At 42.8% G+C, this 72,089-nt stretch overlaps 2 protein-coding genes across 2 annotated transcripts; both read left to right on the top strand.

Moving 5' to 3' along the window:
- Positions 1–24,364: 24,364 nt before the first annotated feature.
- On the top strand, positions 24,365–54,268 carry ncoa2 (nuclear receptor coactivator 2; the record flags this gene model as incomplete). Its single annotated transcript, XM_079234001.1, has 20 exons — positions 24,365–24,453; positions 25,284–25,456; positions 29,136–29,239; positions 32,193–32,370; positions 33,907–34,089; positions 36,526–36,627; positions 37,961–38,101; positions 39,299–39,446; positions 39,785–41,126; positions 46,514–46,706; positions 46,789–46,986; positions 47,621–47,833; positions 48,243–48,372; positions 48,594–48,768; positions 48,878–49,174; positions 49,828–49,905; positions 50,110–50,578; positions 51,442–51,619; positions 52,138–52,351; positions 53,494–54,268. 20 exons carry the CDS (start codon positions 24,365–24,367, stop codon positions 53,503–53,505), a joined length of 4,617 nt encoding a protein of 1,538 aa, XP_079090127.1. The 3' UTR covers positions 53,506–54,268.
- Positions 54,269–58,854: 4,586 nt separating this feature from the next.
- On the top strand, positions 58,855–62,710 carry prdm14 (PR domain containing 14; the record flags this gene model as incomplete). The annotated part of the gene is made up of 8 exons (XM_079234105.1): positions 58,855–59,479; positions 59,725–59,778; positions 59,878–60,038; positions 60,136–60,406; positions 60,498–60,700; positions 61,129–61,230; positions 62,024–62,246; positions 62,541–62,710. 8 exons carry the CDS (start codon positions 58,855–58,857, stop codon positions 62,708–62,710), a joined length of 1,809 nt encoding a protein of 602 aa, XP_079090231.1.
- Between the last annotated feature and the right edge of the window lie 9,379 nt (positions 62,711–72,089).

The following is a 72,089-nucleotide window of genomic DNA, read 5'->3' as shown; positions in this document are numbered from 1 at the left end:
CAGCTACCAGCCAGATAAACACTCAGCATTGGTTTGCACAGCAGGAGTAACATGGCGGCACAGTTAGCCAGCAGAAATGTTGTTTCACTACCGCGAAGGTCAGAGCGGCGTCTGATAAACGGAATTTAACAACGAGGACGCAGCTGAAAGTGTTAAATCGTAAGTAGCCGCACGTGTCGGCGCTCGTTTGCCGCGACGGGACGCGGTGTTTTCGGCGTGGAGAAAAAAAAAAGGGATCCAGTGCGAGGTCTTCAATCTCGGTTGTGTGTCTGTCTGGCACAGGCTCTCGCTTCGGCGTTAGCTTGTTAGCAAAGCGTTAGCTCCTTGGCTAAGCCCGCTGCCTGTGTCAATAGTGTTTTCTGCAGCAAACTCGATCAGACAAGCGACTTATTCCGAATGTTTGTCAGCCGCTTTTTAAAAATTATTTCGCGGTGACCCCGTCGTATACATTTTATGTAAAATCAAAAAAATGTAGTGTGCACAACACTTTCATATGTCGTTGTTTTGTGTTGTGTTTTTTTTTGTTTTGTGCTGAGTGAGCGGGTGACCGTGTTCACAACACCGGACGAAGTTCGCCAGTAAGGCAGGGACATAGTTAGCATGCTAGCTGCGGAGCCGCAGGCTAGTCTGGCTGCTCGCACGTCGTTGTCAGAATAGGACGCGAGCGGGTTCGGAACGGTTCCTACCCGCGTCGGGTTGAGCGGGCTGCGAACCCAGTTTGTTGTAGTATTGACCATGCCACGGTGCTACTTGCTACGTTTGGTAAGTTTAGTGAAATTCCTCCATTTGTTCAGGGTGCAGGGACCATTCTCACATATTTTTTTTTGCTGAACTAATGTTTCTCTTGTTTGGCTGACGTTACTACGCATCGTCGAGGTGCTCCACTACCAAGCTGTGGAGCAGCCAAAGCGTTGTCACTTTTAACCGGTAACGGTTGGCTTTAAACATTTTGACAAAGTATTCAGAAAAGTTCGTCCGTGTACTCTAGAAATGAGGAACCCCCGAAGTGTCGCTCCGCGCTCGAGCTTGGAAGAGGAGAACGGTCCGTTTGTTGTGGCGCTGCGTTCCAAATACGTCATACGACTTCTAATTATGTGTTCAACGCAATCTGCTGGCAACGCAAATTGCGTGGCACTCACGCGCGCGTCACTGCGGAGATGCAGTTGGAGGCAGGACTTTTAATTAAATACAGAAGGTGCTCTGGAAAAAAATGGCCCCATGTAGTGTGTGTGGGGGCACGGGACGCCGCCGAGAGTTTTGACTTGTGTGTTGCTTTGTTGTGCCCGTGCACTCCTTTTATGGGCTCTCGTGCTTGACTGATTCAGGACTAAACAGCCAGACAGCTTGTGCCATGTCAGTGATTGTCAACGCTCCTCTCAGTAATGCTGGAGGAACGCATCTTGTAGAACCAGTTGAGCCGTTTCTGTTTCATCACTCTGCCCACCTGATGGTGCACAGCAGCACTGATGTCACATCACTGATGTGAGCTTTAATGTGATATGTTGTCCAGCTGCAGTTTGGCTGCAACTTCAGGGCTGCTGTGGAAACGTGCTGGATCTCTGTCGGGACTCTTTATGTTGCAGTGAAAGATAATTCACTCTTTACCCACTCTTTCTTTTGGTGTACATATTGGCTGAAGAGTCTGTCCTTGTCTTTACAGTACAATTTTTCCCACAGCAGACCAGTCTTTTAATTTTGAGAGTGTTAGGCGAGGTCGCGGTGCATGCATATGGCGCCTGCGTCAACCCTCCCCTGGTTGCAAAGAATGCAGCCCTGCACAGATGAAAGCATGCATTCCATCACTATGTGTGTACAGTGCATGTAGTATTGCTCTTGTTGTATGTTTTATCTTCGCTCTAAGTACACTAGTCTCTGTTAAGATTCACATAACAGGGCTTTTGCCCTTGGGTGGTACAGGAAAAAAAATAGTTTTGTCATTTCGACTAAACGGTACAATAGAACGACTGTTTGGATGATGATGACGATTCAGGAATTCATTCAAGCGTGTATGCAAGTATGTGGATGTTTATATAAGGATAACCGACTGGAGGTTTTTCACACTGACTTGGCACAGTTAGTGTAATGTGCATTACTGAGAAGTAATTCTCTGCCTTAACCCATTGTATAATACAGCTAAAGCAACAGGTGTGAGAGAGTAATGCCCAGCGGGTCATATGGTTTGGAAGCAATCTCTACATTAATGTCTTGCTCTCGTGTCCTTTAGTTGTTTTCTATCGGCCTGGGCTCCACTCACTCAGCCCTGTAATTTCCGTCACACAAACCCATCTTGCTGTATCGTCGTATAGCTCTTTTTGGTAGTTCAATGTGTGTTCGCAAGTTCATAAAACAAAGCAGTGTTTTCTATTACAATTGGAGACAAGCCTCCCATCTTGTAATCACTGACTTTTGCCCTGTGATAAGCTTGCTTTGTTGCGTCACCTGAGTGATACTGTAATCATTTGACCCTTGTTCTGTAGCATGCGCTGCCAGTTCTTGGGTTGTTGACTGTCACTGTTGGCCTAATATGATAGTCCGCTAATGAGTTTTTTGTATTATTGCAGACCCACTAATGTAGAGTTGAATCACGTTTTTGTATTTGTCAGACATGCATAGCGGAAGTCATGGATGTAGACTTTTCATATGTGTTGCTATAAGACAATGCTTACACTAAACACCAATTTGATCTTTTAAGCATAAATTATATGCGAGACTGTGAAAAAATGTAAAGTTAATCAGCCTTTGTGTAGCCCATAATAATGGCTGCCCATATAATCGCCTAAAGCCCTGTTTGGTGGCTTTCATGGGAAGTATGGTTATTTCTAAGGGGGTGTGTGTGTGTGTGTATGTATGTGTGTGTGTGTGTGTGTGTGTATATATATATATATATATATATATATATATATCTCTCATTTATTTTTCGAGGAGAGGCTGTAGTGAGAATCATACTTGCAGTTAATACTGATTGACACTTGTGTGCAAAATCAGTGGTCTCATGTAGCTACACAGCATTATCATAATGCCATTATGTGTTAGTTATATCTGGGGTAGAATATAGGACTTGGTCAGTAAATTCAATTAAAATGCAGATTTTGTGTATCAATGAACTATGCCTAAATCACAAAAGTACCGCAGGTTATTCTGCCCAGTTATTAAAGCATTAAGCTTTTCTTAACAACATATTCAACTTATCCCCATTGGAATCATTAGCCGTTTTAGAAGAATGAAAAACTCTCCTAGATGTTTAAACTTGTATACTACTGGAATGATTCGTCAGTTAATCGATTAGTCTTTCAGTGAAACATTAATCTGCAACAATTATGAAAATCAATGAATTGCTAATGTCAAATTAGAATCTAAAATGCCAGATTTTCTGGTTGTATTCTCCAATTTGTATTGTCTAGTCTTTTGGTATAGTATAATATCTTTGGGGCTTGGACTGTGTATTATCATGCTTTGCAGCCCTAAACACACTACTGGGCCTCGCTATGCTTGGCTGGAAAATGACATCCCTGTCTCTGCCGCTTAATGCGTCCAGCTCCTGAACAACACCATACCCTTCTGTCTCATACAGGCGCTTTAATGTGCGTACTCCTGGGCTCCTTTTTAACAGCAGTGGCAGATGACAACATCCAGAGCTGGCAGGAATCTGGGCTTTCATAAGGATGTTGCAAAGTATTTCTGCCCATGCGCAAATCTGCAAATTTCACCCAAAGAACAATGTTTGGAAAAACTGTATGGGTTGCTTTGCTTTTTTGGGGAAAACTACTATGACCAGACCAGTGAAAGAATCCTTGAATTATTAGCATTTTCCCGTCTTTCCATTTTTCTAATTTAAAAGACACCAAAATGGAAGATAGACATTGTCTGCGCGAAAAGACAAATGCACAAAGGCGTCTCGTCAAGTTTAGCTGTTACAGATCAGACTACGTCGTGTTATCTGTCCATCACATGCTGTAAGGACCACAGTGTATTCTTGACATGACGCACCGCTTCCCCTGGTATCTGTTAGCCTTGTCTCACTGGGCATCTCACCCTGCTGTCTCCGCGTTAGTGTAGTCATGGAAACAGCAGTGTGACAGGTCCTGGGTGGGCGTGAAGGATGAGCTGTGGGGAAATGGCCAGGTTTTTACAGCATAGGGAGAGAGAGGAGGGGGGGAAACGGCGAGAGGAGAGACGTCAGAAGCGAGGCAGAGATGGTTGATGGAGAGCTGAGAGGGCTTCGACATGGAAGAGGAGGAGTCAGATTATTTACTCCCTCGCTGCTTCAAGGCGTGTTGTCATTGTGTTGTTTGGCTGACCTCAAACCAGCCTTCCCCCTCTAAGAGTAGGTCTTGATAACAGCAGCCTGCACGGGATCTTTTTTTGGTTCAACCACAGAACTGAAATCATTCAAGTACAGTGCTTGTCATTAAGGAGTTATTACAATGAAGAGACGTGTTGACAGATGTACGCTAAATTACCGGGTTTGCTCTGGATGAACTAGCACGAACTGGAGGGTTTCTCGTGACATCAGAGTTGTTTGCCGATAAAATTGAGCCAAAATGTTCTCTCTAATAACTTGCACCTTTTTAGTTTGCACCCAGTGATTAGCAATCAAGACGTCCAATTTGCAGTGACTGGCCATGGAAGAGTACGCTTTTCAAAATAATTATTCAGGAACATTTAGGCTCAATATTGACAAACAAATGCCCTGGCTTGTCTGTGATAATTTTCCAGGTGGGGTAATTCTCTATGGCAGTCGCCATATATTATATTGGCATATGTAAGCAGGATTTATTCGAATGTGTAATGTTTTTAAAAACTGAGATTTGTAGCATCACACCACGGGCTGCCTCACGCTCGGGGCTCCAAGGATCTTTAGGCTCACAGGCAATCCAATGATTTCGACAGTCCGCGCTCTTACACTTATGTAGGTCAGCTACAGCGAAGTGCATATTGATCTCCCAAGCTAGATGATATTGTGGTGTCTACTGCTCATTGCAAAAGAAGGTGCCCTCAGCCAGTTTGAGCAGAGGAGACGGCAGAGGTCACATGACTATGTGACAATGCTTCTGCAGCTGTTTTCCCTTTTGTTGTGAGGCTGTTATTGCTTAGCTGTCCAATATGGTGGATCTAATAACTGTTACTATTTTTGAAATCGGCACCTCATTTGTATTCACGCTTTCCATGGTAATTATTGATCTGATTGTGGTAATAAAATTATTTTAAAAGTACTTATTTAAACATAAAGGTTATACAGGGCTTTATGGAAAGACATAAAAACGCCTCGTCTCCTCCATAGAATGATAAAGGTAGATCATAAAGGTGCAAGATGTGGTCCTCTTAATGTATTCCTTGTCAGGACATAGTTGTACATACAGGTTGGGGAGAGTGGTTTGAAGTCTTAATTTGTGCGAGTGGGTGAATTACTCTCCCCTCTGCCACAATGCGTTTGTGGCACTGGATGCTAGCATGTGGTTGGCACCTTTCCCACTGCCCAGGGTGGAATCATTGGCACCGAGGGAGGGAGAGAGAAGTTGAATTGAACAAGCTGCCTGGTGGAGTTGGGTGGGTGGTCCAAAAATATGCAGTGTGAATCTGCCCCTGTGAAAATCTGGTGCACCATCTTATTCTGGAATGGAGGTAAACAGCACCATCGCAGGCCGGGCAACGGTGGTATGGAATGACGTGCAGAGCAGCGGCATTTCTCACTCACTCGTAATAAACCAGAGGAATGCGGGGATTCGGTTTTAGGCTTTTCCTTTCTGTACACATTGTGAGGGTCAAACTCCGACCAGCATGATTTCCCTTTCCCCCTCTCTCTCTTTCGCCATCTCTGTTTTTCGTTCGCTGCTGACTCAGCAGTGTTCCCTTAGTGACCTATAATATGGTTTTGCTTGTGTTATCTTTGCGGTTTTCAGCCGGGTAGGGGATCTCCTTAGCTGACCTGCGTTTCCCATCCATACTGTACAGTTCTGGAGCACCGTAGGTTAACATTATGGCTAGATTAAGCCCAGCCTCATCAACTGGAGTACTTGTTTTCGTTTTATTAATGACGAGAGCATAAAATGCCGCACAGGTTCATGAGCCTCATATCACGCCCCGTTAACTCTCACAATTAACCACAAATGGCGAATGAAACGACCAGCATAAATAGGTGAACATGGTGTGCATGTAAATCAGCTCCCCATGAAGTTACTTGATGGACATGCGGCCGTTATTTTTCTAACTAGTTTTCTCAATTAATCATTATGACTAATCATAAATGAATAGGTATTAGTAGCTATACAAATTCCATTTAAAGGTTTTCTGTAAATGAGAGAGGGGGTGATTTAGGGGTTGACACCAGATGGGTTATTGTTTGGTCATAGTTGTGGCATGACCAGGTCAGTGGATGTGTCGCATACAATTTGACTTTCCCTGCTCGGCTCCATTTGTACAAAACCCAGATTCAATTTATTGTTTATAGATTATGAGTTTGAGACGCTTAGGCCAAGCAAACATGAAGACTCAGTGTTGTGACCAGCTAGAGGAATAAGCTAATGGAATATTTTACCCAAATGCAACAGCATGGCTCTGTCATGGGTTTTTGGATAACAGTGGAATTGTATAGCATGGACTGAAGACTGAACAGATACCTGCGAGTATGATAACTATGTCGTTGTGATTAAGCTTTTATAGAATGATAATAAATAGATAAAATACAGCAAGTCTTTTTATGTGGGATAGAGAAATTGAGATGTCATGAACTCACCCGCCACACTAAATGGCAAGCTCTTTTTTATCACATAGGTAACGATGGTGACGGTTAGTAAGGCCTTTTTTTATTTTATTAACACAGTGAGAATTTAGTTCTGGCCTGGAGGTTTTAGAAAGAGTATGTTTAACCTTTTCCCTTTTTTAATTTGTATTTGTGAATACCAACATAATAGGTAATTTATACATTCAAGAACTGAAATTCTGCATAATTTATTCTCCCCCCCTAACAGAACAGCCAAATCACCTATATTTGTCCCACATGGAGTGTGTGCGCTGTGTTTGTTTGCATGTCAAAATGCTTCCATTCATGCCTTTACTACAGAGATTTGTGGTTTTGGCACCTGATGTGGGCCGTCAAAACAAAACCGCCTCCCAGCTCATCTGGCAGTGGAGTGCAAAACAAAGGCACTCATTGGATAAGAGCTTACACGGGAGAGACAGAGCCATGATGTTACACTGATGCTCCTGCTACAGAAGCCTCAGTAGAAATGAAGGAATTAACTCCTCTCAGATGTCGCCATATAGTGCATCTCACCTTTACTTGGTCATCATTCATATTTAGACAATATATCAGCAGTGGTTGGTTAGTTGCCCAACACCAGTTGGGCAACTGTCAATCACATTTGAACACAATAGGGAATTTGTGACTAGTTCGGAAAGGGTTGCTCGGCCTCTGGGTAAGTGGTTCATAAGAAAACCAAACAACTCCACGCCGACGCTGCGCTCCCTTGGTCCTGAGGAAGACACCTGCCTTGGCAGAGTTGCATCCCAAAGCGATGCTAGAGTAAATGTGCAAAAGCTCACACGTCGTCCATTTTAGTTAGATGCACGGTTAAACCAAACTGCTCCAGTATATGTTGTATCTCTTGCACATGTACTGTGTGTTTTTGCGTCTATTTCCACAAGGATATGGATTAGTCACCCAGTGGGAAAAAGTATCCAGCTTGGTGGGTGGTGAGGTAAGCCTCTAGCACATTCTAATGTCACCACACTTCCATCTTATGGAATATGTATTGTATTATTGTAAAGGAAAATTAAGCTTCTTGTGTGTTTTAGCCCACATAGTCCGTAAATAGCAATGGATATTTAAAACCATGCCTATTCCTGACTGAATAAATTCCTTAAACCTGATTTATTATTGCTGGAAACTTTGACTGGAAGGTTTATCAACACATGCCACGGTGATGTTTGATGGATTGTTTAATTAGAAAGATGAATGCACTCTTATTTAAAGGTAATGATGAAGGGGATTTTAAGGATAATATCATTCCAAGTATATGTTTTTCAATACAATTATTTATATTCTATGCTAAAAATCACTCTAAAATTTAAAAAAAAACATGTGAATCACTTTACTCAAGTCATGTGAATCTGCTTTATTATTATTATCTTCACAATCACCATTGATTGACTACTGCAGGACATTCCATGACGTATCTTATTTTTCCTGTTTGGGCCATATGACATTAGTTTGTATAATTTTTCAATTGTAAAAAGTACAATTGTGTCCTCGGACAATTTTGAATTTGCAAAACAACAGTGTGAGGCTGGGGCATGGCCCATATTTTCCTCATATGGTGTAGGCTGCTACTTTGACAGTTTCCTGTTTTTGAAATGCGTCTTAGAGATAGACTGTAAAAAGCAGATGAAAAGAAGGATCATGCTTTCATTCATTTGTTCATTCAGCCCATAAACATCTGTGTGGTGTATACGGAAATGTAGACCCAAGTGGAGTTTTTATTGCTTACTCTGCAATTGCCAAGTTGCTGCCACATAATAAACCACTAATGTTTGCAAAACATTGAAGACACCTCGACACACCCTCTCATCTGAGCGTGCGACACACATTCTTATTAAGCATGACAGACGGGCACGTTACTTTATCAATTTGAAAAACAATTTTTTTTATTATAGAAAATGTGCCGCGGCTCAAAAGGTTGAAAAACACTGATGTAAGGGATGCACATGACAAGCAGGACACCCAGCCAGATATGTGTCCGACGCGAAGACCAGACTCCCGTTTGACCCGGCAGGGTTTCGTCAGTGGTCAGTGGCGAGATAAGATGGAAGCAGGGCAGCGTGCTTGTCATTTGTATAACACCGTATTCCGGAGACCTCAACAGATTTACTCTGTAGGAGTTGTTATTATCAGTTACTTCACAAAAAACTCAAACCGATAATTTAAAATTAGCACAATTTTAGCTATTATTAGTAACTCTGTCGCCTTTTCTAAGTAGAGGTTAAATAGCCATCGTTGTAGGGTCTGCCTGACCCGGTTGTCACGGAGCGTTTAAGCGGGGGGGGGGACTGTGAAATGGAGAGAAGGCTGCGTCACTTTACTCTTTGCTCTGTCTGGTCCAATTACATGTTCTACTGTCAGAGCAGCAGTGCTCTTAATCAGGTAATGCTGGGCTTTAAAGTCATCCCCTGAAACCTCCTCGATGGATTATTACCCTTCTCACACGTCTGTTCAATAAGCAGACGAACACCATGAACTTATTTCTCTTTCCTATCTACTTACTTCCTAATTTAACGCTGATTTGATCTATTTTTATCTAGTTGTGTTTTTTAGATTCGTGGGACACTGTATGTGCGTTTGCTGTGAGTCTAAGCATTGGCCTGTCACATTGTCTCAGTCTTTGGCTGATAAAGTGACATAGTTGTGTCAGCTGATCTCTTCTTCCCCTCTCCACCCTGCTAACATGGCACCTCCTTATCCCGAGTCTGCCTCCACTGTCTAGCCTCAGGCCTCCACGGGAATTAATTCTATACAAACTGTGCCCCGCAATAAAAGATGGTGGACACACACTTACACAGGCACAATAGATATGCGTTTGACATGCAGATGAGTCATAAGACGAGCAAATCTTAAAAGCATCCTGTGTACACATATTGATCTGTCTGCCCACTCCCCTTCTAACTCTTTGAGCTGGTCGTTACATGCATTCACTTTCTCTTGTCATTACGCTCGCCTTTTTTTAAATGCAACTCGTCAATCTCATTTTGGTAAGTACACGTGTGTTCTGTCCCTGAGGTCGCAGCTGAAGGAACTGGATGTTCTCTGAGCAACAGGTGTGACGACACCTGACACAGGGTTGCATCTGCATCCAAGCAGCCCATTAAAATCTGCTGCAAAATCAGTGTAATGTTTTGTTATGTAAGGATATATGTTGATGTCACCTAAGCTACAGGATTTTTTTTTGTCAAAATAGTACAGATCTATAGCAGCACTCTTTACATTAATGGTGAAAGAAGATATTAAAATTTATATTTTTAGTTTATGTGATTTGTTCATGTTGGACTTGTTTACTATAGAACACTTTTAACAATATTACAATAAAAAAATGTTTTTTTAATTGGCTTCATGAGTTCAAGTTTATTCTTGGTATTAATATGGGTTCAAAAGCTGAATGAATAGTTATGTGCCTTTATGCATACACATCGAAGTGACCACAACCCGGAAAAGAACGGCACACATTTTTATATACACGGCTGAACTATGTATAAGTGTAGCTGGGTACTCTACATATTGTTTTGTTTAAGTTTGGCAGCCATGATGTCTTTCCCTGTAAGTCCCCACAACATCAATTAGTTTAGCTGTGAGGTTGTCAGGTGTGTGTGTGTGTGTGTGTGTGTGTGTGTGTGTGTGTGTGTGTGTGTGTGTGTGTGTGTGTGTGTGTGTGTGTGTGTGTGTGTGTGTGTGTGTGTGTGTGTGTGTGTGTGTGTGTGTGTGTGGGTCTGGCATACTGTCAGGATTTCCACCAGTGTATTGGAACAATTTATAGCAACTGTCTAGTTGAGAGAACAGCGTGTGCGAGACGATGAATATGAAGTCAGCAGTAACGTTATATGCAACGAACCTAACAGTGCAGTGTGTGTGTGTAGAGTTTATTTGTTGGGTAATAAATGCTTCAACTTGCATCAAGACCCAAGACAAGTTCCCATTTCTCAGGGTAACCAGGGTTAGCCCCACGCTAGCAAGAACAGCGGTCCAGGCTCACTTAAAGTGGGCTGACCTTTTTAAGATGAACCTGCTGTTCTCATTTTAGTGACGAGCCGTTCCTTTTGAGTTTTTTTGCTCAGCTTAAAAAATTACATTGTTTGATTGGCTGACGACATTAATCGGTCGAGATTCTTACTGGCGGTTAAATGGTTAATTATTAACATCCTTTATGACAATGCTTCCATTTTGGGTTACACTATAGTGTCATGGGCAGCGAGGATTTATTGGTCGAATATAAGGTCACACATTTCCAGGTGAAAAAGAACCTTAGAGTTAAGAGAGCAGTTAGTGTTTTTTTCCCCCACATCTTAAAGACGTTTTGTGAAAAAAGCTCGCCCATTTATCAAAGTGTTTCTGATCATGCATATCGTTGCTGTGCTTTAAAGCTGTACAGTTAAACATCTCCCCAGACAAACCCGAACAGCCACATTCCTCTCCTTTTGCTGTTGAGCATCACCACTGACGGGTCTGGTTATGAAGTGCCTTGTTCTTAGGCTTCCCAACACGCAACTGAGGCTCTATGTTTTAGATCATTAGAGGCAGTCCATCGGTTTAAACCGGCTGCTTATAAAACAACACTTCCTAACCTATAAGCTGTGACAACACTCATTTGTGGCGAAACATGTATACTTTGAGCAAATCTTTGTTTGTCAGAATAATCTGATTATGTGATTTACCACGCGTCACAGTTGCTCTTATATGAACCAAAATCAATTGAGTATTGTTTAGGATGAGGGTCTTGACCAGACTTTGGTGTAACTAGAGCTAAACAGCCAGGTGTTTTCATTAGGGTAGACATCAGCCTTGATTCTTATTGGATTGAGGGCCATTAGCCACTCAAAAGGCACCAAGTAGAGTCTCCATTGGTGGTTAGCCTTTCAGCGACCTGGCCATTATGGTCAATTTCTAGCACATGAACTATCTACCCTTTGTGCCCTCTCAACCTGATTAGCCGGATCTTTAGCCTTGTTAGCGCAGCCTGGTTGACAAAGCCTTTCACTCCGATGGAGCCCATTGCCAACTCTGGGAGAAAGAAGGTTTTACATCGACACCCAGCGTTCGGCTTAAGGCAGCATTTCACCTCATTGTCTGCTGCTGTCAAAATAAATGCTAATTGCCTTGATGGGAGTATACCACATTCAAAGTTGCGTGAACTTGCAAATGTATTGTAGGAATTCAGTCAGTTCACTCGGTTTGTGGTTTCCTTCTGTTCAGTTTTACAGTTCACTTCATAATTTGGTTTTGTCACAACATTAACTAAAATGTGAAGTTTTGAGCCATTTAAACTGTAAGTGGTAATAGGCACTCTGTTTAATGGGACCGTGAACTTTTAACCTGATGATCTTTGACCTCCTTTAAATACCAACAGATGGTTAGACTGTGAATGAAATACTCCCATGTCAGGTTCTGGAGAAGGTGTGGATGTTTAGTGTGTTTTTATTTTTTTAATTTTAAATTTCCTTTGGCTTCATCTGTCTTTGTAACTTTTCATATTTGTATTGCGTTTATATATATTTTTAAACAGGCTTCACTATAATTTACAAGTAGCTGTATTGATTGTGTGACGTCAGTATTCAAGGTAACATGAAACTCAATTTATGTCACTGCTTCAGCTCAGTGACCGTCTTGGCAGGGTGGTGTGTTTTTGTTTCGGTTACACCATGTGTCATTCAACACTTCTGTGCCAAGTATAATAGCCCTTTAAGGAAAGCAAGTGTCGCAAGTCTTTCCTGATAAGTTCTTCTGTTCCAATGTGTCTAGATGATTTGCACACTTGCATGCAGGCATATGTGCATGAATACTTCTAATGTGACTTGGATCACACTACTAATGTCACCAGCGCCCTTAATATCGCAGGAAGAGTTGGCACGGCTCAGGTGGTCTAACATGCCAGAGGCGGTTTGGTCTTATTCTGCGAACCTCGCTCATACTGACTCACATGGAGCAGTGGATATTCTAACCAGTTACATTTCTAAACCATAAAAAGTTTTTTCATCCAGTTCGGCTATTTAAAAAAAAAAAAACTGTGATGACTGTTAAACTAACTCAATGAAGTGTTTTCACACTTCTGCCTTATTCTGTCACTCAGTCACACAGATCAAGGGCTGGACTGAGACTAAGCATGTGACGGCATTAAAGCTTAGAGGAAATTCCTCCAAAGGATGAGAACTGAGAGTTATGCAGGAAAGGGAAAAGTGAAAGAGGAAGGGGGAGTTGAGAAATGCAGAGTTATGAAATTGCATTAAAAATATTAGATTGACTGTAGCATTCAAGACACATCAGCTATGTTATAGTTCTACCATACTTGAGCTTTCATCCTCCTATAGATTTTTAAAAAGTTATTTTTTTCAAGATTTCATGCTAAAACTGTACATGTGATTTCCCTCCCTGACACATCACACATTTCAGCTATTTGAGTGAATGTGTGCCGCAGTTCAGAATACTGAATATCACCTTTCCACATGGCTTCCAGCTGTGAACTTGTGCAGGGTTCAATAGGAGAATTGGTTCACTCTCCAGTTATGTCAGAACATGACATCACGTGAGTGCATTCCTCAGCTGGCTCACTGGCAGGTATTTGGGAGAACTCACCTAGGCCAAAAGGGGCTGGCTAGCTCTCCCTCATCAGGCTGACTGTAGTACGAGGCGAGCACTTCCACAGAGGCCTCTCTCATCGGGAGCTTTTTCCATCACAGCCAAATAGCCTAGCAGAGTCCTTTTTTCTTTTTTTTTTTTACCAGTTGCATTTTCTAATTATCCAAATGGGAATATGATTACAATTGAAAACTTTTCTCCTGTCAATTTCATTGTGTTTCATCATTAAAAAGACACACTGCGTTCCATGTTGTAATAGGCTTTGAGGTCCATAAGGAGATGAAGAGACTTGCAGCTCCATGCTAACTTAATGTTAACAGCACCAGATACGATTACTTTTTGGGAGTTTGAAGCAAGTTAGTAGTTTGACATTTTGGTACATACTTTAGCTTTGCATTATGTTGGTTGATTACATACCTACTTATAATACAAAAGTACAGCATTTTGTTGTGAAGTAGCTGTTTTTATTTTGTGTGTGTGTGTTGAAATGTATGAGTCAGTAAACCTTATTTAGTGGGGCTTGGCTGTGAGAACTCGCAGTATGATTTGCAATATGCGTGCCGTTATTGCCGTAATGTAGCGTTACTTTGCTTTGATAAATTTGATTTGCAGATCTTGTGAAGATTACACAGAAGTTAACAGTAGTTTTTCTTTTTGTGCAAATTAAAGATTAAACATGGACAGAACGAGGTTGAATTGTTTGTCCCACGGTTTTCTTTTGACTTTTCTGATGAGTCCTACATGGGAGCTGTCGACATTACTCTGGGGTGTTATTGTTATGGACCTTTTTGAAGTTAGATTCCGTTCGAGCCAATAAAAGCAATTCAAAAACATGACAATTATTTTTAATATAGTTGGTGCTGAAACAATGAATACATGTGTTAATTGACAAGCTGCAACAATTTTCTTTTGATATTCTGTTATTTTTAACTAAAAATATCCCTTTGGACCAAACGATTAATCAAGAGAATAATCAGTTTATGAATCGCTAATGGATTTTTTTTTTTAGTTTAAGCCCTAAATATATTGTTATATCTTATCTCCATTATCTAACAATTGGAGTACAGAAATTGCACAATACTAACTTTAAAGCACTCCTTTACTGTTCACTGTTCTACCATTGTAATCAGAGTTGTACTGATTCACACCATGTACTTATGCCAATTCTACTGTTATTTCTTTCAGCAGAGGGACGTGGATGATGCTTATAGGTTTCCTAGCATTACCGTCTTGCAGTAATGGCCTGAGGGACTCTCTGGACTGAAACCAAGGTGAGAAGCAAAGCCAGATCTCTTTTACACAACTGTACTGTGCAAATGGTGTCAAACAGACACCCCAGCCCAAACACACAATTCCCAACTGTACAGATGATGCAAACCTCCAATCTAAAAAAAACTTAATTTTTTTATCTTGGATCATAAAAAGAAAGATTAGACTTGTGCGTCGATGAAAACAATCCAATGTGTCCCTCTTGCAGAGGTTGTGTTATTGGCTTGTGTCTCCAGCTGGGATAACGGCTCCCTGTTCATGATTTGTATTCTCGGCAGTTTGTGGCTGATTGGTCTTTTTTAACGGAAGAGCTTTGATGGTGGTTTTGATGTGAAAATCTCCAGGCATTTTCCACTGTCATCAGATAAGCAACACATTGAGAACTTTGTTTACTGGTCAGAATTCAGTTTTGAACAATGATTTGATTTCAAACAGACTAAAAAGCTGCTTAATTCTCTGCCCCATTTCCTCCCAAGTTCTTGCCTGACCTTTCTTCTTTGCGCCTAGTAATGTCCGGATTCAGCCTTTTTGTCAAAGTTAGAGCTTTATCCGATCCAAAAGTTCCGTTGGTCTGCAGTGTTCATCCATCATGTGGGAAATAAAGCTCCACTCTCGCAACCACCAGTCCCTGTGAGGTTGTGTTACTTACTTTACAGGTTACAGTTCAGATGGTGTTGGCTTGAATGTGTCTTTTAGGATTACTGCATTGCCAGCAGATCTTACAAAACCATATTCGAGTGGACTCAAAATAATACTTTGCGTTAGCTGAGTTTGGTTGCAGAGACTTTAGTTTCATTCATGTACAGAGCATTTGTACCACTGCATTGGAATATGTACACCTTTTTTGTGGTTAGGAGCAAAATACTTTTTATACCTTTTTTATATGAGTCATCTAATGTAGAGCGTGTGTTCAGACTCAGGGAGTCTCAATCCAATATTCATATTTCCCTACATAATACAGCTGACGCAGTGCACACATAGGTCAAAATTGACCTGCAGTTCAAAAAGCAGGTAACGCTAATTAAATTTCTTAAAGCACGTCCTGCAGTGATTTGTGTAATATCTGTTGAGATTTGAGTGTTGAGTGTCATGAACAATATACAGGTGTTTAAATGTGTGCTTATGTCAGCAGCATCACTTTAGAGGCATAGTGCACTTGAAAAATGCTATTAAACAAAATTCCTTCCCATTTTGTTTGAAGCACCTATAGACTCTGTGTGTAGGGATCATTAATTTAAACTATTTCCAGTGTTTTATTGGAACACAACAAGGTGTTTGACACCTAAGAAACCCGGAGCCAGGGATACAAAATGTACTTTTTGCTTTAACGGCCAAGGTGGCTGGTTGATGAAAACATTTACTGGCCAGGCAGATTTTTATTTTACCAGCCAAAAATAATAACAGCCAGTTTTTTATTCTGTAGTAGCATGTTCAGTTTTCTTCATGCAGTTCCTTCTCAAAGCGAGCTGTGTCCTTCTGCTCGTGAAAAGAGTCATTTCACGGGGGTTGTGACAGAGAGGTCCAGAGACACACAGGGCTGGACGGCTTGTTAAAAAAATGTTGACGGTCCACTGATACGGCCTTCCGCTGGGATTTGTCCCAGAACGCAAGTACACCACTGGATTGAAGTGACGGTAATCTCTGTAAGAAGATTCTGCAATCATTACTCTGTACGTTAAATAAATAGGCCGGCTCACTGTTGGCCAACTGTATTAATCTCTCCCGCATATGCACACTTGCACCCAAACACAGTAGAAGAGTGAAAGAGGCAGAGCAGCTCCTTCTCTTTTCAGTTCCGTTCATACGATAGTTGATGGTCTGCGTTGGTCCAGCGTTTACATTCATGTGCCGTACCCAATTTAAAACTCCATTCCAGTTGTTTGCGGTGATGCACCCTAACGTTGTTTGCCAGGAGTTCAGCGCCACTTGGCTGTCTTTGTATTCCTTTAAAGACAAACGATGTCAGTGTGGGTAGCTACGGATCTCCTCGCACAACCTCTCTTCAAAACAAGCATCCACTTTGTTGTCGTCTTTTTTTTTCTTGTTAACTGGTGCACCTCCCTGACTAAGGCCCTTCTCCCCCGATCGCTCAGTTTGTCTGTCTAGGAAGAGTCCTGGAGGTTCCAAACTTCTTCTATTAATGGATGAGGGAGGACCCTTCAATGCTGCAGAAATGTTTCTGTATCCTTACCCTGATCTGTGCCTCAATACAATCCTGTCTCGGAGGTCTACAGACAATTCATTGGACTTCATGGCTCGGTTTGCACTCTGACATGCACTGTCAACTGTGGGACCTTATATAGACCGTTGTGTGTGTGTGTGTGTGTGTGTGTGTGCCTTTCCAAATCATGTCCAATCAACTGAATTTACCACAGGTGGACTCAGTGGAAACGGGATGCACCTGAGCCAACTTTTTAGTGTCATGGCAAAGGCTGTGAATACATATGTACATTTTTATTTTTAATAGATTTGCAAAATTTTCAAAAACAATTTTGAGGAGAAAAATGAATTTAATCCATTTTGAAATAAGGCTGTAACATAACAAACTGTGGAAAAAGTGAAGTGAAGCGCTGGGAATACTTTCCGGATGCACTGTAGGTTGATGACGACATGTACTTCACATGGACCAAAGCAGAACCTTGCGGAAAGGGGAAGTATGAATAAGCCTTAAACGTGTGCATTCAAACGAGGCGGATGACTAAAACGACAACAAATGGTTAAATAAATGTACTGCAGACAATGTCAACACAGAGGCCGTAAATATAATACCTGGCTTAGTTGTGTCTATCAGTCGCCTCTGCTATGTTTCAGCACCAGGGACAACAGACAGCGCTATCCATCTGAGAATAACTCTTACTCATTACGGTTGATGGGTAATGAATAATGTGGGACTACTTTTCCTTATTTCATTGACTTTGGGGATTTTTGGTATACATAGTCGAAGTTTTGAAGCATTTGGGTCAGCATTATTCTCCAAAGACTAACAATGCAATAAACAAAAGACCACAAATGTATATGTGGTCATTTTGACATCTGATTCTGCCTCAGCCAGTGCTGTGATCCACAGATCGATTGTTGACAAATTGTTGTCGAGAGGTGTTTATTTATACCAGTTAGTCCTTTTTACAACCCCTTGCCTCTTTGTCTCTCCTCCCCTCTCAGATTATCTCTCTGACATCCAGAGCCTAGCATTCTGTGCTATCCCTCCCTTTCCTATCCTGCGACATCCTGAAGTGACTGCCCGTGTTAAAGATTCATGAGCGTGATCAGCTTTCAGTAAATGGGGAGGAGGGGGGGTGGCTCCGGGTTGCACTCTGGCACTTTAGAGCCATTACCTTGCAGTGATTCTGGAGCTCATTAGTGAGACTTGGTAGCAGGCAAGGTGCATACCTCTCTTTACACTAAGTCTACAGCAGCTTGTTTGTGTGATTTCAATCAAGTAGATTTGCCTCGAGTACTGAGCAACCAGATAACTAGGGGGTTTAAATGTCAATTAGCGGACCATAAGCATGTATACATTATAATGTAATGCTGTGCTTTATCAGTGATGCATCTGATATACAGTTACAGATTGTAGTCTCTGACAGTGACACCCAAGGTCTACTGAACACAACGGCTCTGTGAAAACGGTCCATTACCTGTTTTTGTTCCCTTTGTTTCTCTATCTTCCTTTACCGTCTCTCATTTTCTCCCCAGCTCGCTCCCTGTCATTGATCTGATTCCTCTATAGGTTCCGAGTCATTCAAGTTTTGTTAAGTTCGAGGTTTCAAATTCACATTGCTCTTAATCTTTTTCAATCCATCATCACATTCCTCCCTCCATCTCCCAATGCCTCCCCATTGACCCAAACCTAATATCAGAACATCTGGTTCAAGGTAACGGCAGCTGTCAGCAAGGCCAGAGTTCACTGCAGACCCTCACCCAAGCTGCGGTCTGTTTAATTGATATTGTGTTGAAATGCATGTTTGTCTTTAATGCCATCTGACATGGCTCCAACATGTTTCTGTGTGTTTTGGCTCTCTCAGCACTTCTTCTCACCCTTGCATATATTGAGATGTAAAATGAGAAGAGGCGAATCCTCTGGGCTCCTCCTCCCCTGTCATGATTTCCTCTTCAATTTGGGGAAAATAAATGGCCCATGTTGCAGCACACCAGAAGCAGTCTTTATTGCGCTCTCGTTCTCTGTTTCTCTCTCGGGGCCCGTTGTGCCAAGAAGCCATGTGAGGACAGATTACGCACCAGAGAGACATGGTTCAGTGTCCCACAGTGGTTTTTGCACTTTGTGAAAGAGCCCTCGTTATTATAGTGCAGGAGACTTCAAACACTTCCACAATAGTGTTTGAAGTAAATTAATGCACAGTCATGCCCAGCACTCTCTGAGTTCGAGAAGCACTGGGTGTGTCTTTATAATCAAAGCCCTGCTAACCCACATCATTACAGGAACAGCACACTGGCACATGCCCTCTCCCCTTGGCAATCAGACACACATTCCCCCCCACCACCCCTCTGCATCTGTTTCCCCCCCCCCCTTTCCTTATACTATGACTGGAATTGGTGATTCAGTGTTTTTGAAGGCCTCCCCCCCTCTGGTGATTTGCATGTAGCTCGGCTCACTCTGTGTGGTTATGTTAGCTGAATTTCATTAAAGAATAACTGTGTAGTAATGGTAGCTCTACCTGAAATGTTAAAAGACGTGTCACAGCTTTACAATGTGTGTTCTTAATAAACATTAGAAGTTTGAATAAAAACTGTCCATTATTATAACTTTGTACAGTGTGTATGGTGTAACTAATAAAGTGACCACGGAGTGTATATCACAAGATGGAAAATGTATGCAAAATCCTATAAAATCAATATTAACCTGTATGTGAGGCATTTATTGCAGTCGGATACGGTGTGTCATGTACAGGTTGGTCCAGCTGGGTTTGACAGGAAGAAACGTTGTCGTCTGCAGCTCTCCGGGCAAAGATAGCAGCAGCAGCAGCCCCTTGTTGTTTCTACATTCCTACCTCGCCAGACTGGTTGGCTCCAGCTCAGTCCTGGAGAGTCTGCTCCTGTGACACCTAAGACGTTAGCAATGACACACCTATGATCACCTCCCTCAAGTGCACCTCAGTCTTTCAAAGTCAATAGATTTTTTCAAACTTGAACTTGTCTTTATGGATAACTTGTGTATCCTTTTCTTTTTCAATGCATATCTCTAAGCTAAGGCTGGGCAATATATCAATAGTCTATCAATATTGTGATAAAAGGCTCCATATTATTAGATATTGGATATCTTAATGTGGCATAAGTGTTGTCTTTTCCTGTTTTTTAGGGCTTCATTACAGTAAAGTGATGTCATTTTCTGAACTTATCAGACTGTTCTAGCTGTTACATGATTTACCTTTACCCACTTAGTCATTATATCCACATTACTGATTATTAATTATCAAAAACAACCTGTATTGCATGAACATTTTGTAAAAGCACCAATGATCAACACTACATCGCAGTACTGCCCTCAAGGTATTTGGTCAAAGAACATCCTGATATTTAATTTTCTCCATATCACCCAGTCCTTCTCTTTGCATACTATTGAGTATTGATATTAAAATAAAATTTCTGGTCCATCGGTTTAATAAACTGGTTCAGATATTGGAAAATCATCAAAGTTTTGTTGCAGAGTGCACTGTGCTTATTACAGTAGTTTAATAGCATAACCCTTCATTTAGGCCAATGAGTCAGTCACACAGATAGGCCGTGGTGAGGAGGAAAACCTGTAATGTAGTGACCAGGGTTGAGTTCACACTGGCAGGGCTGACCTGTCAGCACACAAATATACAATTATGGTTGCCGTCTTATAAGTGTGTGTTTGCATGAGAGGGTTTGGAAGAGAGGGGGGGAGACTGGGTAGAGGTGTTTACCACACTTATGTAAGTGGGAACTTGAGCTCATCACTACTGCAAAGAGTCAACACAACTGCATGGAAGGCTATCTGCTCCAATAAACCTCATGTCCCCAGCGTCATTTCCAGTCAGATCTTTGGTGTGTGCTTTCCCAATGGCCGTCCGGCTGCCAGCAACAGCAAGCAGTTGGCCAAACAAACTGTAGCTAGCAGTTCATACTTCCAAGTGTAAAATTACCCCCCACCCCCCTCCTTTTTAGCAAATGGATGTCACACAGACCTTTTCTTGAAACATTTTGAAGATCTTTCACATTTTCGGTTTACTCTTCTCTCTTTACCATTGTTTACTGTAATGACAATGGGACATGGCTCTACCATTATTTTTTTCTAGCTTTGTTCAGGGGTATTTATTTAAACGTCACTTGCTTTCATTCTTAATACTTGTGTGTACAAAGATTCCACACCATCTGTCTAACATAAGGTAGCTTGCAGTGACTGATGAGCCATATGTCTCAACTTACAATACTAATGAACTAAATGAGCTGACAGCTTGATGAACTGAAATCTTGGTAGATGCCCTCCAGAATTTGACAATCAGTTCAACGTATAATTAATTTACTTACCCAACCCCCACTTACCCTACATGGCTCTGAGTCAATGATATCTGTACACGGCACAGGTGCACCAAGGGATATCTCTTCTGCATGCATGAATGTATGCTCGGCCTGATCAGCCACGCGACCAAAAGCTTTTCAGTGTCGCTGTCCTAGCCAAAAGCTAATGTGAGCTCAGTCTTGACTTGATGGCGCAATAAAATGTAATTCAGTTTATTTAAATGCTTTTCGGTTGTTGGAGTATTTTCCTCCATAACACTCCTTCCTTTATACAGTGGGACATCAGACTATACGTTCCTACATTAAAGGTTTTTCACAGTTTAAGGCTCCTAAATGTGGCTTTAAGAAGTTCTTTGTTTCCCTTCTTAATTACTCTGTTTAACGAGGGGAAATTGGTGGTTGTGCTTTTCTTTTGCACTTGACAGAAGTGTGAGTGAATAATTTATATGCAGTGTCCTACTGAAGGTAGGTCGGTAGGCAGGCGTCATCATGAACTAAGCTCAGATTTCTTGGATTTATTTTGAACAACAATGGATCTTTTTTTTTTAAGAGGAAAATTAAACACAAGATGTGGAAAGAGATGGCATTATCTGTCCGAAACAAAAAAACTGTAGAAGCAAAGTGGGGGTTTCTGGCACAACTTCACCTACTTCCTAGGTGCATGAAGCAGCATGCTAGAATTAACTATGCCTCATTTCCACTGCATGGTTCAGCTCAACTCGACTCACTTTTTGGTAACGGGTCCTTTTCTCTATGTTATTGTCCACTGCGATGTAGGCGGGAGTCTCAGCTGATCTTCATGGCGACACCGCATGCAACTGTTGTGAAATATACAACACAACAGTTGCTTAATCCTTTCCTCGGCCACCAAGCAGAGGAACGTCTGCACTTCAACAATTGTACGGCGTATTTACATTATTTATTTATTTTATGTCGGGTTTGTGCAGGAGGTTCAAGTTGCTATTTTAGTGACGCTTCTCTCTGACCAATCAGTGCTCTGCAGTTTTATAACTCCACCTTTCAGTATCGACTCATCTAGCTTGCAACCTCGACCGGGGTGATACCCAAAACAAAATACCGGGTACGAGCTACAACTTTTGGAAAAACAGTGCCGTACCACGTAGTGTCCTTTGAGAGCCTTGGCAAGAAGGCTTGAGCTTTGTTCAAAGAGAAACTCTCGACCCAGAGTGGCCAATGTTGATAATGAACTCATCGACACCAGAGCCCAGCTGTTTATATATGCCCAGAGATCCTGGGCGTTCTCTAGGAGTGGATATCCCTCGCTAGTCTTCCCATGTGAAGATCGGATACCCTAGCAACAAAAATGGCCTGCGAGCCCTCTTGCCAGGCAGTCTGACTGTCTGTGTTGGTGTCATTGAGACGTGCCTGGTACTTCCAGTCTCTCTTCTTTTTTTTGTCTCAACGTACACTGACCCATCATTACTGCCATGTCAAGGAGACGAAAGCAACCAATCATATCCGGCCCAGCGGGACAAGCCCAACCAATCAGGTCTAGAATCCCCATGGTAACTTGTGCTGGAAAGCCCAGGCACAACCAATAGGAACGGAGACTGCCACTTAGCTATGAGAGTTTTAATGGCCTGTTTCTGTTGTCATTAATAAAAGCACACAACCTCTGCTATAGAGACCGTTATCATTTCAGTGGCAAGCACAGTGCCACAGCATAACGACACCCTGATGCCATAATGCAAGGACACATGTACAGTGATGTTTGTGTTACTACTTTTCCATACACTGGCCAGGACTCGAGTCACTTATCAACAGAACAGTGGGAATATGTTCTACCCTTCAGAGTCTCCTCTGCCTCTCCAGCCACCGCTGCTTTGACTTCATCCATTTGAGCACAGACCCTACCATTAGCTTAAAGTAGGTCACTCAAGGCCAGGAGGGAGCCAGACTCAAGTTTGCACGGTCACTAGCTCCCTTTTTTAGTTTAGCCTGCGTCTGCTAAGCTATACTATTCCTCTCTGCTTTACACTGTGCTGTATTCTGTTATGCATTATGTAATGACTGAGCAGTGACCAGTGTTTGTCACCCGTTTCCATGGTTTGAGGGGCTGAGAGTGTATCACAACAGCCTGCCTCAACCTTGTGCATTGTGCTGGGGGGGGGGCTTTCGTTTTCTCTCTCTAGGTCTCGTTACAGTCTGTCGTAATCTTTCACTCCCTCTGTTACCCTATCAAAGCAAATGGCTGCAGACTATACATCTTACAAAAATACATTATTTTCATGCATATATTTTGTCACCATTTGTTTGGAAATACGACAAGTGTTCACATCTTCTGTGCAGCAGGTATTGTTCTATACTGAAATCCAAGTCCATTAACTACCATTACAATTTTGGTGCAGATGACGTTGGTAATTAATAAGACATTGCTTTGATCAATAATTGATTGTCTTTCATTAAGTAGCATGAAGTTCAGCCTGTGGCGATTTGCGGGGTAAGAGGAGGAGCAAAATATAATATAGGTTGTTATGGATGCTCAACATCTACAGCAGGGCAAGTCTCCAAAGGCTCTCAAGTTGTTTTGACTATCTCTACATTGATTTAGATTAGGATCACAACATGAATTCATACCATGACCTAGTAGCATTGAATTGCAGAGTAAGCCCTCAGCCAGCTTGTCACTTTGAATCGCACACGTCCCAACATGAATTCGTACTTAAGATCTCGTGCTCTGTGGCCTGATTTCAGAAAGAGCAGACAAGATATTATTGTTACATTTCATTTTTGAGTGACTTACAAATCACGACAGGTAAAGCAATCTCAGAGGCACTCGGTAAACAGGGACACATGTTGTGAATATAAACCCACTCTGCGCTTACTGTGGGCTTTGCCTGGTATCGTGTAACGAATGGGCTTCTCTTGGTACATGGTTGAGAGCGCAGTCTGGTGCTGTGGGCAAAGCTCCGTGTTCTCATTTCAGTGTCTCTGGGGAGAGCTGCACCATCAGAGAGAAATGATTGAATCTCTTTCTCCGCTCCATTTTCACTCATTTCTCCCGGAGTGGATCAACCTGTGCCCCCAGCACAGGATTCTGTGTGTGTATATATGTGTGTGTGTTGTATGCATATGCACATGTTGGCAGGCTCACACACCTAGCGTTTATAAGTGGTTTCCACATAATTCTGCCTTAGGAGTTTGCAGTCAATCCATTTCATTCTGTATGTGTGTTTTCATAGAGGTTGTCTCTGTGTGTTCATTTATTTTTTCTTCAGGCGCTGATATGCATTGAGGATGAGTGGAGTCGGTGAAAACCCATCTGACCCTGCCAGGGCAGAGTCACGAAAACGCAAAGAATGTTCCGCCGAACTTCTAGGACCCAGGTAAGTCTCGTACCTCAAGCCGATTGGCAGATTTCTCCCACAGAGACATTTTCTAAGTGATTTAATTGAGTACAATCGAACGCAACCAGAAAGGAAATGCAGCCATTTTCACACAACAATTGTCAGGTTCAGACGTCAACGTTTTTTTCAAAAGTGTGCGGCCAGCAACTTGGTTCAACAACCACTGCTTTGCAAAATTGTCCGATGCCAAACAATTTATCACCCATTAAACAAAGGTGGTCAGAGTTTTGAAGATGGTGAGAATTAGAATCAAGCTCCAGCCACTTATAAAGTATTTTATTCTCCCATTCTAGTAGTTATCAAGAATGGCTGTGTGATATCGTGGCAGCTAACCCTGGAGCGCTGTTACAGTCTGTACAATAAATCTGCATAATTTATCTGTAGACAAGCATTAGGGTTTTCTTTATTGATGTTGTGCTCCATGTTGGCACAATGAAGAGGCCTAGAGATATATTTCAAGCCATATGGAGAATAATTGACCCCTGCCTTGTCTCTCTTCTGACTCCTCTCCATGCCATGGTTTGCAGTAGATGTTGTGCACTGTCATTTGGCAGCAATGAAAACGAGAGGGCTCTTCAGTCATGTCAAGAGATGTGTGGGGACACTCGTCCGGGGTGTAGTTTTATAAATGGATCTTCTTTCCTGCCCTGCTCTAGGTTCTTTCTGTTATTGTGAGAGAATTTAATTTCAATACATGCAATTTACCCACACTTTAAACCTATTTTTCATGCTCCCCCCCCCCACCCCCCCTGCTGTTACCATCTTCTTCGTTGCTTTTTCTCACCCCAGTCTTCTCTTTGTCTCTGTAGTCCAAAGCGGAGCAACGAGAAGCGCAACCGCGAGCACGAGAACAAATACATCGAAGAGCTCGCCGAGCTGATCTTTGCCAACTTCAACGACATCGACAACTTCAATGTCAAGCCCGACAAATGTGCAATCCTGAAGGAAACTGTGAAGCAGATCAGACAAATAAAAGAGCAAGGTACAACCTCTAATGATTTTTGGATACATTATCTATATCTTTTGAAGAAAAAGTCAAGGTTAACAGATCAACATGGAAAGGAATACCATTGCTGTTGAGCTGGTTGCTGTTTCTAAAGCCTTTATTTCACAATACCTTTATGACACGCAACCTTCATACACGGTTTAGTTTAAGTGAATACCTGCAAATGGATCTAACACTGGTTTGAATTGAAGCTACATATGCTGTGAATCAGGTGCTACCCTATCATGGATATGCTTAGGATGTGGTTGTGGTTTTAAGGCTCCAATATAACCACAAGTGCCACAGGTGGCACTGTGTTGGCAGAAGCATCAGATTTGATGGCATAAACATTATGGTTTGGGATCTGCTCCACACACACGATAATTGATGTTGTTATTAAAGAGCAGCACATGTGATTTAATGTTCCCTCCATCACTTCATCATGTGGATGAACCAGAGCAGTTTTTTGTTGGCTGCTGGTCTTTCCCACTTCTATCCTGAGCCAGAACATCAGGCAAATGGATCAGCTTGTTCACTTGTACTTGCCAGCTTCTCCTTTTTGGTACTCTTTAGCAATTAGTTGAGGTCTGTGTTTTAACTTTTTTCATGTTCGATTTACCAGACCAACATCAATGGTATCGTCATTTTTCTTCTTATAGGTCCATACATAGGAGAAACAAAGTTGTAGCTTTCCTTACATATACATTAAGGCAGATATTAAACCGTTGTATCAAGCTTGTGACCTGCATACAAGAAAAAAAAGCAGCCGAGTGACGGGTAGACGAAGAGTGGCCCACTCAAGGTATACATGAATCAGACCAACTGATGATGTCGACTTGTTTTATGTGACTCACAGAGCCAAGCGTTATGTAATGGTGAGCAATGTGATGCAAAAATCACACACAAACTCCAGCTACCGTCTGACCGTCCCTCCCCCACTCTACTGTCTTATTTCATACTTCATCCCTCCCTCCCTTTCCTTTCCTCACACTCGTTTTTTTTTTTTACACTAGGCTGGAGTAACATCCCCTGGCTGTGTCTAAAGGCAGGATTGTGTTTGTACAGCAACCTCTGAAGGGAAGGGCTAAACAGTCCTTGCTTTTCTGCTCCAGCAATAGACACCTTTTTATAGCCAACATGGAGAGCTTCACCTCATCTTGCATGGTTCAGAGGGGCATCAATTTAAGGAGCCATTCGGTTTTTTTTCTTTCTTGTTGCACTTGAGCCAGGGATGCACTGAAAGCTTGTGTAGATGTCTTCCTGCTCAAAAGCTATGTTACATCATTTCACCACCACCATGTGTTCTTTTCATTGCATCTGCCATCTGTTTAGTATTTTTTGGAGCGCACAATCTCTTTTTCTATAGGCTTGTTATTGTTCCCCCACTGAGAGCATCATTGCTGTGTGAAAGATATTCTCAGTTTATGGTGACTGTACTGGATGTATTAAACTACACAAATGTGATTTAATACATTAAATTCTCACTGATGCGTGTCACAGCCCTGCAGAGACGTGCAATGCTCCTATGATGGCCTTTAAAAAAGACTGGCCTCCTACTGAAAGCTGTTAATTCATCCCTGTTTGTTCCTCTCATGCTGTCTGCACACATTTTCCCTAATTGGAATCAGGGTGGAGTTGTGTGCTCGGCATAGGCTTAACTTTTTTTCTGTTTCGATCTTGTTGCTTCTTAATCGACAATATGTTGATGAGTTATGATATATTTATAGAGCTTGTAAAATATGGGAATTGCCAAGAGTTTTACAACTTCCTTTACACGCTTAATTGCTTAATAGCTAGAGGCTGACAATGACTATCTACTTAGCTGACAGTAGCTGCAGAGCTGCAGCTACTGTCAGCTAAGTAGATAGTTAAGTACATTATTTGTATGTATGTATGTACATCATATGTAAAAAAATGTCAAAATATACTACAATGTAAAATAAGAGAGAAAATAATAGAGTATATGGGAAATATCTTGGCAGTTATAGATTATGTGGCAGACACAACCCTGATGAAAAATCCGCTACACGCTCTATCTGTGGCTCAGTTCTGGAGACGGACGGAGAGCCAGTGAGGGCTGCACTGACATTGAGTGATGGGTCTGTACCCAGGGCAGCTGTGCTGGTATACTGGGCCCCGCTGGGCCTGGAGAGGTCCTGCTGATGCACACATCATTAATGCTGAAAGAGATGAATGTGGGTCTGTGCGGTGTTGCATGAGCCCCCCCCCCCCTCTTTCTCTCAAAAAAAGAAAGGAGGACATGATTTTGTTTGCTTTTCACCACAACATTCTCTCACCATATGGTCAGCCCTCTTCTTGGCATGGTGCGACAGTTAAATGTGTCCCCCCAACAGCCCACTCATATTCCGCCTCTCATCATCATCTCCAAAAGTAGGGCAGCCTACGCTCTGAACATAAGGCTTCTCTGCATGGTTATTAACCCAATCACTCACTTGGACACATGCACAACACCATTGTGCAGGTACAGGAGCTTATAGGATACTCTGGTTTTCGCTCCGAAGTAAACCCGTCATAATAATTACATTAAAAGGTCTGTGGCAACACCTTTTGAGTTCACAGCACAATAGACTATGTTCATCGTGTTGAAACGTCATTATGAAGCAAGTATTTACAGCCTAGTTTTGGTAATATTGTAGACCATAAGTACCTGTATGCAACAAGTCAAACTCTGTGTACACACTTGGAAATCCAATAGGTGTATGGGGTCACAAGCAGACACTGCCAGTAAGTTATTAGAGAAAGGCCGTCCATGGCTAAAGAGTATCAATGTTGAAGATCTTTTCTAAGTAATAAGGGGTTCTGCAGGAATAGTTCAAAATGAAGACTCTTAAAAGACTTTATAGTTTATGACCCTCTGAAATTACTATCTTATATCTCTGCTCATATTTCTGCGCCAAAATATCAGACCAGCTTTTAGATTTAAATCAGTGTTTTTCATAGAAGTTTATTGTCAAGGTATCTTTAAAAAAAAAAAATTATATATATATATATATATATATATATATATATATATATATATATATATATATATATACTATTCTGTCATTTTTATTCTTCACGGGAAGTTCTTTATTTATATCTAAAATTGTGAAAGGGTTTTTGGTCAACTCTTTGGGTTAGCCTTTGCCACTTGACCACATAGTAACAACTTGCTACTCTATTGGGAGCTGTTTACACACTGTCACTGTCTCCATAATAGCTTTTCATTTTTGGTGTGACAATGCAATCCATCCAGTGGCTGCCAGCAGCGTGGCAGCTGCGTGCTCTGACACAGTCCTTTACAACAACCTTTCACTCTGCTCCCTGCTCACTGCTTGGTACTAAGCCATGGCCACATGTTTTGACAATGGGACAAAATGTGTTTGCTTTATAGCCGGAAAGATACTGGTTCAAAGTCTTGAACAACAAGTGACCTCTTTGACGTATGTGGGTCAATGTCAGAGCGAAGCAAAAATGTTTTCTCTCATTTTTGACCTGCATGTTTTGGGGTCATGTTTTGTGATGCAGTTTTGTTCCCCATAACAACAGAATGTCATCACTTAGAATAACTACAGAGGAAGTTTATGTCAAATTCATGAAATTAAGATCCACGTTCTCTTGAGTCTCTTGTTGTTTTTTGCCTCTAACCTTTTGTCATTGACTTTTCTGTCACCAGAAAAAGCTGCAGCAGCAAATGAGGAGGAGGTGCAGAAGGCTGATGTCTCATCAACAGGCCAAAGTTTGATCGACAAAGATGCCTTGGGACCAATGATGCTGGAGGTAGGTTATCTTGCTCTCTCATAGTGTCATATCGAGAAACCGAACACTGAACACTTGCGTAGGCTATGCTCTCCTCTTTACACCAAGATCGGTATATAATGAAGAGTTCTATCCATAGAGAACAATCCCAAATGGGTCACACTCGGTAGTGGTTGTGTGTGAGTGTAGCTGCGTGGCGTAAATGCTGCCAGCATCTTGTATCTGCCCCGGATTGGCTGTAAATCACCAGGCAGAGCAATGGCCTCGTTGTCCGGTGGAGGGCCACTGAAGTGCTTACGTATAATGGGAAAGAAAGCAAGAGCCTAGCGAATGAATCAGTTCATTGAGCCTCCCCTCTCACTCACTTCCTCCCTCCCTTTCTCTCTCTTACTTGTTCAGTTCTCTTTTCTCTCGCCCTCCCATCTTTTCTTCATTTGCCTCCAGATCTGTCCTGTCATGGAATATTTATAGCTCTCCTGGTCCAGCGTCACTGAATCGACATACTAACTTGCGGCTAAATATAGCACAGTGCAGCCTGCATGCTTTCCCATCTGTCAGCAGCCCCAAACACACAGCGATCGGCCATTCACACCGGCTTTTCTCTAGCCATGTCCCCGTCCGCCAGCCCGGGCTCATTACAGGATGCTCTGAGGAGATTGGCTGTCGGCAGGATATACACACGTGGCCCATGACCCTCTTCCGAGGCTTGCTGCTGCCCACTCTCCTGCGAGCGCAGGAAGACGGAGAAAGCCGTGAACAAAACGTTAATGTGCTGCTGTTTTAACCCTCTGGGAGCAGGTCTTGTTCTGTCACATGACTGATTTGCCATGTACTTTACATTCCTGGGAGATAGCTCCTTGTGGTTGCTGTTGTGTGGCGTGACGACATTTTCAGAGAATAGAAGAGACAATGGCTGGGTGTGTTTTGAAATGTTGTGATACCAGTGCCAATATAATACCCGTGTTTGATTACAAATACAAAGACAACACTGATTTTGATATCTTACTTTGATAGTTTCTTTAGAAACCTCTTTTGGTCTTTTCACAAAAGAAGCCTATGTTTAGTAAGTTTTACTAGTATAAAATACATATTTAAGTAATTAACTAATTAGAACTTTTGCCTTTAAAAATACATACAAATAAAAAGTAAAATTGGCAATTATTATTTGTATCAGTAAAGATCTAATCCAATAAATAAGTAAACAGGAGTACAAATCTAACCAGACATTTGATGCAATATTTAGGTACTTGACAGTATTTGTATTCTGTGTTACATACACATTTCAGTCTATACAAAACAAAACACACAAAAAAGTACCAAGTTCAATACCGAGTTCTCAGAAAGACCTGTTTGAATTGTTTTTAACGAGACAGATGTGCTTTGTCATGCGGAAAATACAGCGTTGTTAGCAAGAATTTATGTGAAAAGAGATCCTGTTTGCAAAGCACCAATATCACATCATAAATAATACTAACACCCAGAGCGGAGAAGGGAGTAGACCAGACCCTATCCCCTACGGCATAACTATTCACTCCATACTGTGCGTTGCTGTGGGAGGTTAAGCAGTATAGAATTATACATCATGACAATAGGCTGCGAGTAAAATGGAGCATGGTAAGTACGGTGCCTCGTAGTGTATTTATTTAGAGTGTATTCATCTGTATCAGCTTTAGTCACCTCTATAGTGTATATTTAATCAGGGCATTATAAATGAAGGTATTGGCTAACAACATTATTCAAGAGCCTCTGGAAGAAGGCAGGAGTTGGCACTAAAGACTGTTTGCTCTGTTTATGTTTGCCCTACTTGTCCAGTACATGGCCTTTCTTCACACGGGTGGACTTGCACATTTTGGAACTGCTCCGCTTCATGCAGTGATAGATGAGATCTCCCTAACTCTATTTCCAGCGTGTGCTGTGTTAATGCATAATGTGCAACATGGGATGTATGACTTTGTTACACCCCAAAATTGAGCCCGCTGGTTGATTGCGGGTATGTTATGCAGCGTAGTTGCAGAGACGGACAGTTGACTATAGATGCACACAGGTGCTGTATCAGGGGAAACCAAATATGCAATATGCATTATATTATGAAAATGTATACAAATATTTAGTTTATTTACAGTTCATGCACTAAAAAAAACAACAAATACATGTAATGTAAACTGTGTGGTGCGTTGTCGGTCATGATTATTTAAGCAGAGGCGAGGCGCAGACACCTTGGCAGTAGTCTCTTATCTTGCCACTAGATTTTACAGCTTTACAACCACCAGAATTCCCTTTTAAGGGCTCTGGGTGATTTGATGGCCTAATTGACACCATCTTGTGTGTAATGGCCAACCTGGGGCTATATTCATTCAATTAAGTGCTCCTCCTTCACATCCTCCAATCTCTGCAGGCACATGCTTCTATCCTGCTTTCTATCACACACACTGACGTTGAGCATCTGCAGGAGTGATGTGCCCAGCACACTGTGTACCATTTGCCTCATTTTTAACACAATGTAGCATATAAATATAGCAGTGAATTATCAAAACGGTTCCTTAAAGTTTTCCCTTCCATTTTTAGAACAGGTTTATTTAGACCACAGGTCAGCCAAAGGTACACATACAATGGAAGTCTATAATTCTCTTTAAATCTTGAATTTGGGCTATGTACGAAGCTCTGGAAAGTCTTTGTAAATCCAAATTTAGCTAGTGGTGTTGAAAGTGAGAGTTTCAAACTTGAACAGTAATATTATCCTAATTTACTATGAGTGGAGAAATGCATATGGAAGGGTAACCTACTCGGGTTCAGTGTTATAGCGGCTAGTCATCAGCCAGTATTAGTGAGAAATATAGGTTTGCCAAAACGTTTTTACTCGCCTCCTTTTGCTTTAATTTTACTGTCAAAGATCTGTTCTGTGTTGATGTAGAACATTTAATAAACAAACTTGCCTGCTCTGATCTTCTCTCTTTCCTCTCCTTCACTCTTCCAGGCCCTGGACGGCTTCTTCTTTGTGGTGAACATGGAGGGTAACATTGTGTTTGTGTCTGAAAATGTGACCCAGTACCTGCGCTACAACCAGGAGGAGCTAATGAACACCAGTGTCTACAGCGTGCTGCACGTCGGGGATCATGCCGAGTTCATCAAGAACCTGCTGCCCAAATCCCTCGGTTAGACACAAGCTTATATTTTCCCTGCCAGCCTTTGCTTTGCTCTCTGTCTCTCTCTGTTTTTTTACCTGTCAGTTTATGTCTCGCTGTGTCACTTGTGTTCCACATCTCTCTCTCTCTCTCTCTCTCTCTCTCTCTCTCTCTCTTCATGTTGTATCACTCCCACCTGTGCTCGTACCCTAGCAGGCTCTTGTGCACACCCTAGCCTCATCTCTTGCTAGTGTGCTTCCTCTGTCTTGTACCATCGTCACCTCTCTTTAATCTCCGTTCAGACAGTTGGCGGTGGCTGTTTTATCGTGATGTCAGTTTAATTAAAATGTTTACAGTTTAAACCTGGAAACCTGAATAATACCAAGTGTTACGTAAGCTTTATATACAGGGTTGATACTGCACATATAACCTATAGGTTCTTCTTTTTCTCTTTTGCTGATGCTCAGCCCAGACATTTTCTCTCGCTCCTCTCTTTTCCTCCCTCCCTTTTCAGCTAATTAACTTCTTTTTTCGGCTTCTCTCCCCTGTCAGCAGCATCCCTCTCTTCCTATATCTCATGCCCTTCCGTCCCCTTCTCTTCACTTTGTGTGTTATTCTCACCCGTACCCGAACATTTATATGTTCTCGATTTCCTATTTCCTAGCCTCCCTGAAAAGCATTGTCTTTATGCAGCATTGCTCATCTCACGAAAGCAGCCCATTTATTTCCGTATGCCTTTTTCTTTTCTCCTCCAGTCTTGCGCTGTTCTTTTCCCCAGCTCCTCTCTCTTATTTCATGCCTACCTCCATTTCTTCTCCACAATCTACCTCTTCATTTACTCTACGTAAGAGGTGATTGCAATGTATGTCAGTGCACCCCATCAGCAGCACTTTCTAAGTCCCTTCTCCCCTTTTCTCTCCTGGTGCTTGGGATTGAGGTCTGAGTGCCCAGCCATCTGGGTGGGAGAGCAGCACAGACCGGAGTACCCTTGAAACGATCAGCGGGCTGTGTCCCAGATACTGGGAGATTATCAATGCACTGAATGAGATCACAAACCAGATGGAGTGTGATGGGAGTTTGCTAGAGTTAAATGAGTTGTGTGTGTGACTGTACATGTCTCTTTATCTTTTTTGTGTGTGTGTGTACGTAAGTGCGCGTGTGCCTGCATGAGTGTGTACATATGCGTGTTTGCTCGCGCCTGTGTAAGTGTTGGAAAGAAGAAGAAAGATTGGCAATGATGTTTTAGAGGACATGCATATGGAGGCCTGGCTGTGATGCATGGCGGTGGATAGATGGCACAGGGCTCAGGGTTCCAACTGCTCATTATGACTGATCTCTACCCAGCAACTGCTCTCTCCTTTTTACATTTTCTTTCTGCCTTCATTCTCTCCGTCTTGCTCTCATTACGTCTTTCACTTGCAGCGTGGTAGCCTCTCTTGGCAATGCTGGTCGCTGCTCCCCGTTTTGTTGTTCATTTTTGGCTGCAGTAAAAATGTATCAAATATAATGTCCAGGAGGTCGGCCACATTGTAAATCTCTCCCTCGCCCCTTCTTGCTCCCCTGCAGTGAACGGCGTCCCATGGTCCAGCGAGGGTCCGAGGAGGAACAGTCACACATTCAACTGCCGGATGCTGGTCAATCCCCACAGCGACAACCAGGACGAGGTGCACGAGCCTCAGCAGCAGAAATATGAGACCATGCAGTGTTTCGCCGTTTCGGAGCCCAAGTCCATCAAGGAGGAAGGAGACGGTACGGAACGAGAGTGGGAGATGGTGTGGGAAAAGAGAGGGGATAGATAGTTAGAGGATCATTCGACACAAAATGAGTTGCCCTACAAAACAACCTTGGGCAAGCATAGTTTTGGGATCTGTTGCAATGGCCTCAATTCCTGTGATAGGTACAGTACCAGTCACATTTTTGAGCATTCAATATTGTAATTGTCATGATGAAAACTAGAGCAATATTAGAATAGACTTTTTTGCAATTTAAGAATAGTCAATTGAAAAATGTAAGGAATGCTGGAGTTGGATTAGGATTTCAGACTTTTGTATTTCAGAACAGATGCACGCTCTAAGTCAGTGGTGGAACAATTTCTAAAACACTCTGCACTCATACAAAGCAAAAAGTCAGCAGAGACAAAAGGCAAACAATTATTTTTGACATTGCAAAAATGGGGGTAAAATGGCAGAGCAAGTTCGATTACAAAATTTGAAAACAAATTCATAAGCACCTTGACCGTACATAACATCAGACTGATTGCTGAAGTATTCAATAGAAAGCTGATCGAAAGGTGACTCTGAAACAGAGTTCTTAAATAGTCAAATGGATTGTGCTCATGTTGTAGCTCAAGAAATGTGATTAAAACTGAGGCTTTCTATGGTGTAAGAAACATCAAAATGTGACTCCTGCTGATTGGACAGGGTATAATTATGAAGTTGCAGACATTTACATTATGCTTAGGTCATTGAGGATTAACCATATTAGTCTTAAAACTGGCATTGTATGTAAAAAGTTGTATAAGCAACCGATGAGGAGCAGTTCTGGTGCCACTCAACTTACATCCATGAAAAGTTAAGTGACACAAGGGAGACGAGAGGCCGGGCAGCTGTCATTAAAGCCTATCTATAATTCATGTACATCCCTCACAAACCTAGGCAAATGACTGCAAGGAAAGGGTGTAGCTTTTATTGCAGCAGTACTAAACCGGTCTTTTGATAACCTTCAAATAATTCTCAACATAAAGTAGCAACAGTTTTTGGAGCATATGTGAGAATAGAGAAGCTGCGTTTGCAGTGGCCGCTGGCATAAACTTCTGCTCGCCTTCTCTGGGAAATGGTTTAAATTGTATGTTGGCTCTGCGCTCCAGATGGTGTTCAATCCGTAAAAGGTAACTGGGCTTTAGACTGGAACTACCTCATCACAAGTGAAGGTCCTTTATCCCTAAACCTTCAGCACCATGTGAAGCCTTGATACGTAAAGCTCTCGAAAAGATAAAAAAATGTTACATCTGAACTACCTAAATCCTCTTTATTCAGTGGCTTTGATGAGCAATCAAACCACTGCCAAACTCAGTGAATAATTCAAACAATAAGTGAAAATGCAAATGTTTCACTCCAAGCCTAAACCTGTCTTTCCCTCTCACTGGCTTCCTTTGTGCACCAGCTGCTTGCCAGCCATACTTTGGCAAAAAGACTGACAAGGACCCAGGCCAGAGTTGTCCTAGTGCTTGTGTGTGTGTGTGTGTGTGTGTGTGTGTGTGTGTGTGTGTGTGTGTGTGTGTGTGTGTGTGTGTGTGTGTGTGTGTGTGTGTGTGTGTGTGTGTGTGTGTGTGTGTGAGAGCAGCCAGGCAGGATCAGTGGTTGCAGTAGCAGGAATTTGTCCAGCCATAGACAGACAGAGGAAGGAAGGAAGGAAGGAAGGAGAGGGAAAGCGAGAGAATTGAGAGAGATTCACAGATCTAAGGGCCGGACCACCCAAGAGGTTCTGTTTACAAGTCAAAATAAGGTGTGTGTGTGTGTGTGTGTGTGTGTGTGTGTGTGTGTGTGTGTGTGTGTGTGTGTGTGTGTGCGCGCGCGCGCGCGCGCGTCAGCCCTGGCATGCATTTCTTTGCCAGAAACATGTGTGGGATGGAGGGGGGGGGTATTACTGGCACAGGAAAGTTGGATGGCAGACCTTTCGGGGTCACCCCAGTCCCGGACTTGGCAGTGTCATCTGCTTTCGTGTGTGTGTGTGTGTTAGAGGCAACTGCCATGATTGAGTGATGGCAATCTTTAATGTTGGGCCAGGGGAGGTGTCATCAATGTGAGATGGCACTTTAGGTGAGACCAGCCAGAGACGCATGCATGTGAGCACACACACATGCAAGTGCACACACACGCACACTTTCAAAGGTCACACTTCATCATTTCCCCTGCCAACGATCGCTGCTCCTCCTCATGAAAGGAGCGGAGCCCTGATCCCTATGCTCATTAATAACTGTATTAATTATGCTGCCTGGGAATAACATGCATTTCATTTTCTTTCCCTGTCTCTGTTTCGATCATTTACGCCCCCATCCTCCCCTCTCCTCCTCTTTCCCATCCCCCTTCATCCCCTCCGTCTCTGGCCTGTCATCTTTGTTACATCCTCTACATCATCTCTCCTCAACACGTTCCAACCTCTGTTCTCTTTTTCTCTCTTTTTTAGACTTTCAGTCATGCCTGATCTGTGTGGCTCGCAGGGTGCCAATGAAGGAAAGACCCATGCATCCCACGCATGAGAGCTTCACCACACGCCAAGACCTGCAAGGTACTCAAACCAGTCACACATTTGGGAACTACAAACTAATGTAATGAAGAACACTCACAGCAAACTAGATGTATTTTTCCAGCTGACAAAACCAGATCTTCTCAGCTCACAGAAATACGCTGTTCAGTAAAAGCTAATGGGTCATGCCAATCATTGTGACCATTTTACATCCCATAGTCTCCCATTACCAATTTGGTAAAGCATTTTCAGCTGTTTGAATAAAACTTTGCCCTGCGTTGCAATAAAAAGTATATAGTGTCTTTACACAGGCACATCCTCAGCACAACCTCATCCCATGTCACCAGCTCATAAATCACCTCACACTACAGTTTAGGTATTTAAAGATTATTATATCCTTGGTAAAGGCCCTTAGGAGAATGCTTTTAGTTGAACAGGCTTCCCATCTCTGTCTGCACTCTGGGAGGTAAAGTACCTGTCTGAACACTCGTGCATAGATTCAGACGGTTGTCTGTGTCTCACCTGGTCTTTGATGTGCTTGTACCATTTGTGTGGCATACACACACAACACACAACACACACACACACACGGTTACTTGCTCTTGCTGACATATAGTAATTTACTGTAGTTCCCCACCCAGACTATTGTAGGCTTGTATGCATGCCCATATTTGTTAGCCTGTTTGTTGAGGATGTTCAGTTCTGGATAAAATAAGATTTTTCACTCCCGGTGCTTTTGAAAATGAGAACTTGTTGGATGTGGTGGTGTGCAGTTGAAGGCTACCGTTATGAATGTTTGTATGACAAGTCTTTAGTCAGTCCCTATGGCTGTTCTTTAAGTAGCGGTCTGTGTGTCAGCCCTTTTAAATGCATCGCTACCACCATTTACATTTTATACCGGTGAGGGACAACCGTTAAACTGATACAAGTGTGTATTTGTGCTTACACACGTAACATGGATGTATTTGTTGAGTTCTAAAGATAGTTGAGCCAAACTGTGACTAATATAATGGCTCCTTCTACCTGTTGTGTCTAAATGGCGAGGAAACAGTTTGTACTGCTCGGCAAACATATGTACACATACTATCTAATCTTTTGTGGCCAGGACTTTCTCTTCTGTTGATTTTAGTGCCTCACTAGCACGGACACGTTGTAATTAAAATGTAAATAGAGTAAATCCTTAGCATTTCTTCAATCAATATCAAACCACATAGCAAAGTGGCCAAGTGAAGAGCATATTCTGGTCAACAAGCTGCTCTACATGTTTATGTTTGAGAGAGACATTGAATCCCCATCAGCTTAGCTGTAAAAGTGTATCAAAATCCTTCTTTCCATGTGTGACTAAGGCCTCTCTAATCCGGTCCTCTGTGTTTAGGTAAGATAACGTCCCTGGATACCAGTCTGCTGCGGGCGTCCATGAAGCCGGGCTGGGAGGACCTGGTGAGGCGCTGCATCCAGAGGTTCCACCTGCAGAACGACGGAGAGATGTCTTTTGCCAAGAGACATCAGCAGGAAGGTAAAGCCACTTCCTGCAAATAATATCTTGTTTAATTAATGGCTTTTGATAGTTGCTTCATTTGGTCTTGATGATGCTGTTTTCAGACCACTGCATTAGTATTAAATGGGGATTTAATCACGGGTCAAACCATGAGTCCCTTCTTACCAAAGCTAATGGTTAATCATGGGCTGCTGCTTTGCGACCTTTAATCCAATCACCGTTTTATTGCCGTTACAAAAGCAAACTGAAAACCCCATTTAAACAATACAAAATAGTCAATCCAGAGAAATAGTTTTGCGACGGATCTTGAAACTCACTGTTCGGATCGTTTCACGGATCAGAGTCACAGATTGGATCAGCACGAAAGAATAAAGGGAATAAATATAAATATAAATATTTTTTGCCACCGATACTAATTGATGATCATTGATGATCCGTATTGCCAAATACAGATCCCTTTGTTGTTTAAATCATACAGCTTGTCAACAAGGCTACAAGTATCTTCTTTTTTTTTGCAACCGTTCAAAAATGTTTTTGAACTACTCTGAAGTCAGTGTAAACATAAACAATTCTAAATGTTATACTTTTAGTTATAGCCATCGAATAGTGTTTTCTTTTCATAAAAACACAATTTTAAATGAATAGGAAATAAAATCTAAAAACAAATCTGTCAATATTGCTAGATTAAACGAGTCATAATTCATCTCTAATGTATATTTATGTTGTGAAAACATCGCCTTCAAGCAACTGGATTTATTCAAGTTTCTCACCAACACTACATTTTACGAGATTACATGTGAACATATCATGATAACGGTTTGAATTGACCTTTTCCCAATACTCATATTCACTAAACGGAGTCTGAACACATCATAATGGAACCGAATGGAACCTTTTGTCCGTTAGCATTGATGTTATCGTTGACTAGCTCTCCTTCTGTCAATTTAAACACAGATTGGTTGTTTACAATGCAACATCGGCAACTAGAAAAGCATAAATTCCGATAACGGTTCTCCGTAAAACTTTATTCCGCATTGTAATGGTTAACATTGAACTGTGTAATTAAACCGGGGTTCACATGCGTAACGAACCGTGAGGGGAATCCGTACGGATCACAGATTGACCGTGGTCCGTTAGTTCACGATTTGTATAGTTATCGGAGTAAGACATGTTTTGTGCGAGCATCTCCTGATATAAGTGCATATGTGTCCTTAGTGCTCCGCCATGGCCAGGCCTTCAGCCCCATCTACCGTTTCTCCCTCTCCGATGGAACCATCGTGTCAGCTCACACCAAGAGTAAACTGGTGCGCTCGCCCGCCACCAATGAACCCCAGCTCTACATGTCCCTGCACATTCTTCAGAGGTATGTCTCGCTACCTACACCTGTGTCAGGAATAAAGAGAGGCAAACCTGTGGCATGAACTTCTTTACATGTTTTAGCCTGTTGACGCCCTGGAGCACGACCTGATGGTTTCATGTATTCTGTGTGGATGTGATGCAAGCTCGAATGTGTACATTCAAGCTTGCCAGGGGTGTGGGTCTCAGGAAAAGGGGTCACAATTAAATCAGACCTAAAGGTAAGTTTATTCAATAAGACATATTTAGATTGTTAGTTAGATTAGGGTCAAAATGTCTTCAGAACTTTGTTGGTAAAGAAAGCTGTTGAACTAATCAAATGTCTTATCTGTTTTAAACATCTAGAGAGCAGACAGTATGTGGAATGGCCCAGGACATGGGTCCTGGCAGTCAGGCCACAGGGATGGCTCCCAAACCGATGAATTCCTCCACGCCCTCCATGACTCCTCCAACCCCAGGCAGTTTGCCAGGTTCAGGGCCCCAGGGCCAAGACACTACCATCAGCAGCAACAGTACGCCTTTTTCCTCTCCAGGCCCTGCTGGTCCCAGAGAACCAGCAGCCATGGGGGGCCATATGCAGGGCTACCGTTTTGGCTGTCCCCCACCGCATAACCACACTGGGGGCATGCAACCGCCACAGCAGGGCCCCAACTGGAGGATGAACAGCCCCTCTCGCGCTAGCCCCAGCCCAGCCGGTGGACCCCATCCACCTCAACAGAACTCTATGCTGTCTCCCAGGCACCGAGGTAGTCCTGGGGGGGCAGGCAGCCCTCGTGTAGGAGGAGGCCTGCACTCACCCTCCCCGGTGGGGATGTGTGGCGGAGGGCCTGGAGGTGCAGGTAGTAGTAGCACGGCTAGCACCCATGCTAACAGCTACACAAGTAGTTCTCTGTCAGCTCTGCAGGCCCTAAGTGAGTGCCACGGTGTAGGACATGGGCATGGGGCCCCTCATGCACACGCACTAGGGTCTCCTGACCGAAAGATTGGCTCCCCAGCTGGGGTCACACCACCAGGGTCAGGGGTGAACACTCATCTGATGTCAAAACTTGGAGGTGGCAGTGGTGTTACAGGAGACTCGTTTGGACCTCACACAGATGTTGGTCAAGGCCAGACAGAGGGCAACCTAGCTGAGCCTAAGGAGGAGAGGGAAGGGCCCCCAGAGGGCCACGACGCTCACAATCGTCTTCATGACAACAAGGGCCATACCAAGCTACTGCAACTGCTCACCACCAAGCTAGAGCCTCTGGAGACGCCCCTGTCTCCTGGCGCTGGAGGTGAAGGTAAGGACCAGACGGGGAATGGGATCCGGGGTGGCCTCACTGGAGGGAACACTCATGCCACATCCCTGAAGGAGAAACACAAGATCCTCCACCAACTGCTGCAGAACAGTACATCTCCAGTAGACCTGGCCAAACTCACTGCAGAGGCCACAGGCAAAGAGCTGGGCCAAGACCAAACCCAGGGGGCTGGTGGCACCGCCTCTGGGGCAGAAATGTCTCTTAAGCAGGAGCCCTTGAGCCCTAAGAAGAAGGACAATGCCCTGCTACGCTACCTACTGGATAAGGATGACACTGGACTGAAGGACAAGGTACCTAAGCTGGAGCCTGGGGAGGTGAAGGTCGAAGGGGGCAAACACCCTCTTGTGAAGACGGAGAAACAAGACATGGGATACGACCGGGCTGAACAGGTTTGTTTTTACCAAAAGCTCCTCCTTGTGTGTCTAACTTGTTTGAAAAATGGCTTGTTTATTGCTAAGTTTTCATCTTTGAAATGTTGCAAGAACTAGAGCTGCCCCTTAAACTGAATAATTGTAACCTCCTTCTCTTTAGTCCATTGCGAAAAAACTAAAACTTTTTTGCCCTGTGCTGCTCCACTTGCCTCGCCTCTCTGTCTGAGCATTAATCTGGGTTAGGTAGCAGATGTTGACTCCTCCAAGTCCCATGTCAGCATAGGATGCTACAACTAAACACAGGCTGGCAGTGTAGAGATCAGACAGACAGCATTTGTAACATATATACAGTCCCATTCAGATGTACAGTCTTGTCATATACGCTTAAGATGCCAGGCATGTTTTTTATTCACATATATAATAAACACATCTGGTCCTTTTACTGCTTATGCGTTGGCAGCACAAGCCGAGGGAAGCTATCCGCCAGCTTCAAACAACTGTGACATTTGGAAGGAGTCCCTGTGGTTCTCCAGCCATTTGATCCTGGTTGCGTTTGGCCAGAATCCGCGGGTTTGGCAGCGAGCTCAGGTCAGGCCTGGCGCTGAAAGAGAGAAGAGGAGGAAAGAGTAAAAGGGAGTGAGCAGGGAAAGTGTTGCTGGTTAAACTCAAAAGTTCTGTGTTGCAGAATGCTGATTCTCTCATGCAGGAAAGAAAACCAGTGTTTGGTGAGACTCACAGGAAACCTGTGTATGACGCGCTCTACTTAACACAGAGCCAAGGCACTAGTCTAGCAATATGTAGTTATATCACACACATTACTGCCAAACCACAGAATTACATAGAATTACACAAAATAACATGAACACTCTTGCATGCTTTGCTGTCACTATTTCTTTTGTTCCTCTGTTTAGACCAGTCCATCATCTCTGGGATAATCATTCCATTTGAATGTCAAAAACATTAAACAAAAGTCAAATTTCTTGCAGAAATGACCTGCTCTGGTGTAGTGTGCAAAGATCAGTGTGTTGGTGTGAGAGGGGTTGCTTTCTTATTGTTCCCAACCTCCTTTGTGGCTAATGTCTATTGAAACAGTGTGAGAACAGTGTTTTCCCATGCAGACAGAGGGGCAGTGGCACAGACTCTCAGCTAGCTATGCATGATAGTTGTGTATGTACAGTATGTGCTTGTCCACTTGGTGCATATGAAGAAGAGGAAAGGGCGATTGGACGGATAGTAAGAGCTGCTGATGAACAAAGAAGGAGAGATGAGAGAGGTGTAGATACCCCCAGGAGAGCCCAGCCTCGGCAGGCAGAGTGAAAATGATGAGCCATATGCTCCTGCATGTCCTCTCTGCTACCATGGAGATAGAGGGGAGAGGGAGTGGTGTGTTTGTAGAACAAGCAATGTACCAGAAACAAAAGGAGGGAAATAGAAATTGAGCGAAATAGAGGTTTAATTTGTACGTCTTGATACTGGCTTTGTTTTCTCGAAGTGGCCAGTGTGCTACTACTCGTAACAAAGAAGAAATTGCACATTTAAATTGGTTGATTTCTGCCTTGTGCTGATGGTACAAATGAAATTGATGAAATCTGGGTTTCGCAGTAAGATGGTGAAGTGCGTAGAGCTTCAAATGGTGATAGTGATGGCTCAGTCACATTTTATCTGTGGTTTCCAGCCCAGAACAAGAACATTTGTTAACCGTGAATAAGCCATGACTTCATTAGAGCCCTTACATGTGTGCGAGTGGGTTTATGCTCCTTACTGGTGAACTGCTGCTCGGCCATGTGTGAAAGCTGACTGTACTAGTTAAAAAGTCCACTCATCCTTCTCTCCACTAACCTCACCCACTGCTTTATTGCTGCCTCTCCCTCCCTCCTCCCTCCTCCCTCCTCTTCATGATTGTTTGAGGGCTGAATTATTGATGGCAGGAGCAGAGCTAAATGAGAAATCAGAGCAGAGCTCTGTAGTAGTGGCTCGGCTAATGGCTGAAGGAACTATAGGTATGGTCATTTAGTCCCATGGCCCTATGGGACGCAGGATTATCTGTGTGTTTTTTATCTGTGTGTGTGTGTGTGTTCCCGTGGTCATCGCAGATAGTGTCACATAAACATCCACTACGTCTACTGAGGCTTAACCTGTTTCCACAACAGTATCCTTTTTATAATGCATATTAATAATTACATTCATTTTTCTCTTTAATCTACACCATATTACGACTCCAAAAAATTGTCAAATTAAGCAACCAATCATCAGTAATATTATAGAGTCTGTTCACTGTGGGAACATGGCATGTGGAATTATTGCAGCTCAACTCATTGAGTATTTTGGTCATAAAATGTGTGCCAGATGTAGGTCACAATAGCTACAGCTGCTCATTGACCCTGAATATAAGCAAGTGGGTAAAGAAACTAAATTACTGAATATCTCATCCAGGACAGTCTGGTCTTCTGTTTTTAAAGGGCCTTTGGTAGTTTCTTTCAATACTGCAGTTCTTCTTTTGATGTATAAATAAATGATATAATGTCAACCTGCATGCCAAACATGTCATTTCCATTGGCACTCAGTGCTCGCTCACAGGCAAATATCCGGTATCAGACATCACACAGGTCCTTTACTACAATAAATGTCTAGAGTTGTCAAAAGCTGGTGAGTATTTAAATATTATCATTACCTGAAGAACAGGCGCTGCCATCAGGAAAAAAATAAGAGCATGCTATACTGGATGTATTATATGTATTGTATATAAAATGGGACCAGTAAAACACATTTTTAATTTGTATTACCAGTCCCACAATAAAACCTAATCATACAGTGTGTTGCAACATACGTTCATTTGCTGTGGTTCTCTTTTCGATTGAAATTTTTCCTCATTCTAAACCCCAAGATATCACATACAAATAAGTAATTCATAAAGTAAATAAGCAATTCAACTCATTATAAATGCCAGCAACAAAGAGGGAACAAATACTCCCAATGTGGCAGTTAACCTTCAAATAGTGCAGTACTTAAAGAGTGCTGTTAACATTGCAGTAATCTTTTTTTTTTAAATCGCCATTTCAGCTCTTTCACACGATGTTCTGCTTTAGCACCCTGATTTTTCAGTTCCCTTTGCTCTGAAATGTTCTGGGCCAGGTCAGAGAGGCACCATGTCCCTCCTGCCCTTTGGTCCACATTGACTGCATGTGAAGTTGGGATCAGAAAGTTGTATCCCATCATTACAACTTACTGTTTTACAGACGTGATTTTGAAATGATACATTTCTTTATTAAGTTGAAGGATTTAAGTCTAACTGTAAGAATACACATTTGACCGGGCCACATCGCCAGCCTGATGTGAGAAAGTCAGCCTCTGCTGTTCTTAAGCATGCAACTGTACAGAGTGAGTGCCCTTTGTATCAAGCATGCTTGAAATCTAAGAGGCCTTGTTAAAGTACATGCAATTGTTCCCGTTACATGAGTGTCTGTGATAACAATTAACAATTAAAGAGGACCAAATAAAGTAAAGTGTTAGTTTCTCTCACTCATGTTTACAAGTAGGTAATGCTGCTTGTTTGTGTGCCAGTTGTGGGGATTAATAAGGAGATAATCTCTCAAGTGAAAAACACAGGATTTTAAATTATTCACGAGGTATACACTTAAACAAACAGCATCTTGTAATTCACAGCATGTGTCCTTAGCTGCTCTCCCACTGTGAGTACCTTTCTAACGTCAAGAACTTAACTAATGATCTGCAGATGGGTCACTTGGCCTTACGAATCCCTGCAGTTTTAACCAAATATAGCATACCAGCCTGAGATGCAGCAAACAAGGGCATTCTTTGCCGTGCATGCAGTGACATGCATTGCACGGAGAGAGTAACAGGGATTGATAGAAATGGGACCCATTAAGGGTAAAAGCAATGAGAGAAGACGAGAGAATAGAAAGTGGGAGGAGAGAAAATTGAAGAGGAGGAGGAAAAGAGCAAGCTGAGAGCGTACAGGAGCATTACATCATTCCTGACCTCATTAGGGATTTTCTCTCTCCCACCACTGCCACCCCCCACCCCTCACTGTGCTACTCTCTCTAGCTCTCCTACATCTTACAATAAAGCAGATGCAGTCGTAAGTCCTTGGCCACGAAAGATATCCATTCTATCAGGCATTTGTGGCAGCCCGGTAATCTTTATTAGCATTTGCATGCCTAACATATACATGTCATTGTCTGGAACAGTGAAGTACAGCATTGAAGCAGTGGCTGGTGTGCTGTTTTCTTGCTGTACAGTATGTCACGATCAGGAGCTGTCAGGGAATCCAAGTGTGCTGCACTCTCCTGGCCAGTTACAGCCAGTGCAACTTATTTACCTAAAGTCCCTTAGGCCTCTCTAAGAAGCAATATGATCACCAACGTTGAGGTTTCTGTTCATTTGTGACCGCATCTACGTTTTTTGTTGTTGTCTGTATGTAAAATTAAATTCAATACAGTAATGCTGCAATTAATGTTGCCAATAATGTTCCACTTATGGTGAAATTGTGCCAGATTGGTTGTATTTGTTATTATTGTAGGTTGTTGAGGTGTTGTATCAGACAGACTGCATTATTTCGGTGTTTCTGTTATTTTGTCCACCCTCCAGTGTGTCATTTATAGAAAGAGGAGACAGTGCCAGTGTTGTAAAACAAAAACAAGAGACCGTGACAGATGTATCTTCGTTGTAGCAATGCTTCAGTTCAGCAAGGGAAAGCAGATCCCAGCATGGCCTTGTCTTTGTTTAAGATAGTTGTGTGAAAAACTAAACAAAAGCGGGCCAGATTGTCCAAAGCCCAGCTGTGTAAAAATGCAGCCTTGGGCTGTTTTGGGCAGGTTCAGTCCAGCTGTTTACAGTAGGGGGGCAGAGAGCAGTTCAAACTTTGGCACCAGCCAAACTCCTGGCGCTTCGTGCTTCTCTCCCATGTTACTCAGGAGAAAGCAGCTTCGGTAGCCTAATCTTTTCTTTCTCTGCTGTGTTTTACACTCAGCGGGGACACAAATAACGTTCGGATCATTATGGCATTCTTAAATATGCGATTCAAAATGGTGAAGTTTAAAAAGGGGGCCTGACACAGTTGTGCGTTTTGAGGACACCAGCCGTTAAGCGAGGGTAGTATGTGTCTGATAAGATAAGTCAAAGTGAAGTGTGGCCTAGATTTGATGGAAAGTGGTCCATTTTATCCCGGGGTTACATCTCTATTATAAACAAGGCCAAGTGTGCCGTTCCCATCTCAAAGATAAAGACTCCCCATGCAACTGTTGTCATGCACTCAGTATATGTGTTTGTCTTTCACACGTTTTTGGTTTGTGTCTGCAGGTGAATCAGCAATTGGTTTCTAAACAGAGGCCGTAAGTGGTTCATCTGTTTCTTGTTTTCACATTTTCCCTCCGTGTTCTCTCCAGTCGTCAGAGCTGGATGACATCCTGAATGACCTGCAGAATGCTCAGCCGCAGCTCTTCTGTGAGCCGCGGCCCGTTTCGTTGCCCAGTCCCATGGACAAACAGAACATCATCAATGACATCCTGCAGATGTCCGAGACCAATCCTGCCGTGCAGCAGCAACACAGGGGCATCGGGACTGGCATGGGTCCAACGAGTGAGTCTCGCACACACTTTACGGTGTACCCCACCAACAGTTTGAACTATTTAATGATTTACTTTTCCATTCCTGTCGTCAGACTTTGCGGGAGTCCGACCAGGCCAGCCAGGCAGGGGGCCTGTGAGGAGCGTGTCTCTGGACATGAATGTGTCCCCCCAGCAGTCCTCATTACAGTACCCCATAAGGGCCACGAGCCCATACACTCTCATGCAGCAGCAGCAAGGCATGGTGGGAAGTCACGGTATGATGGCTAACCAGAGCGGTATGGTCAGCACAGGTGAGTGATAGTCATGCTTTTTTTGTCAAAGCAGTGCCTTTTTAATAAAGAAATGAACCATTGAACTAGTGCCCGTTCAAACAATGAGGCCTTGATTTAGTTGTGTACATTAAATGAAAATGACCAGCCCACAGAACGAGAAACCTCTTTATAGTCATACTTGTATAAGCTGAATGTACTTCATTCACAGAATGTCCATGGGGAATGTGTAAACACAAAAACATACTGTAATTTGGAAATTAATAATTTGTCTTGTGTGATTCCTATTTGGCAATCTCTCAAGTGTTTGAAGCCCAATAGGCATCATTTTGAATGATTTTGTCAACACCGCTGCTTTAAGGTTTCTGAGGAAAGACCTTTTTACCCACTACCTCTGTGTCGCTCTCAGCCTGTGACATATCATGTCATGGCACAGTGACTCATTTCCTGTGACAGGAAATATTTAGTCACTTACACTGGCACAGAGTTTATGTCACTCCCACATATTAGCAGTCCTCAAACATCCCAGAGTAGGCCTAGTAAACTAGTCTTTTCACCTTATTATACACCATTGCATCATGGGCACAACCACCGAGAACTGTCCTGAGGCATTTCTCATTTTTTCTTGTCTCCATTTTGGTGTTTGCTTCTTTAGGACTGATGGCTCCAGGGGGTCCACGTCCAGGCATGCAGCTGCAGCAGCAGCAGGAGGGCTGGGTGGGTTCAGCCTCTGCGCCTCCCCTGGGAGCGTCCGGCCCTGGACAGCCAGGTACCATGCAAGGCAGAATGGGGCCGAACGGTGCTCCCATGAGGCCCAACAGCCAGCCAGGGCCCCGGCCGATGCTCCAGTCCCCAATGATGGCCAATGGTGAGAGCCCAGTGTGCCCGAAAAAAACGTTACACAGAAAAAAGCAGAAACTAGATGACAGTACGACATTATGGAGTAGATTCCACATTGACCCTCGATAAAACCCCCATTTCTTCCTCTACCCTGTCTTCCTGAGAATACAAAAGGAGCTAAAGCATTTAATACAGAAAACTGCACAGATGAAAAGACCTCAACTCACCCGTATTATATTATTGCTGTTGATTGTTAAAGGTTGCCACCCAGTGGCTCACCATAGTACAGCACTCAATAAATACACGTAATGTCTAACCTGACGATGTGTGCTGGTGGGGTTTCCAGATGTTTTCCTTATAATAACCAAAGTTGCAGAATTTACTGTTTACCGTCAACTATCCGGCCTTAATCTGTTTTTTTTTCTTCCCTTATTTAGCCCAAACTGATATGGATATTGGAATGGTCAGTCACCATTTCCCCCAACAACAGGCTCCACCCAACCAGACGGCCCCCTGGCCAGACAGCATGATGCCCATCGACCAGACAGCTTTTGTGACCCAGACCAGGTAACATGCTCACTTGCAAATTACCATTACATGTTTTTAATAATGTAAACAAATCTTACTGGCCTCACTCCTAAAGAGTAACCTTTTTCTTGTCATCATATATGATATATGCCTGAGTATTTTGTTGTAATTTGACTGTTGGTCCAAGAGTTTTCTTTTGTTTTTACTGGACAAAATCATTGAGAAGCTCTATTAAGTACCTCCCGTCTCCTCTTCCCCAGGCCGGTGCACCCTGCGCAACAGGATGAATTGCTGTGTAGTACGGGACACGGTTCCGGTGATGGCAGTGGAGTGGACGAGGGGGCCCTGATGTCCCAGCTGTACACTGCACTAAAAGATTTTGATGGCCTAGAGGAGATTGATCGTGCTCTAGGGATCCCTGGTCTAGTAGAACAGGTGAGCTCACATTCATATATTTTTTTTGTATTGGTTTTAGGGAATTTGTATTATCTTTTATGGCTCTGCATTTATTTTTCATTTATTTCTGTGGCTGTTTCTGTTTCAGAATCAATCAATGGAGTCGGACCAGTTCCCTCAGGACCCCTCCATGTTAATCGACCAAAAGCCCCACATGTACAACCAGCAATTTGGTCCCCCACCACCCCACATGGCCCAAAGGGGCTACCCAGGTGCTCCCATGCAAGAGCAAGGCTTCCACCCCATGTCTGGTCAGATAGGTCCACGCCCAGGTTACCCCATGATGAGGATGCAGGCCCGGCCCGGTCTCAGGCCCGCTGGGGGTGTCCCCAACCAGCCCAACGCACTGCGACTACAGCTACAGCACCGGCTACAGTCACAGCAGGTACATGTGCATCGAGACTGGCGTGACACTGCTGGAAGCAATCCTGTCCATTGATTTTTAATTTTTTTGTTTTATCTTTCTGTAACCAAACACGCAGATGGGAGTTGTGTAATTATCCTTGAGGTTGACATTTTGGCAGCTCTTCTGTGCACACACGGAAGGTCTACCTGCAATGTGCTGCTCTTTCACTTGGTAGCACTTTATAATAACTACACACTATTTAGCATTAGTAAAGCATGAGTAATACTTAATTCACCATTTCTAAAGCATTGTTCCAACATGAACACTCATTTAGTTGCATACTAAATTAGTATGCAATTCATAAACAGTTATAAATGTTTTATTCTTGATTAATAAGCTTGACTATTATGCATTTCATGATTGGGTTTTCATACTTTATAAATGATGAATTCCCCATTTGTAAATTAAGTAATATATATTGCAAACCAATTAAGTAATATATATTGCAAACCATTTATTAAGGACTTATAGATGATTCACTATTTAATTTAAAGTGCTACCATATTCTTTAATCATTTACAAGCTGAAAGTGAGCCGTACGTATTTAAATTGCGCAGGAATTAAGTATTTTAAAGATATTTCAATTCACTGGTGTTTGTCTTAACCTCTTCTTCTGTCTCTTGTCTCACCAGAACCGTCAGCCAATGATGACTCAGATGAGTGGTGTGTCAAATGCGAACCTACCTCTTAGAGCCAGTGCGCCAAACCAGGTACCGCTGCCATCACACGATCTGTCTGCACTGACATGTTGCTATGACTGTAGGTAGTGTTTAGTAGTTTGTTGACGGCTTGAATTAAATGTAAGGCTTTATATTCTGTGTGTATTGCGTTGTAGAGGCAGAAGTAGATGTACTTAATGTAGATCTATGAGACTTCTCTATTCTCACACATCATCCTCCTCCTCCCACCTCCAGGGGACCATCAATGCGCAAATGTTGGCACAGCGTCAGCGGGAGCTGCTGAGTAATCACCTGAGACAGAGGCAGCAGCAGCAGCAGCAGGCCCAGCAGGTTCAGCAGCAGAGGAGCATGGCCATGAGGGCCCAGGGTCTCAACCTGCCTCCCAACATGGCTGCCGGAGGCATGAGTAACCCCCGGATCCCCCAGGCCAACCCTCAGCAGTTCCCCTACCCGCCCAGCTACGGTACCAGTACAGGCCTGGCCTCGCCACCTCCCCCTACCAGCCCCTTCTCCTCCCCTCTCTCCCCCAGCCTGCCCTCTCTCCCCCCCAACCCTCAGCTCCACATGCATGGCACCTCCTCCTCTTCCTCCACCTCCTCCTCCTCACAGATGATGATGGGAAACTCAAACATGATGGGCGGACAGTACGGGGCCGTACTCAGCCCCCAAATGCAGCACAGTGCCTTTCAGTTTCCCAACTCAGGTACTGCTCCCACACCCCAGCCCAGCACACACGTCACCCTCCAACCGCTGTGTGTGTGTGCCATTGTGTCTGTGCGTTGATGTGACTCTGATTGCACAGCATCACATGCTTTTTAGTAGCTGCAATCATCTGATTTGTAATATTGTGTACTGGTGACTGCATCAATCAGATACCATTGAATGATCAAAGTCATACTGCATTCTTTACTCCCCAGTTATTTATTATTACATAGGATTACCTGTCAGGAAGTGTGATCATGTTCTGACGACCAAAATGGTGTCCTGGCTGTACACTCTTGCTCCACCAGAGGGCACCAAGAGCACAATAATCAAAGTTTAACAGAGGATACACACTGAAACCAGACTCTTAAGATTGTGAGCAGGCAAAGCAATAATCAAGGCTGCACCTGTTAGTTTGACAGTGTGGCGAGTAATCTGGACATAAACTGATAATCTAGTATAATACTGATTTGTATAATGACATGTTTGATTTATCCCTCACACCTTAATCTGATTCTGGCCCTGGGTTTGTACAGAGCAATAGCTTCTGCGTGACATCACTCCTTTCTTTCCCATTTCTCCCAAGCCATCTCCTTATTCCCTTTCTTCCTAGTTCCTTGCCTGTTCTCGGCTTACATGCATGTAGGAAATATTAGCTGCCTGTCATTAATCCTGAATGCAGACTGGAATGAACGGTCTTCAGTCACGCTAATCATAATGTTTGCTCAGATGCCCATGGCATGACTGTGTGTACATGATATGGAATGCTGACATTTGAATCCACTCTTCCACTCAGTACGTTGGCTTTTAGTTGAGTCTCTGCAGGTGCAGTATGGTTGACCTATCTTGATGCGTCCGCCACAGGTATGAGCCAACAGGCAGACGGAGGCTTTGGAGGTCCGGGCACACCACAGAGCCCCCTGCTTTCTCCCCGCATGGCCCACACACAGTCCCCGATGATGCAGCAGAGCCAAGGAAACGCCGCTTTCCAGGGCTCCCCTGACATGAACGGCTGGCCACAAGGAAATATAGGAGGCAACAGGTAAAAACAGATATAACTTCATCCGAAATGAACCTAGTGTCTGATTAGACCATTAGGTTCCAAGGATATCACTATCTCTAATAAGCAGAGCCAATATATGTCCTTAAATCCCTTAAGAAATCACAGAAGAAAAGACACCCCTAACAACTTTCCCAAGAATCATCATGTTGCTCCGTTTTGCTTCAGTATCACAACAACTGCTTATAGCTGATCTGGCATTCTATTAACAAATTAGCCAAAATGTAAACAAGAGAACAGGGTTCATGTTGTAACCACAGTTTACTCCATGCCAACCTTACACTTCAACACAACAACTTGTTTTCTGCTACTTTCAGTAGTCTATAAATTGTATACACGCTTCTTGGAAACATCAAACTGTGAATAATGTTAAAGGACTACTCGGGTTCAGATATAATCCCAACCAAACATGTACTTTCTTTAGCGCTCCTGAAGGAACCTTTCTGCTCCCATTGTTAAATGTTTGAGCTCACCCATCTTCTTTTCCTTTCCACTCCCAGTATGTTCTCACAGCAGCAGGCATCGGCGCAGTTCACCCAGCAGAGTAACAGCAACATGTACAACGGAAATGGCATGAACCTCAACAACGTCTCCATGGCCGGCAACATGGCAACCAGCAGCATGAGCAGCATGGGCCAGATGGCCGGACAGATGAGTGTGACGTCCATGCCTTCAGGGCCCTCACCCGGTTTGCCCTCCTTGGGGCAAGAACAGGTAAACACAGGCAAAAGTTAAGACGCTTTTAGAACTAGGAGGAGCTAAACTTACACTTACAAGTGACACAATTGGGCATCCTTTAGCATGGCCAGACCAAACTAGAGGTTTTGGAGGGACCCAGTAATATCTTGACATTAGCCCATTGTAGGAATATAATACAGACACTTGTAGAGTTTAAGCCTCAGAGGTAAAACAAAAATAAAAGTGGACCCCTTCCAGTTTTACACAGTAATCAGGTGACCAAGAAAAACTAAAAGGTTTGTCTTTCTTTCTCCACACTCCCAGCTTCCTATGTACGTGTTTGTCTCATCGTAAGACCCTAAGTGTTTGGGTATATTTATTGAACAGTCGTGCTAGTGAATAATTTACTCAGTAGTTTACGTAACTCCTCTAGCTGGTGTTCTGATACTTCACTTGAACTTAGAGGACAATGATGTAATTAGCAGCGGGCACTTTAGAGCCAGACCATTTAGCCTATATAGACTATATAGAATATAGAGTTACTGTATGATGTTCAAGGGCTGGCCTGTCTGGACTAAATCAGCTGGTTTGCTTAACATGGATAACATGACTCCTTATGGCTCAGATCCGTCAAACACACAAACAAGTCAGACTTTGACTTAAAAGACAACTTAAAAGTACAAATATTTTTACTGTCAGCACTCCATTTCTGGTGTGTTTTAATGTCAACCGAGTTAATCCTTCTTCCTTTGTCTCCCTGGTATTGTTAGCTTTGTATGTGAAATGCACTGTTGTTGTACATAATGCTTTTAAGCCCAATAAAGGGCCATGAATATTTAACCACGGTGCTGCTGTTTGATTGTCTGCACTTCAGACTGTTGTAACATACCAGTATATCTGTCACTTGGTTTATCCTCCTTCCAAGATTATAGAAATATATTGGCACTTAGATTATTTCAATTATTTACTGTTTGGCCATTAGTGCAGGCTTTTGTGATTTACTTGTTTAAGGCTTGACGGTGTGTTCCAAGAAGGATTTCTATTTGTGTATAGTCTTTTGCACATGTGGCTGATTTACTCCAGACAAGTCCAAGTTCTGCAAGTTGAAGTGTTTGGTTAAGTTGTGTATTTTATGAAATGCTTTACAAGTTGTGATCTAATGTGTTGTTTCTCTGCAGAAATACTGTTGACCCTCATGGAGTTCTGAACCTGAACCTCACCGATCAGCTGGAGCAAGGAGCGCGTCGGCCCTTTAAAAATTGTACAAACATGTAACCAACCGACTGCCCCTTGAACCAGCCGGGCGGTGCCCTGACCTTGTCTCCCCAGCCCATGTTTTGCCGTCTGTCCCAGCCGGGCCTCTTCGGCTGCCCCGGAGGAGCCTGGACCCGAACAGACACACACAGGAGAGTGAAGCGGGCTGGGGGCGGATGGTGGATCTCTGTCCAACATGCCTAACCCTCCTGGAGGAGAGCCTTGTGATGAGCCAGTCTGTCTGCCTGTCCAGCTGCATTCACCGTAGTGTGACTTACTGTAGGCCTCCTGGTGGGGGGACATCGACCTAACGGGGCAGCAGTGGTTGGGATCCCTTGTTCTGATGAATGTATTCCTCTCAGTGGACAGCGGCCATTTACAATCTCATCTCAAAAATGACGTACACTGATTTTTCTTTCATGTCCTTTTTTTTCCTCACACATTTGTGACATTTCCACATAGTTCCAAAATGGCAGCAAAGACTCCCAAGTTATGTTCAAATTCATGGATGGAGCTCAAACACTTAGCCGGTTTTGCCTTTTTGCTGTTCTTTATTTTATTATTATTTTAGTTTTTGTTTTTCTTGTGAAAATTAAGATGTAGAATGAAGATATGGTTGGAGATAAAAAATGACCTTGAAAACACTGCAGAAGAATGGTTTGAGTGGAATGGTGATTTGTATGATTAGACTAATTTAGTCAAGAGGTTTATATAGTGTATTAAATTAAGTTTTATTTTTCTGTATAGATTAATTTTAATTATTGTAGATGATTCTTTATCCTAGTAGCAAGAAGAAAAAAGATTTCTAAAAGTGTGAAAGAGGCACTTTTTTTTATAATTTTAACAGTAATGGTTGAATTCTTTCTGAGAAGACTCTTCTATTAACATGAATAATGGATTATTCTTTGGTCCTTTTTAGTTTCAGAAGAAGATCTCAATCATATATGGTTTAATAATGAATTTCAGAGATTGTACATACCAATAAGTAAAACATTGTCTTTCCTATTTATTTTATTCCGTAGGGTTTGATTCCCCCGTCTGGTCACAACTGCCTCTTGGGGGTTTCTGGGGGGGGAAGTGGAGTGGGAGCCTTTACAATCTGATGTTCTGGTACGATGCAGACGGGTGAGGGTCGTAAGGGGGTGTGCTGTGTATACAGTGTACAGATTATCGCTTGCTTCTCTGCCTTTAGCATAGAACACCACAAAAAAAAAGAGAAAAAAAACATACAAGTTCAACACAGCCATACAATAACTCAAAAAAAGAAATAACAGATGTGTGCTTTCTATGTTGTCTGGAGTGAAAAGTGCTTCATACAAGCTGCTAGGTGCAAACTGTTCTGGTGTGATGTAAACAAGCAATAACGATTACTTGAGAATCTCTTGGGGGTTTTTTTTGTTGGTCTTTTTGTTTTTGTAATTTTTGTACAGTTTCCTGAATAAAAAGGACACCTTTTTGCTCCACGTTTGGGTGCAGTATTAAACACAGTTTTTTATTGCAGTTTGTACCAAGAAAGTCTACATCCACTCGCAGCGTTCCTAATAGATTATGCAGCATTGGCTGAGGCCTGCAGAGGGAAGTCGTTTGTGGTCCCCTTGTTGACACACGCCCTCTCTGCCTCCAGCCACTCGTCTATCAGAGGTCAGAGTTAAGACTTCATGGTTCATGAGCCCTGCTCTGACAGACATTTAGCCATATTTTATGACCTCAGGCACTTAGTTCAACTATAAAGTGTTCAGTAATGACATGCCATTCTTGTGCCCCTGTAGGGGTTCGGTTTGACCTTCACAAGATGTTAAGCAAGTCATCTTCTCTAACCTCAAAAGTACATTTTCCTCAACAAAACAAAAAAAGCAAACCTTTTTATAACTATTTTAACCCAGGACAGACTTGGAGCAAGCCAAATAATCCTCACCTTTTCAATTGGATTTCTGAATTCTACCAGCTTTTATTTCCATAGGGAGATGACCTGTTGGTTAGCATGCTTTGAGGCCCACGGAAAACAAGAAATTAATGATGTCACTTAACAGGGTCCTAATGTAAATGTTGCAGCATAAAACAGGAAGAGAATCATTCTGAATGTATTGTCATTGAAGGCCTGAGGGTGTGACTGATGGTGTTTATCTCAACATGTTGACAATGTGGTGTTGTACAGTTGTACCATGCTCTTCTCAGCATTTAGATAGGAAGTTGCCTGTTGTTGCTTCTTTTTGCTTTTTGTGTAAATGAAATTTGAAGCTGTAGCAAGTCAACTTTGGGACAAAAGCCTGCATTAATGTTGTGATTGTCATCATTGCAGACGTCCTGCAGTTGTCTTGCTGTGGGCCTACAGGAGATCACCCTTTTTTTTTGTTGATAAATGCTGTTTTGATTGTATCATACAGTTGTGCAGGACAAGCCTTTTTGAGCCATTTTAAAGAATGATTCACAGCCCTCTGCAAATTTCCAAAGATTGTCAAGATTTTGAAAAGATTTAAAGCCATGTGGTAGCAATGCATTTTTTAGCATTTATAATGAGGACAGGAGCAAATAAATGATTTTGCCCCTTACAAATATCCAGGCTTTTGACCCACTAAACAAAAAAAAATATTTTTTCTCTTTTAACTTATATGGTTTTGAAGAACTTTAAATGCCCTTTTGTATTGTCTGCCAATTTCTTAGAGCTAAGATGCAACCTTGAAATGCTAAGAACCCTAGCATAATGCCTTAGATTTTGTCTGTTCTCGTTCTTGTACATTACACCGCTGTCTGTATAAATTTGTATAATGACTTGTGTACAATATTGAATGGGTGCATCATTGCTCAACTCTTCGCAGTTGCTGGAGACTCCTCACAGTTGAACTGTCCCTCACCATTGCTCTCTGTTCTGTGTTGGGTTGAAGACTCTGTCATTTAATTTCCCCCCTCACTGTTTGTATGGAAAAAATGATGCATAGGGATATTGAAGCAATATGTAATATACTATATGGACTTTCTGAGGAAAGCTTACTGTTGTGTTTCCCCCCCCAGATATTTTTTTCTGCATTGTTCACAGGAATCACACTGTATACCTGCATCCACCTTTGTACCCCTAGTGTGTGTGAGCGTTTTATGCAAAATTAGATATACAAGAGAAGTTAAAACCACAGTTATGCAAGTTGTGAACTAATATGGCTTCGCTGATGCTATTTGCCTTGTAAATAAAGAATTCTGTTATTGCAGTATTTATTCGAGTGACTCTTATTTCATGTTATTAAAACCACATAAAAAAATATATCTAAGGCCTCCATGCATTGTATTTTCCCAAAATCTAAAAACCGCACAACAGATTCAAATGGCGAACAAAGTAAATTGCAATATATATTCAAATAAATACAATTAAACTGTAATATATATATATATATATATATATATATATATATATATATATTTATATATATATGTGTGTGTGTGTATGTATATTAGTAATAGCGTCAATAAGGATTAGACGACTAGAAAACCATTACATTCAGAATTTTGGCGAGTTTTTTCTTTTGGGTTCATGCTTAGATAAATCGCCTAAATTAGCGATATAAATGTATGAATACGTTTATTTCTTAGATGTTGGGGCAAGCATATAAACCAATGACACACCAGCATTTGTCTGCTTGCAATACTCAAATACAAGAAAAGGAAATTAAAATGAGCCATAATGATACAATAGAATTACCACTAAACTCATTGACAAGCACGAGATCCTAATGTAAATAAATCAAAGTATTGATGGAGATTCGTCGCAGTTTTACTCGTTTTGTTGATGAAGGTTAGAGCCGAGAGAGAAGATTTGCGCCGATAAACGACCATTCTTTCCTCTGTAATTCACCACATCCAAGTCATAACAACACACATCTAGACTTCACAGGGGGTCCTTCAGATACAATCGTGTGTGTGTGTGTGTGTGTGTGTGTGTGTGTGTGTGTGTGTGTGTGTGTGCGTGTGTGTGTGTGTGTGTGTGTGTGTGTGTGTGTGTGTGTGTGTGTGTGTGTGTGTGTGTGTGTGTGTGTGTGTGTGTGTGTGTGTTGGGCTGGGGGTCCTCATGGAAATGTTTGGGATCCTCTCTCAATCGGCCTCAGTGTAGCAGAGGCAGGCAGACGGGTGTGTGAGGTTAACGGGTGGGCTGTCCCTCCCTGAGAAGATGTATTCCTGCGGGACATTGAGATGCATGAGCTCGAGCTGATTCCTGGCCAATAGGAAGGAGGAGCGGGGAAGACCTGTCTGTACAGTAGCGGTGCCCTCAGATGACCACCGACCACCGTTCCTGCAGCACATTGCGCACTCTGGAGTGCAGACCTGCTGCGCGTGTACCTGCACAGTGTGGAGATGTTGTGTTTGATTTTAAGACGGGGGGGTTGTTAAGACTGAATCTTGGACATGACGGACACAAATTTGAAACATCTGTAATTTATTTCACGAGGTAAGCTTCTTTTTTTAATCCAATTTACGTTAATTTACTGCAATTGTATAAAGGAAATTACCGACTCACTAAGTTATCTGATATATTCTTTAAAAAAAAAATACTACAGGATTAAGATAATCAAATGTGTGTTTTGTCACAAAGCATGCCACTCATTAATTCAACTTTTTTTTAATTGTTTATAATAATTTCCTTTCCGCAAATATTGCTCCAACATTTCCCCTCCTTATACCCCCCCCCCCCCCCCCCCCCCCCCCTCCGACAGTAATTGTAAGGTCTATAAAAAGCTTCATTAATGTTGACCTCTGCTCTGGCTGACTGTTCTTTAATTATAGTGTCATGACCCTGATTTGTCTCTCTATTTACTGGCTGATTGGTAAACGGTTCCTAAAAAAGAAAACACCTCATTTTAGCCGCTCGTTGAACGCTGATGAACATCTGACTGTGTCCTCTCAGCTGGAAATATTGCAAAATCGGCTGTTCAATTTCACCGTGAACTGCTTTGACTTATTACGCAATAGATTTGTTCAATTGTTTCGTCTGCAGTGAAAATCTGGATGCGTTTTTAGAAGTTGTAGATTCAATAAAATAGTGTTATATGAATCAAATGTACTACACTAAGATGAATATTTTAGCTACCATTTGTTGGTTGCGTATGTTAAAGGCTTACTTAGGTTTAAAAAATCAATTCAGGGGGTCAACCTCTCTTGATGTCATGTTTCCCCTGTTAGATGTCTTGCATTAAACTTTTATAACTCACCCTCACTTCATCTCCCACCCTCCTCTTCTTTCTCTCTCTCTTTCCCCCTGAAGGGTCCACGTCTCCATCTGAACATTTCCCCTCGGTGCTGTCATGTCGGTCTCCCTGTCCAGCATCCCTGTCGAGCTGAAGGACAAGAGCTGCTTCCCAGCCGGCATGCTAAAGGGCAGTCCGGCTCGAGGCTTCTACCCAGCCCCTCTCCCCGGCCCGCACCCCCACCACCACTACATGGACTTCTTCCCGCGGACTCACAGCCTCCTCCACCCGCTCAAGTCCCTCGGCCGCCTGGTTTCGGACACTCAGGCGACCCTGCCGCTCCACCTGCACGGCGGCGCGCCTCCGTTCCACCAGCAGCACCCGTCGTACCTGCACGGACACATGTTGAGCGCCTCCGGCATCCCTTACCTCAGCCAGATGTTGCCCGGACAGCCGCTGTACTCCAAGCCGGAGGAGCTGGCCGCCGTGGTGACCGAGCACGCCGCCGGTCCGCTGTCCTCGGACTTCAGCAGCCCGTCCAGCGAGAGGTCTTCCTGCGCGTCTTCCTCCGCCGCCTCGCCGCCCAAACACAGTTTGTTTCGCCTCCAGTCGCTGGAAAAAGCGCGCGCGTCTTATAACTTTAGCGAGGATGACTTGTTCATGGTGCTCTACGGGTACTCCGGCAGCCAGGAGCGCTCCGTGGGTCACGCGATATCCGGACTGGCCCTGCCCGAAAAGTCAGGTGAGACTTCTGTCTAAGTTATGGGATGTTCATTTAATTTCATGAGATGATGGGACGGGATAGTTTGGCCTTTTTGTGTGCCTATAAATGGCCTTAAATATATGGACAACTCACTGTCTGCTGACTGTAAGGGCCAGTACTGCTTAACTAATAATTAGTTATTAACTTCCTCCAGAAATTTGATTTATTAACCCATTCATTTTTGTATCCCCCATTGGCTCATTTGTGCTTGTTTTCTTTTTCAGTTTCTGACTCTCTCACTCATCCACTGGACAAAGAAACTCTTGAACTTCCTGAAGGTAAGACTTTCGTTTCTTAAATCCACTTTAATTCTGTGTGTCTGAGTTGATGGAGGCGCGGCAGAGATTTGACTCTTCTTTTTTGGAACTGTGTCGCAGGGCTAACTGTCGTGCAGGCAGCTTGGGGAAACGTGTCCCACTGTGGAGTTTTCACTGACAAAAGCAGCATCCCTCAAGGCACGCGCTTCGGACCTTTCCAGGGGAAAGTGGTCAACACCAGCGAGATTAAAACATACGACGACAACACTCTAATGTGGGAGGTAATGTGTTGCAATTCCTCTTCCAAGTCCGGTGTATAGCCAATCAGGAAATGAATCAGACAAGTTGAACTCATATCTAATGTGATGTCGGCTTCAGGTGTTTGAAAACGGCCGGCTGAGTCATTTCGTTGATGGCAAAGGAGGCTCAGGAAACTGGATGTCTTCTGTGAAGTGCGCTCGTTTCCCAGAGGAGCAGAACCTCATCGCTGTGCAGATCCAGAGTCAGATCTTCTACGAGGCCTGCAAAGAAATCCGGCCCGGACAGGAGCTGCTGGTGTGGTACGGAGACTGCTACATGCAGTTCCTCGGCATCCCTCTCACCCTGAAAGACCCCAGAGAGGAACACGACATGGTTCCTCCCCCTGATGGTCAGAACCCAACCGTCTGCTGGTTCTCCTATCTGATCTCTCTGTTTTTTTTACCGCCGCACTAAACTTATTGCTTCTGTATTTTCCTCAGATAGCGATGAGGGTTTCAAGTGTGACAGATGCGGGAAGGTGTTTGCATACAAGTACTACAGGGATAAGCATCTGAAGTACACGCGCTGCGTGGACCAGGGCGACCGGAAGTTTCCCTGTCACCTCTGCACCCGATCTTTCGAGAAGAGAGACAGATTGAGGATCCACATTCTACACGTTCACGAAAAACACAGGCCTCATAAGGTATAGTGCGTGTGCGTGTACGTTGCATTTAGTTCAGGGTATCTATTCCATTCGCGTATTGCCAGGCCATTACGTCATTGCATCGCGCAGTAAAGTCGACAGGTTTATGCAAAAGTGGATGTGGTGCTGAAGGGACAGCTCCCTACAGCGTCACTTAGAAACGGATGCTTCGGGTTTTTATTGGGCCTCTTAAAAAAGGCAAATTATTTCAAGACCTTTAGTTGGCTTTCAGTCTGAAGCATCACAACTATATATCATTGCAAATAAGCTATTAAAAAATCAATGGAAACCTACAATTGTTATGCAAAACACACACAAAATATGAGTTTAGGTTAACTTGGCTTCCAAAGATATGACACATTTAAATGACTAAATAACTTTAACTCATACTGATGTGTTTTGTTGTGTGTTTTCTGTCTGATCCGCAGTGCTCGGTGTGCGGAAAGAGTTTCTCCCAATCGTCCAGTCTCAACAAACACATGCGCGTGCACTCTGGAGAACGGCCATACAAGTGTGTGTACTGCAACAAGGTAGGAAGCCTTTTTGTTTTTTAATTTAATAATACACTTTTACCACAATTATCATAACTATGTTATGTATTGTTGTCACATACGATATTGTTGTAAACTGTAACGGCATAATATATTATCTAATTTAAATTTAAGTTTGATTCATTGTAAAAACAAATAGTTTTAGAAGAAGATTGTTGATGCTGAATAGAAGAGTCACAAATCTTCTGGTTTCCGGCCGAGACTTCAACTAATGGAAGTATTCATCTTCATGATAGTAATGTTTTTAGTCTTCTTGTCCTCCTCCTCCTCCTTCCTCCTCTTCTTCTACGCGTTTATAACCTGCAGTCCGCAGTTTGGATCCATTTAGTGCTTCCTCATTTCATGGTGCATTTGGCTCGAGCCCCTCATTATTGTGGCTCTCTGCGGGCACGCACCACGGAGACACTTACAAACTAATTATCGCTAGATGTACACCCACCCTTTTGTCTGCTGAGATTATACTTTTAATTTACGGTCCTGGAATGAGCAGAAGTTTGTTTTTGATCCTTTCTTCTCGATGTCCTCCTCCTTTTTTTATTCACCCGGGGAAGGTTTGTTTAAAAAATAAAAATCTCAGACACATTTTTATTTATTTGTTGTCAATAATGATACATACATTAATTAAACAGTAGAATATAATTGCAAGAGATGACACTTTAAACCAATTTAGCCGAACGAGCTGAAATAGCCTAAATTAAGAAACAGAGAGGCGCGCGTGCATGGGACTATAAATAAAATACCAGGGCTCATATATTTGATGTGTCTCGTCCAGGCCTTCACTGCTTCCAGTATCCTGCGAACACACATCCGGCAGCACTCCGGAGAGCGGCCCTTCAAGTGTAAGCACTGCGGGAAGGCCTTCGCCTCGCACGCCGCCCACGACAGCCACGTCCGGCGGACCCACGCCAACAAGGACAAACCTCAACCCTGCGACCTGTGCGGGGCGACTTTCAAAGATGAACAGGAGTTTAAATATCACATGAAGACTCATAAAAGTAAGGAATTGTTTTTCCATTACACTATATTTAAATATTAGGCAGTCTCGTTTTCTTTTCTTTTTTAGGTTTTATTAGCTGGATATGATTCAAAGTTGGTTATCTAAAGTGATTTTAGAAACGCATTAAAACAATCTAATATTACGAGTTTTCTTCGCCTCTATTCTGCTAGTATATTTTTTGTCTTTATTATCAAATATAGATGAATAAATATTAGGATTAAAAAAAGGGACATTTTGCATTGCATCCTCCTTGAAACATGTTATTTTATTGGGTTATTTTCTCACTCTGCAGATAGGCAAATCTTGGACAGCACAGTTGTTCCTCCTTCTCCAGGAAGTGCATTACAGAAGGGATCCGCATATCCAATGAAGGACAATCCAAAAATACAGAACAACGCCGGACAAAACTTTTCTTTCACGGGTTTAACAGTTTTAAATCCAGAGTATCGGCCTTGGAACTGAGCAAGACTGTACTGAGTAAATCCTGACAAAGAAAGCCCTTCTCATTGTGTGTAATATGATACAAGTATCACAAAAGACTATCTACAGAAGCAGTGTGGTAAAGAGGTCGGATCTCGTCGTTTTTCTTTATGTAAATGCTGCTTAAGAAATACAAAATGTTATTTAGTAGGCCTATTGAAATAGGCTCATCATAATTTAAATTGTAGGCAAAATGTGTCTAAATCTATTTATAATATGTTAAAATATGATGTCTGTTGTTTTCTGGTTTAAAGCTTTTACTCTGTGATTGTTTGTGAACACATTGCGATTCCGTAATAATAATAAAACTGCTATTATTATTAATGTTATTAATGTTATAATATAATATTATGATTATTATTATGTTGGGTTTTCTTGCATCGACAAACGCTTGAAAAGCAAAGCTATTTTTTATCATTGTAGAGTTGAGCCTATACTTGTGTACAAAATAAATGTTATACCCTCTCTTAATTTATAATGTAAGATACAATTTTTTTACTGTAATGTAAGTCTGTCAAAGCAATCGAAAGTGTCTTCGTTTGTACCCTATGAGCGTCCGCTTTTTCATGATTAACAAATAAACAATAAGCGCATGAAACGAGTGTTGGTTTTGGTTATTAATGTCTGAATTGAGCAGATCCTTCATTGAAATCTCAGTTGAGAACAAATCAAAATACTAAAGGATTTTTGTCAGAAATGTGGCAGACAATACGATTTTTAAATGAAAGAGGATTTCATTCCCTCCAAAAATTTAATGAAATAAATTACAGGTTATTTCCGTTAGGATTTTTTTTTCTTCTTCCTTTTGTTGTGTCGTCTCTCCAAAAGTGCTGTCCATCAGTTTTGTTAAATAATTCAGATAAAGCTACATGGATGCAGACGATTGCATCTGTGTGTGTGTGTGTGTGTGTGTGTGTGTGTGTGTGTGTGTGTGTGTGTGTGTGTGTGTGTGTGTGTGTGTGTGTGTGTGTGTGTGTTTTGTTATGGACCCTGTGCCTTTATCACCTATCAGTCCAGTCAGTGCATGTGTGCCTCTGCATGCATCCACTGTCTGGAGCGTTTATATGGAGCCAAGTGACGGATGGAAGACTGCCTGCTCACAGTAAAGATGAACAAACCCCGCACTGGACCAAATGAATGACAATAGAGTGCAGCAGTAGGGTGGTCTATTGCTCCCTCACACAAAGGAACTCGGCATGACTGACATCTGCCCTCACTGTCACCAACTGTCCCACATGTGTTGTCCTGAGACAAATAGATAGATAGATAGATAGATATCTTCCTGTGTGTGTGTGTGTGTGTGTGTGTGTGTGTGTGTGTGTGTGTGTGTGTGTGTGTGTGTGTGTGTGTGTGTGTGTGTGTGTGTGTGTGTGTGTGTGGTGGTGGTTCATTTGAGGAGAAGATCCAATTGGACCTGTTGGTGGCAGCAGCATGAGGTCTGACGGATGAAAACGTGTCCAGCCTTTGTCTCAGTGATCTGTTATGTCACCTTTAACCTCTGGGTCATCATACTTCACATCGAGGGCAGTCAGACACAGCTATGCTGCGACAGTGCTAATTGAGAGCTACAGCGGATGTTGAAGCATTGGCAGAAGATATATAATACAGCAAAAAGCACAAGACAGACATGAGCGATTCAGCAATGACAACGCGTCAAAGATAACACTGAGCTGAAATCTTCCTGTTTTGCCATCAAATCAAAGTAAATAAGGGTCTAAATATTACACTCTTCTGTTCTTCCTCCTTGGCCGTCTGTAGGGAGAGGAGTCAGTCCCACTCTATAAACTCTCTGTTTATTTTCTGTAACGGATGGACAGCAGCTTCAGGGTCAGAGGGCACCTCCTCACTGAATGTTTAACAGCCTCCTTCTTCCGTCAAATAGCTGAAATATGGATGCTTGAACAAGTGTAGATCACCCTGCGCCTCCCATGTATACAACCCCGGAGCCTCCACAAGGGGCCTGCTGTGAGAAGAGAGGATACTCCCCTTTGTGGCCTTCCGGGAGCGGAGGGGTGGAGGAGAAGGATGAAGAAACAAAGACAAAAAGAAAGACAGAAGGAGAGAAAAAGGAGAATGAGCTGCCAGAGCTGAAATACTGAGATTGTTAGCGAGCCGTGCTAAAAGACTGGTTTTATAGCACCTCTCTGATTGGCTGATTTAGGACTCTTTGGACTGCTCCAGCATGGAAGATTTTTTATCCAGGTCGTTTATACGGATTGATTTCACACTTAACCTACTGGCAAGTTAACAGGGCCTCTGGAGGGCTATCCATCAGATCCATCTATATATTAATATGATATTAATGATAGGAGCTCTGGATCTTTATGGCTTAGGTTTGCTGAGGTGAATTCCCTCTGAGGTTGAAGCAAACGGCCATAACTCTCTCCTGAGCAATGCACAATGTCATCCCATAACTGAATATGTTGTTGTGATCAATTAATAATGTCTATTGATATAAAGAAGATATTACTGGTGTGGGGATAGGCTTGTAAAATGCATTCGCTATGATTGATAGATCTCTTCTCTTCTCTGCTCCTCTCCTCCTTTCCGTCTGATAAACCAGTGGAGCTGAGTGGTCAAATATTCTGATGTATTAGCTTCTATTGATTGCCTAATAGCTGTGTGTTGTGTTTGCTGTAGTCTGGCTGATGTTGAGACTCGCTGCTTGCTCCAGACAGGCCTCAGACTCTCAGCTGAGTGGACTCATAAAGGATAACCACACAGCTCTCTGTCCATCTGTGCCTCAGTCTGCCTCAAACCAGATGAAGATGAAGGAGAATTCTGAAACTTTCTACTTTTTTAGTGCAAAAGGCTTGATCTTACATAACACTTGACACGCCCCACTGTGTCCCACAATATATGCTGTAGTATTTATCTTTTTTTATTTATTTCTCATATATATCGTTTTTTGCTTATTGTGTTTACAAATGTTGTTCTAATTAATTGTTCAAGGTGCTATACAAATTAACTGGCTTTGCATTGCTTCATTTGCTTATCTTTTGTTTTATGCGACAATCAAAACTGACTTTTCTGCTATTGTTGTTGTACTGTGAATATTCTTGGGTTTCTTCATTAGGTTTAGCTGCATTCTAGTTTGAATTTGGTCACGTCACAATGGCGTGCTATCTGTTTGAGTGAAGTAACTTAAGTTTGAATGGATCCACTGGGCTGTGTCGCCCTCCCCTTCCTCTTCCTTTCCTGCTCCCTCAGTCAAGAGATGAGACTGATCAGCTTGTGTCCTGCCACTCAAGCCTCAGGTTGGAGCTGTTGTTATACACTGTTGTGATTTCCACAGGGACAGTGGACAGTAGGAGACACACCGAGAGGCTCAGCGGCCTGCATGCTGCTGCCTGGATGAAAGGCAGATCAAACACTGTCTGTAAAGCCTCTTCGTACTGCTGGCCAGCACTCAGTGTGTGTGTGTGTGTGTGTGTGTGTGTGTGTGTGTGTGTGTGTGTGTGTGTGTGTGTGTGTGTGTGTGTGTGTGTGTGTGTGTCTCTTCTAGGTGGGATTGATGAGTGAAGAGGGCAGATGGCCTTATCCTTCTCTGTGGGGGCTGGTGTGAGGTTCCACTGTGGTCCCATGGGGCAACATATTTTGTCCTACTGCCCCCTAACACACACACTCACACACATACCCACATAACCCACAGCAACCTCCAAAGTAACCATCATAGAATCTACTGTATACATGAGTCTCATGGGATCTATCTATCTATCGATCTATGTATTTATCTATCTATCTATCTATCTATCTATCTATCTATCTATCTATCTATCTATCTATCTATCTATCTATCTATCTATCTATCTATCTATCTATCTATCTATCTACCATGTCCTTGCTCCTGTTTGAACTATTTAACCCCTGAAGGACCGCCGGGCTCTTCTTTTTGGCCGATTCATATGCAACAGTGCTGAGAGGAGTAAATCTGCTTGTAGGTTGACATCTGGCATTGTCATTCGGGATGTTAGAAAGTGTTATAGGGTTCTTCTCCCCATGCGCTGCGCTTTACAATAGTTCTTGGTGTGCTATGTGTGTGTCTTTATGCGCAAGGGCTATTGTATGTACCCAACTGTTATTCCTGTGAGTGATGAAGCCACCAGTTTGGTGGCAAGAAGAGCATAGCTAGTTACAGTACTCCCTACCTGCCTCCCTCTCTCTCTCTCTCTCTCTCTCTATCTCTCTCTCTCTCTCTCTCTCTCATCGGTCTGAATGGCCCTACGTTTCTCGCTCCCCTCCGTCTGTGTGTTTGCATGTTTCCAATTTTTAATACATTTCCAGAAATTGCAGGTTGATGCTGCCTCACAAAAAAACATATGCAAATGTAGCATATGCTATGCTCTGATAGACTGAAACCGTGTAATTCCCATGTGACAGTTTCCTCGTGGTTTTGGCGGCCCCTGTTGTGCCATGGTCTATTCTCAGGCGAATGTTTCTCTCGGTGGGGTAGAGGTGTTGAAAGGCCTCATACTTTAGGACAGTTGGACCACATGCTGCTATATACGACACTATTGGCCAGAGTAAAAGACACACACCGGTGCATGCTTGCATAAAACCACTTGAGTGGATGAGTCTTTAAATTGAGAGAATCATAATCCATTTGTCACAGTCTTGCTGCTTGCAGTTTGAGGTGCAATTTATATTTCATAATACATACTTTTCAGAGATCTGAGGGAGATTTCAATGTTAAATGTGCACTTTCTGCCATTAAAAGAGGGACACCATGTGTTGTCCCTGAGGGGAGGATTTACAACATATGGACACTGTACTCCTGCCACATGCACATCCATGCACAGATGAGGTGACCTCCCTGCCTCTAAAGATGTTTGCTGTTAGTCCAACTAATCCTAACTAAGCTGTCCATTTAGACCAACACTTAGAGGGAAACACTCACGTGTGGCAGACATCGACTCCACACAGTCAAATAGAGGTCTGTTTGCTTTCTCTCTGTTACTGTCAGAGAGGGGGAGGAAGATGGATATGTGTTGGATGGTGTGTTTCATATGTTTGAGAAAAAGAATAGGTATTCCATATGCATCTTGTATTTGTAACTGTGGTCTGAACAAACAGAGAAGTGGGAGATTTCCACCCTCTTGAAGTGGATTAGCTAATAAGCACTCTTGTCTTTTCCTCACCTCCTTCATTCCCTTCATCTCTTCTGCCTGGAGAATGCACAGTCACCAGCCACACAGGACAGCTGATGATTGATTTCCCCGTGGAGCATCATGAGAGTTCAGGAGTGAGCCACACAGTGCACTATAACCCTTCAAACCAAGCCCTTACGAACAAACACTCCAATGCAATGCACAACAATAACAATTGCCATATAGTGTTGGTACACATACACACAAATACACACACACACACATGATCATGAAGTGTTGGAGAGAGGAGGGCCGGTCAGCTACATGTTCATCAATAGCTGTCAGTCACATTTAACAAAGCTAACAGCGCAGAGACAAGGGAGGACAATTGCTTTATCAGCTAGTTAGTTCCCTCTTCTTCTCATCATTTCATCTGTCCCATCTCACACTCTATAATCACTGTTTTACTGCTGCTCTATCAAACTACAGTCTGATTTGGGAAGCCCACACTGTGGCTAAAAGAAGTTAGTGTGAGGCAACATAGGATGTCTCCTTTATATCCTCAAGGATCATAACTTACAGAAGTGTAAATCCAAATGTCTTCAGATTTCTTACAAGTTGGTGGGACTACCTCTAAATTAGGACAATGATGGTGCAGCTAAGAAGGTCAACTGTCTTGTCTGTGTGTTAAACAGTGGCTAAAATAAAAGGTAGCCATGCCTTGGCATAGATATTGAAACACATGTATCCATGTCATGTACTGGAACAGGCCTGCAACTCATGTGAAGCTTGGTACGGACATTTTTTATGCTAACACGTTGATGTCAGGGTCAATATCCTCCTCTTTTAGGGTCTACTCCTTCCTTCCACTGCCTTTCAAAAAACAGTTTACCACAGGTTATATAGTCTCTGCCGCTATCACAGCTACACTCCTATTGTTCACGGGACAATTGACCGTGACCCCAGGCAGCTCCCAAAGGTCTGAATAGGTCAAAGGGGCGAAGAGGCTGGAAGGCCCTGAGGTGTGGATGCTTAGCAGCTACCTCGGGGCAGGAATGACTGTTTAAGCGCCTGATGCTTCGCGATGGTGCCAAACACTAGTGAGTGTAATGCTGAAAGGTCTTAAACCTGCTCGTCAAGGAGACAAGAGGCAATGATTTACCAGCATGTGTGTTGACAGTGATGGAGATGAAAACTGTGAAGGATGAGGCGGGCAGTGAGTGCACTACCACAGCTAAGAGTATATGTACTTCTGTTGTTGTTTCATGCTGCGTGTGAGTGTTCCTCAGTGCACCGACTGTCCTCGTCTGTGAGGGTGTATGCGTGCTCTGCCACAGGGAAATAGAGTGTCTTGGCGTCTAAGCCGCAGCTCCCCTCCCCCCCGCCCCCCAACTCTCTGAGTCATGATGGCTTTTTGACAGTGGAGCTGGAAGACAAATGCTCCCCCGTCCTGCTGAAACATTCATGAAGCCTTAAGACCCTCTCCTTCACCTAATGTACCCTAACAGACCGTTGTGGCCTCTCTCTAGCTTAGCACCACCTTAGTGCTGCTTCCCGGCATCTAACTTCTTAACACCCCGCCACCACTGGTCATTTACGCCCTTTCAGCAGTCTGTTGGAGAGACCTCCCCCTGGCAAGTTTGCTGAGCAAACAAAGGATTGCTGCAGCACAATTAGCCCAAGACATGCATGAAATCAAGCTGCAGGTATGAGGTTGGTATGCACATGTCTCGGCTGACTTTGTCGTATGCTTCCAGTGTCATGTTGTTTCCCTTCCTTTTTTTCTTCTCCTTCACGTGTGGTCATTGGCGGTCTTTGTAATTTGACTCCTAAGGGGTGCATTGATCTGTTAAGATTGTCACTTTAAAAAAAGCCCCATTAGGGTTTAAGGTTTGACAGTTGATATCAACATCCTCAAGTGTTGGGACACGTATAGAATCACCGTGACCCACAGAGTGGGGGAAATAAAGGTTGCAGGGTGGATGAGAACCTTTAAAATAGAGAGTGGAAAAAGTAAGCCCAGGTACCTATTAGACTTTTTTTCCAAGCCTAACACAAGACTGAAAAAAAAAACTGAAATGAAGCAGACGTAAAGAATTGCTCCCTGAGTGACCTCAGCTTGTCATTGGGACTGGACACTGTGTCCTCTGTGTGTGTCCACGCTGTGTGGGTCCACAGGGAGATCTGACCCAAGCAGTGTGTTTTACTATTCTCCTGGCCTCCCCACTGTGTTTACCTCTCCGTGGTAAAAATGCCATATGCTAAATGGGCTTGTATTACGGCTCTGGTTACCAAGCGGTCCGTCTGCCCCACACACACACACACACTCCAACATCAAGCAGAATGGATATCTAAGCCATATCCAAGCCTATAAAGTGGAGCTCCATTGATCTGTTTATGCTTTTTTAACAATCTCCCAACACATGAGATTCATCTCGGCCACAGACAATCTTCTGATGGTCATTGATTCATCTGGTAACACCAGGCCAATTAATTAGAGGTGGCAATCATTGCTGCTTTTCGTAGTCAATCATTATCGAAGCAATATAAGTTACCCTGTGGCATTTCCCATTTCAATAATGCAATAATGCAACTCCATGCCATTTGTTTTATATTAACTAAATATTCAATACTTAAGAAAGACATAAACCCTCACTTAATACAAACTAGACATCCCAGACTACTTTATTGACGATGTTCTTATTGACTGAGGTAATAGAAGTCACAGTGGATGGCTCAGACTCAAGATACGGTAAGAGTCAGCCCATATTTCTGATAATGTATAATTATCAGAGGAAAACTGCAGCGCTCTGCAAGTATTTTCTTCACTTCAGGATTTAGTGCAGCCTGCTAAGTGTCCACACTCTGGGTATAACACATATTCCTATAGCTTTCTTTAATGGACTTTGTGAAATAGATTTGTCTACATGTCAACCATCTTTTCCATACAAACCTTTACCAAAAATATATCAAAGCTTCCTCAAATATATGCAAACAACAAAGTTTTTAATGCACAAGTGAAACAGTGATTTAACAACAACAGATATGCATATTTTACATCTACCTATCTATCATATGTATTGTCCTTGTTAAATAAATTAGAAGTAAGAAGGACAATGCACTTTTTGAATTAATCCATATATTTGCACAAGATCAAACCTAATGTTTATACAAAGTGTTTTATTTCGCTTAGTCCACTCCAAATGTGATGATCTTTATTTTTCTTAAACAGAAAACTAAACATAGTGAGCTTGCAAGGGAAAAGAAAGGAGTGGAGCACGCTGATTGCTTTGCAGTCTTTCATTTTGCAAACAGATTAACATTTCACAACAGTGGGCTATGGCAACACCCATTTTTGAATCCACTATCCAATCAATCAAATCCTGTTGAACCAATTATCCAATAGGAATTACTCACTTGTTGTAGGTTGAGTATATGTGTGTTTGCATTTTTGTTTTTGTTCTCTCTGTCTCTAATGAAGAAACATGTGGACATTTTCGTTCGATTGCCCAATTAAAGGCAAATACTCAGTCAAGAAATTCCTGCCCTTTCTTTTCCCTTTATCTGTACTTGACCTGAGAGTCACCGGATTTAGCTGAATGCTGTTGGAAGCTGCGCGGAGAACTCTGTTTCAATTAAACCCAGTGACACCTTTTGCGCCCACTGAATTCCTGCATTAGCACCCCATCATTGCATCATTTTTAGATCCCACTCTGGTCCTTCTCTCCAGCCGCTCAGACTTAGCTCCGCTGCCACGCCACTCTGTAAGCTCCAGCAGCAGATCAATGCCTCTGAAATGGAGCCGACCTACAGTCACATTAATGGTGCGCATCATCTTTAAAGGGCTTCTTCCCAGAAGACTTTCCTGCTCACACTCTCACACATGCTCCAAACACAACAGCCAGCAGAGGGGAAACAAAGGTCAATACAGGCCATCCTGCACCTAGTCTTGTTTAGCCTAGCCAGGCCTGCTAACAGTTACAGGCTTACATTACAAAGTCCTGTTCATTAAGGACCCTGACAAAACCAGAGATAGTCCTCAGACACAAGGGCGTATGGGCTGGGGTATCGTATGAGCGGCATCTTCTCTGCAACAGGAAGCATCTGTTTTCTCGACATGAAAAATGAATCAAACACCTTTCAGCTCTCTTGTGTGTGTGTATCACTGACCACAATACATCAATACTGGAACCTCTTACCATGAAAGATTGAATTTACAGCACAAAAAATGATCAATATCGGAATGTGAAGAGAGAAAAGCGTGTTTTTCTTTT

Source organism: Taurulus bubalis (genome assembly GCF_910589615.1).
Source record: "Taurulus bubalis genome assembly, chromosome: 18".
In the NCBI taxonomy this organism is placed as follows: Eukaryota; Metazoa; Chordata; class Actinopteri; order Perciformes; family Cottidae; genus Taurulus; species Taurulus bubalis.
This window is presented reverse-complemented; position numbering and strand designations above follow the sequence as displayed.